Source organism: Sinohyriopsis cumingii, chromosome 18 (assembly GCF_028554795.1).
Source record: "Sinohyriopsis cumingii isolate HCF-2022 chromosome 18, ASM2855479v2, whole genome shotgun sequence".
In the NCBI taxonomy this organism is placed as follows: domain Eukaryota; kingdom Metazoa; phylum Mollusca; class Bivalvia; order Unionida; family Unionidae; genus Sinohyriopsis; species Sinohyriopsis cumingii.
The window spans coordinates 17,536,860-17,608,948 of NC_142978.1; the positions used below are offsets into that span (position 1 = coordinate 17,536,860).

At 36.2% G+C, this 72,089-nt stretch overlaps 3 protein-coding genes across 5 annotated transcripts in view; 1 reads left to right on the plus strand and 2 right to left on the minus strand.

Moving 5' to 3' along the window:
- Nucleotides 1–639: 639 nt before the first annotated feature.
- Nucleotides 640–47,854, plus strand: LOC149776163 (uncharacterized). 2 transcript variants are annotated; one of them, XR_016416231.1, is made up of 4 exons: nt 640–5,634; nt 11,111–11,182; nt 46,049–46,210; nt 47,541–47,854. XR_016416231.1 is itself a non-coding variant. In XM_089942461.1 (3 exons), the coding sequence occupies exons 1-3, from the start codon at nt 5,313–5,315 to the stop codon at nt 12,066–12,068; spliced, it is 867 nt and encodes a 288-aa protein (XP_089798587.1). In that variant the 5' UTR covers nt 3,163–5,312; the 3' UTR covers nt 12,069–12,351. The 2 variants fall into 2 exon arrangements, 1 of the variants encoding a protein (XP_089798587.1); XM_089942461.1 differs by lacking the exons at nt 46,049–46,210; nt 47,541–47,854 and adding an exon at nt 11,596–12,351 and having other exon boundaries at nt 3,163–5,634.
- LOC149776164 (uncharacterized) lies at nt 32,948–39,115 on the minus strand. Its single transcript, XM_089942462.1, has 4 exons — nt 38,968–39,115; nt 38,467–38,582; nt 36,990–37,061; nt 32,948–33,491 (listed from the first exon to the last, which is right to left on the minus strand). The coding sequence occupies exons 2-4, from the start codon at nt 38,567–38,569 to the stop codon at nt 33,019–33,021; spliced, it is 648 nt and encodes a 215-aa protein (XP_089798588.1). The 5' UTR covers nt 38,570–38,582; nt 38,968–39,115; the 3' UTR covers nt 32,948–33,018.
- Nucleotides 47,855–71,127: 23,273 nt separating the features above from the next.
- LOC149776165 (uncharacterized) overlaps nt 71,128–72,089 on the minus strand; it is a 6,102-nt gene continuing 5,140 nt past the window's right edge. For both annotated transcript variants that reach the window (XM_089942466.1, XM_089942467.1), the window contains exon 4: nt 71,128–71,671. In XM_089942466.1, the coding sequence (XP_089798592.1) occupies nt 71,199–71,671 (473 nt within the window). In that variant the 3' untranslated portion in view covers nt 71,128–71,198. The remainder of the gene's footprint in view (nt 71,672–72,089) is intronic.

Sequence of the window (72,089 nt, forward strand, 5' to 3'; positions counted from 1 at the left end):
AAGCTCTTAGAGTTTCTGAAGATTAGGCGCTGTACTATACGTACATTATTGTTACTATTATTAGTATTATTATTTTATCATTATTATTATTAAGGCAACACTATCGACTATATGATTGAAAATTCTCATCTGCCTTTACTATACGCTATATTTAATACCAGTAATGTATTCTGATTTAAAATAGGGTTTGTTGGTGGCTCCCTCTCCACACAATTTGCAGGAGGGGCTCATGACTTTCTTTGTTTACCACGTCAAAAGACATTTTAACCGCAGAACTTAAAAGTAACATATAGGTATGATTAGCAAAATAATGTAATCCTAATAATAGAACACTATCTAATGAAGACATTTGTAAAATAATAAAACTTATCTTGGAAAACAATTATTTTCAATTTAATAATATGAATTACATACAAATAATGAGTACAGCAATGGGTAGTCCTATGGCTCCTTCATACGCTTCCCTTTTCATGGGTAAATTAGAAAACGATTTTCTTCAAAACGAAAAGTTCCATCTGTTTGGTTCAGATTTTTAGATGACATATTTATGATCTGGAACCATTCAAATGAAGAACTGAAAAAATTTATTGATCGTCTGAATCATTTTCATCCGACAATTAAATTTACTTATACTGCATCAAGTATGCATGTTTCATTTTTAGATGTAAATTTAATAAAAAAATATTAATAACACGATCTCTACAAATATTCATATCAAGGACACCAATATCCACCAATATGTAGAGTATTCTTCATGTCATCCCATGTCATAAAAACGGTATACCATATAGCCAGGCCAAAAGATACCGACGCATTATTTCAGATGATTGTCAATTACAAAATTCTTTGAATAAATTACGAACTTATTTCCAAAATAGAACTTATCCTACATATATAATTGATTCTGCACTGAACAAAGCCCGTAATCCTACTCAACATGAGGCTTTAAACACAGCAGAATGTAAAATAGAGAGAGAGATGTAATTCCTTTCACAATACAAAATAATCCTTCATTACCGAATCTAGTTCGTATAATTAATAAACATTATAGTCTCCTAAATTTATCCAATAAAACTAGCGTCAAATCACTTTTTAAAATTAAACCAATTTTCGCTTATAGAAGACCCTAGAATTTGCAAGACATTTTAATTAGAACTAAACAGACAGAAAATAAAAAAATACACTTTTCGTCATCTAAATGTAACAGACACCGGTGCTCTCAATGTGCAAACATAAGATAAAGTACTTCTTTCAGTAGTGCCAATACAAAAGAGGTATTTTCTCTACGCGATAACACTAACTGCATATGAACTGATGTGATTTATTTAATAAATTGTAAAAAATGTAGCATGCAATATGTTGGACAAACACTACAACAAGTTTCTAAGAGAATGAATAATCATCGCTTTCATATAAAAAATTATAGAGATTCTCAGTTTTCCTCTAATGTTTCAACGCACTTTAACACCAATAATCACTCTCTCCTTGATTTTTTTTTCATGCTAATAGATATTGTTCATGGTGACATGAATAGACTCATAAAAGAAACTTATTGGATTCGTAAGTTAGATACTCTGTATCGTAATGGACTTAATGCTAATGCACTATATAAAATTGTATAATTTAAATTGCTATATTGTATATCCTTTATAACAATATAACTATATGTATGACTGTTTGTCTCTACATTATTTTACTAACTCAAGTTTCATTAGAGACTCATGTATCTTTTAGATCCTGTCATATATGGTTGTTATGACGTTACGTAATGACGTAATTGTTGTTTTAAAATAAAAGACGTCATACGTTACTTTCAAAACATTTCGTGCCTGAAGAAGCATAAATTAAATGCGAAACTAGTTGCACAGAATTTTCGGCGTTTGTGTTGCTTTTTATCACAATAAAAGTATGATAACATTCTCTCCTGTGTGCATACTGCAAATGCAAACAACTTCACTTTACATCTGTCACTTACTAGGAAGACCGCTCTGGTGACATGGTGGTTAGAGCGTCTGTCTCGGACGCGGGAGGTCGTGGGTGCGATCCCCCGGTCGAGTCATACCAAAGACGTATAAAAATGGTACTAACAGCTGCATCGCTAGGCGCTCAGCATTAAGGGGTTAGTGTTAGGACTGGTCGGTCTGGTGTCAGGATAATGTGATTGGGTAGGACATCATGCAATATATGTGCGGCATGTTGCCCCATTGCTAGACATCACTATAAACTGCCACAGTGCAGACATCGTATCGATATGACTGAAAAATTGTTAAAGCTACGTTAAAAATACAAATCACACACACACATACACACATTTACTCAGAAATCAACAAAATATCTGTCGAGTGCCACGAAAACGACCACACGGGTATTAATACTGTATGGTTTAATTTTAGTTATATAACTGAAGCATTTAAGTTGCAGTCATCAAAACAGTCCTTTTAAATAATTATCATTTTTGCCACCAGAGTTCAACATTCATTAGTAGCAAGGTCCCAAACAAGGCTAGCCTATCCCTCCCGTGATAAAAAGTAAGCTATTTTAAAAATGCACATTCCATTTTCTCACCATACCAACCAATGCATACTGAAAGACAGAACATGAAACCTGTCACTATTATTTAAAAGGATGGTACAGATGAGGTTTAAGGGGGTCAAAGGATAACATATTTGAATATTCTTCGAACACTAGAATATGGAAGGAAGCGAATTAGAATATTGCTGACGATGCAAATGAGTAAATATTTCGGTAACTTCATTGGAAAAGATGCTCTTCAATATTTGATCGGAATACAGCGGCAATGGTGAATGGTTTTCACTTCCACTCGTCGTATCGGATTCTTGGCTGTCGTTCTGCTCACAGTGTGGTTAATGGTGTTTCCCACTTTTGGTAACACTTCTACAAGATGTACGTAGAGTCGGCTTCGTTAATGATGGTTCTGTACAGCTTATCATTAACCATCAAATGGAAAGCTGTACTTCCTCTATTCAGTCTCAATCGAACACCCACTCCGTTCAATAGATCCTTGTTCTACAAGCACAAATCCAAGTGCAAACAATCGAAGGTCGTTAAATCACACATTATGAGGATTGTCAGCTTCTGCTATGTTTCTATAAGTGAACTTGTCCACGCCCGACGTGTCAAGTTTCCATACCACCGAACCATCCAGATGTGTGTTGTTGGTTTTTATTACACGCGTAAAGTGGTTGTCTAGGTACGTTCAGTAAGATTATGTATCCATGCTACTGCTGACCATTTTGTTATACGAGTACAAATCCACTACAATGAACTAGGAATATATGAAATTGTTGACTTGAGCAATTCTGGCATTGACACCTGGAGCGACGTTGTCCTGCTTTGAGAACTTTGACTTTTAAGTACAAGTTGCTGCTATTCAGATAGATGTAATCTTTGGTATGTTCTTTGTCAAATTTGATAGCAGTTGATATATCAAAGAGTCCTATTTCTCTAGCTGTTCTTCTTTTCTTAGTCTTAAGCGCAAAGTGTTTATGAGCTCTAAAGCGGTTTCAACGTCTCATTCCGCCTTGCCCTTGTGTGGCGTGGAAGAGGAGGCAATATCTTGGCCAACAGTATGCAGCACATTTATAGAAGTCTTTTGGCGAGTCAGAAAGTATTTTTTCTTCAGCTTGAAGAAACACATTTCTCGTGTGGTTAACAACTATGATTTTTACAACTAAAGCTCTTTTTTGTATGTAAGGATATAATAGGGTGTCTAAACACTACCTTACCATCCCGTTTTCATTGGATGGTATTGATGTGTGTGTTTGGATTGTAGGCGCATGTGTCTGGATAGTAATGAAAATGTAGATGTTGGATTGCATATGTGATGTGTTTGGATGGTTGTCGGAAAGCGGGATTGGATAGTATACGCAGTGTGTTTTATGGTAAACGTGTGAGTTTGGATTTAGATTGTTGGCAAAACATTTTAACATGACTTTGACACTTGACCCAGTTAACAAAATCGTTTGACTCTATACTACTATCCCATGGACCATTTCATCATCGGGTTTCCTGTATGACCACAAAGCGCCATACCCCACCCCCACCCCTCACAGTAATGCAAGAATGGACATATATCCATATAGCCCAATACAAAATAGGATAAGGATTATGGAAATCGAGAAAGCAGAACAAAAAAGTGTATGAAACCAATTCTCTTCATGCACGGGTTCCCAGTAAAATCATGGTACAAGGGATGTATATAGCATCAGAAATGTAGTATTTGCGCAAAGACAGGACACACGAAAAAAATGCACAACGACTTTAGTGAAAGAAGAACAAACTTTTGTTACAAAAATGACAATTTTCCCCATCTAAAAAGAAACAAAAGAAGAAGAACAACAACTAAATCAATCAACGAACCCAAAAAGGAAAAAGTACAACAACAGCAACAACAAAAGCAATAGAACCAAATAGGTAGTGGAGAGAAGAAAAAGAATCAGAAGAAGGAAGAACAAGAGAATATGAAAAGTTACTGCAAACTAAATTGTTAAGAAGGCCTAGAAGAGACAATCTATGATATCCGACAGATGAGATATATTTCTGAATTTTGGTAAACATGGAGAAAAATAAAAAATAACCACCGACCCCCCCATTATTAAAAACGAAAAACCCTTACCAATGTCACATTCATAAATTATGAGATCTTCTGGTAACAATTAAAATCTTTTTTTTAAAAAAAAAAAAGATTTTGCAAGGTTTTATAATCATAAACAAAAGGGAGGGAAGCATCTTAACTGGTCTGAAATGATTTAATAGGAATAGCCCCTCCCCTCCCCAAAAATTAACGTTGCTTCTTTTGTATTGTTATAATGACATGCGGAACACAATTATGCAGGTAAATTTGTCTGACCGAGTTTTAGAGTTTGGTTACAGAGCTTCAAGTCTGCCTTTTAAATTCAAAGCCGTAAATAAAAATATTACAGGAATAACAGTCGGAATTTCAAAACTGTTAGCGTCGCGCAGTAATTATGCATTAATAACAGCGTTATATGTCTCCTTTTTTGAAACTTGATCCTTGAATTATCAACACACATCCGTTGTTGCCGTTGCTTTCTGGCTTTTTTTCCCTAATAAACTTTTATTTTTTGCCGCAAGTGATGTTTTATTAATTTGTATCAGTAAATTTCGATGGAAAGGGGCTTACCTAATGTTGTGAGAATCTGTAGCCCGGCCCAATTTTGCATAATGTAGACAATAAAGTATGTTTAAACCAATAACAATTGCTATATTAAACGCGGGATCAAATCAATTTATTTCTCAGTATAGCAGGCTCGTTATATATCTGTTCATTGATGTTTTTCATACATAGCTCTTTACGAAAAGTGATTAATATTAACCTTGTAAAGCTAATAGAAAATACTTTGATTATGTATATTATTATGTGCTCATTGTTTGTCTATCTTGTTGTTGGCGAGCGGCTACAAACAACCTCATCATCTGACTCGAACTACTGTCCTAGGTTCGACTATGAGTATAAATTATTAGAAAGGCTCCTGAGAGCAGAGTTTGCTCAGAGGGAAATGGAGGCTTCCATGTTGCAGATTCAAGATAAATTTAGAATTATCCAACGAGCTGTACAAGAAATTCAAGGACCAAGGAGTGATGGATCAATAGGTTAGTATCGAACTTGCAAGGATATACGGCTGTTTGCATTGCATGTCATTCACTATTGTTTTCAGGCAACATCGAGCGAGAACATTATAACTCTCAAAATGGTTGTCGCAAAGTTCTGCACATCTTCGGATATGTTTAAGAAAATTGTTTGATATAATTTAGACTGCAACGTATCACGAAAGTGAGTGTGTCAAGATAGTTTTCTCCCAGTTATCTTAATAGGTTAAACATGCCAAATCCATCGCTTAATCGCCTCAAACGTAACTTGATGAATGTAATATATTCGATCCACCTATCTATGTATCTATGTATCTGTCTATGCATAAATAGGTACTTATCCATGTATCAAAGTTTGCATATATGTGTGTAATCTTTATTTGCATTTATATTTCTAGGTATCTATGAATTTATGCTCATACGCATCTTCATAAGTATACATCTATCTATCTATATATCATAGTTATCTATATATCTATCTATCTGTCTGTATGTCTGTCTGTCTGTCCGTCTCTCTATCTATCTATCTGTCTGATTATCTATCTATCTATCTCTCTATCTCATTTAAAGGAAACAAGTCTTGCCGAGTGGTATACCATTGATACAGCGTACATACTATACATATTCATTTAAATCGCATAAAAATACATATATTTGCTCTTTGAACGGAGATAGCTGAAGGCAGCTGTGTATTGACCTAGTGAATGAACTCCTCACATCCCGAGTGTGTCCATTACAAAATGTAGTTCTATGCCTTTTGTGGTTATTCACAACCACCTTTGCATATTGATAAGTTGTATTCTTTTTTATTTTATTTTTTCCTTCATATTTATTAAATCAATATAATATATACTTATGATTTAAACATGAAAGATTGTTTTAATGATGAAAGTAGAGTACTACAAACACTTGGTTAGCTACGCCATTGACATGTACGATTAGGCATTCACGCTCCGACGCATGAAAGTAATGTGGAATAGAAACTAAGCTAAATGACTAACCAACATGAGGCAATTAAAATATTTTAATTTATTTACAGTGGAACTAAGTTGTAGTTCTGCTTTACTAACAGTACCATCGACCATAAAGTCTCTCTCTCTCTCTCTCTCTCTTTCTCTCTGATTCTTTGGTCTGATTGACTTAACTTTTACCATCAGTCCAGAGACATCGAGGGATGATACAAACGAAAATCCCCTGCGTTCGTCATTTCATAGATTTTAGTCCATATCATGCTACGAGAGAGAGAGAGAGAGAGAGAGAGAGAGAGAGAGAGAGAGAAGGGTGGGGGATAGCGGCATTTTGACATTTTCATATTTAATTAATGAGAATCGACTTTTAGAACTTTATAATACATTTTTAACAAAATCAAGAACAACAAAATATTAAATAAATCACAGTACATGTACCACGTAACCGAGAAATGTACCATATAATGTCGACAGGATTTGAAACTTGGTATCATTGAAAAACAACGAAGATAAATCCCAAGGAATGTGCACACATATCGTTACGACGAACCATATTCTTGTAGGTTACTTGGTGTAATTCTATTTCAAGATTTTAATCCAGCCCAAATTCCTTTTCTCTCTCACTCCACATTTCTGCGTAGTTTGTACGTTATGCATGAGAGAGTAGGGGATACCATAAAGCAGAAAGAAATGTGATGGAAATGTGAATCTTATTAAATTTATATAGAAGACGGGGATTAATAATAAGGATTAATAATAATTGTTATCGATACTTTCATGCGTCACTAATGATTAATGTTTGGAAATTCATCATTGATCTCGAATCCACCGCGCACGGTGGCGAGAATGTTTTATATATGCGTATTATTGAGCCATGAGCGGATCACAATTTGATATACCAATAATCTTGGAATAACAAATAACTTGAAACCAACACTTTAAAAGCCATGCTATTTTTAATGTATGTGGTATAAATACACACACACACACACACACACACATACATACATACATATATATATATATATATATATATATATATATATATATATATATATATATATATATATATATATATATATATATATACATATATATATATATATATATATATATATATATATATATATATATATATATATATATATATATATATATATATATATTGTAAGCGACCTCTAATTCCTGTCTGCTAGGGAGGGTTAATTGAAGAAGTTCCACTCAACAGTAAAGTCAGCCAAAAATGTTTAAAGAAAGTAACATAACTAAGAAACTGGAAAACTGTTACCAGTACACAATATTCATTGGAATAAGACAAATATACTCCTGAAACAATCATTGCTTGCACTCTTGTGTTGTAACAATTTGATACTGACATTAATTCCCGATGTCTTGTTCCAGGATCTTTTCATTAAAATGTCTCAGCACATAATAGTCCGTTTCAATGTTAAATAAATTATATAATAATTGGAAATCATAGAGTGACCCCAACAGACGAGAGTTGAAGATTTTCTTTGTATTCGTTTAACCCAGGTTACGAATGTGGTGGGAGATAAGTGCACGATAATTCAGAAGATTAATTTACTTACTCAACATTTCTACGTAATTTTCCAAAATATTTGTCTCTGCATATTGTTAAAAACACGGACGTTCAAATGTTCCAAGTATTGGTTATTTTACTAGCTTTTAACCTAATTAATGTCCAGATAATTCAGAGTATTATTATTAATTTGTCAGTCCTATAGTATTTTTATTATTTAGCAATTTATATAGGTCATTACCTAAAAGGAGTATTGGACTTCACAGATGTTATTTCTCGTTTTGAAGTTGACCGCGCTCTGCAGTTATCTGACAAGTACTGTCTTCCACTCCAGTAGATAACCTTCGGTTTTATACCACGTGACAGTACTGAACCAATCAGAATTGGCAGACCGAATCCGCCAACGAATCAGATGTGGCAAACTGGCAATCCTCAGTCTATCGCAAATCTTGCGATATCAACCACATATGAATAAGGTTCAAGATATTCCAGCATATAAAATATTCTCCCGTCTTATTCTGTACAAAACTATGAGACAAACACTCTGTATCCTAATATTTCTATATAGTTTTCAGTAGCAAAACAACAGTTATCGAATGGATAAACTGTGGCAAACCAATGACAGGGCATAATGATACTAAAAGAATTGCGGTTGCTTGGGAGGTTGCTACTATGCACAACACAAATTACGTTACTCAATAAATCTAACAGTTTTTATATAAAGTCGGTATATTTAAGATATTACTTACGGCAGTAAGTTCACTGTGGCTTCATCTGAGTGTAAATGTATGTGAATCACATACCTGTAATATCTAACCATCGAGGTCATGGGTCACAAACGAACAAAAATGGCGTCCATAAGAACTTGACTCGATCGTTGAAAAGTTCGTTTACTGCGAAACACGAACAACCTGAAACTTCATATTTACTACACGTGTCGTGACGTTCACATCAAGCAGCCACATGATGGAGAAACACATCTGGTATTAAATGAGGTAACAAAAGTATTTAATGTGTGCAAGAAACGGTGCTGAATGTAAAATGTCAAACCTTGACAAGCCAAGTGTAATATAATGATCAACATGGTAATAGCTAAAACGTATTGACAGAGATTTCCAACATACATAATAAATATGGGATTACCTAACTAGTAATTCAGTAAAATCTGACTCCATGGACCGCAGGAAGTCTGAGAACATTGCACATTATCGAAAATAGGGAGCAGTTATACGTAAAAAATTCATGTAACCACAAAGCAACTAATTTGCCACAACTACATGCTCCTGTACTGCCCTAGGTCCAATGAGCTAAACATGCAACACTAATATCTTAAAAGAAACATCTCTAATAACATATGGAGAATTCACATACAGTAGTAAAATCCACCCCAACCCCATTATGGTGCAGAACTGGTTAATTCTGAGTCTATTACAATATATATATATATATATATATATATATATATATATATATATATATATATATATATATATATATATATATATATATATGTATCTATACATCTATGTACATATATCTGAATATATGTATGTATCTATTTGTGTATCTGTATATATGCATGTTTTTGTCTATATATTAATACGTATCTATAGGTATTTATCTATTTATCTATCAACTGTCGTTACTAGTAACAGCTAAGAGATCAGATACCATAAAATGGTGTTGAAACACAGAGTACAGGAACGGCTAGGAAGTTAAAGAGACTATGAATTAAAACTATTGACTCTTAATGTTGACAGATGAACCGAACTTTGACTTAATTTATGAAGAGCCCTGGGTGAGAAAACAACACTTATTGGAATGTCCTACAGGGTGGTAGGGAAGAAGGGGAAGCTAGCTTTGTTTATAAGGGTTTTAAATTTGTTATGTCCCTTTCATATTCTATCCTGTATGGTCAGCGGAAGAGGGAATGCTGGTCCATTCAAACTAAGATGGGGAAGTTACAGGGGTATGGGAGTTTTCACTTTGTTTAAATAGCTATCTTAGGGTGCTCGGGAAAATATGGAGTTTTTAACTATTTTTTTAAATATCCGTTCTTGAACATAGTACTCTATGTGAATGGGATGGTGGTTTTGTTTTCAATAGGAGGGTAGAGAAATTGTATATGGACTAGATTTGTTTAAAATTTATTTTTAATGGTTAAAAAAGGAATAAAAACGGTATTTTTATTTATATGGGAATTAAATTCTATTATCTTGTAAGCCATATTTTACATGATATCATGCGCAGTGAGTCAGTGATTAAATGCTCGTAATTTTGAAACGCATTTTAATATTAAAATGAGTTTTATCGCTACAATTCTTGCTATAGGCCAGAAAACCCCACCCACTATAAATCCATATTCATTTTCAGTTAGCAGACCGACAAACTACCTTTTTGTACATTTATGTCCTGAATAGAAGCAACACGCTACAAACAAATAGATATATAAAATCTACGCCACATTGAATGACCTATTTAGGTAAGACTTGTGCTGAAGGATTTATAAGAACCTACGGCGTCATCTTTGAGTGGGATATATGTTGCCATTATTGGATTATATATAAACTCGTATAAGTTGTCTCATGATGTGTTTAAAATGAAAAAGAAAACTTAAAAGTAAAGTTATATAATTTTCATAAAATGTGTCGTATGCTCTTTACTCATGTTTGATCTTGTTACGAAACGTTTAGATTATGAAAGGACAATGATCTAAATAAACCGTATCATTTGCATTGGATGATACGTTTAACATACTGATCTAAATAAACCGTATCATTTGCATGGGATGATACATTTAACACACCGATACAGCTTTATTGTCGTGCTGCATTATTTTCCATTGCTTATAATAATATATGATTGCTTGCAATAATATATGATATGTTCATGAACAAAATCATCTACTAAATATAAAATTAATTTTACTGGAGGCAGTTTTTATGGCTTTGTCATTATTTCATACCACTAGGATTTGCAGCAACCTACATTAGATGGGGAAGGACAACATGTCCAGGGAATGGCACAGAATTGGTGTACAAAGGTGAGGACGATTCATTTCACGATTACCAGAAATCTTTGAAAAATGTCTTACAAATAAATCAATCCAAGGACGAGAGCAGTTTCTCATCATGCATCACATAATTTTGCAAAATAAATGGTTGCAACACAGTCTGGTTTATTTTAAGCTTGCACACTCGACTCCTTCTCCATGTCTATTATTTCTGCGGCTCAAAAATATGTCTTCGCTTATTTAAATGTGTCTGGAGAATTAAAGGGGAAGCGGTATGACACAAAAAACACATAAAACACACAATTATAGGAGCACCCTTTACACTTCACTTTCGGGTTTGATAAATATTTGCATAAAATCTATACTCGATTAGAAACACGTTGATTCGCAGATCATAGACCTAGTTATAATAGAATACATCAATATTGTCTTTTTTGTACTAGGATACGCTGGTGGCTCTGATCACACACACGCAGGAGGATCTGCTGACTTTCTTTGCTTGCCAGAGGATCCTACCTGGGGAAAAATTTTCCAAGGTACAGATCCATCAGGGTTTATATACGGTGCTGAGTATGAATTATACGCTGGATCTAATCCCTTTTCTGTGTCAATTGAAGATGATGTACCATGTTGCGTGTGTAAACCTCCCCGCATGGCCAGCCTTATGATTCCGGGTAGAACGAACTGTTACCCGGGATGGACGATGGAATATACTGGTTATCTGATGTCAGGGTACCACGGTCACCCTGGGGCGACAAACTATGTCTGTGTCGATGCGATTGCGGAGGCGATATTTCGTGGGAATACAAACAATAATGGCCATCTTATGTACATAGTTAAAGCAAAATGTGGGTCTTTACCTTGTCCTCCGTATGCTGAAGGAAGAATTGTGGCATGTGTTGTGTGTTCCAAATAGAAGTAGAGAGCCTCCACGTGTGTCTTAACGTTACCTTATCAAATTACAAACATGGAAGTACATACCGAGCAGTGAACAGAGTATGGCAACTAGGACGAAATTCCGGGAGCCCACAATGCTCAGGGGGCCGACCGTTGTTACAATTCATATGAGCCTACTTGGGAATTTTTCCTCCGGTCCATAAATCATGTCCGCTGCCCCGGTCACATATATGTGAAAGAAATACATGTATAATACCATGAATCTGGTATTTTATATTAAAAAGGAGCGTGCTATTATAAGAGATGCAGTGTTTTCTTTCTTTATAATATATGATGATTTTAAAAAAACGCTTGCCTTATCTCCTTCTTAACTCCTTCATTGAACATATTGAAAAACAATATGCAATTTGTACACGAGAAATATACCTATACATATACTTACACAAAATATGGGATTATTTCTGATACAATACAGTTTCGTACCAAGTGAAAGCCATTTTTTCAATAAGTAAATAAATATAAGTCATCTTGTTAGGTATCTGTCTCTTTTCACTCACTCAGAATGTACTGGAGTCAACTATTAGCAGATTGCTTTCTGCATAGTCTCCTCATAGGATTCACGTTCTTTTAGAAATGTCAAAATATCCATGCATCTTTGTCTATACAGCTGAACGGAACACAAATCTGGTTTCTGTACTAAATTAGCAGTCTAACAGTGCTTAAATCCTTTTTTATAAATCTTCACAATTTACAATTTGTGTTTACCTTTCTTTCCTTACTAACTATTTTGTTTTTCTTCTCCATCCTTCATTATGATGCAGATTCTTCAACACTTGTTTTAAATAGTATCCCAATGTCTTAAACATATCACATAACTTTATATAATGTTTATGGTGTGGCACTATACGGACATGCATTCATAAATACACACCCACACACGTACATGAAGCTAATAACAAACTTTAGTCTTTGACCTTTTGCATAAGTATGTATCAAAAGTATCTGGCATGATAATTTCTTCCAGTTAATTGGTGAATGATTGACTTACTACTAGAGAGTAGAAAACCAAGTCTATTTTGTGGCTCTGATGTCATTTTGATATCGGTTCACCTCTACATAGCAGAGGCGGTAGGGTCAGCCCATATAAAGATACATACGCATGTGCATCCCCACTGAATATCATCTGTTCGTTCTATGTAGATTGTAGGCAGCCGTTTGGAGTGGGATTCATAGATCTAGCCCAGTGGGATGAGACTTAATTTGTAATGTAAACTATTTGTGCATTTGTGTTGAGTTTGGTATTTTGCGCAGGCATTTTGCACACTGTATAAGTACAGTTTTAACTCAAATCATAAATCTTCATGAGAACTTCATCTTCATCTAAAAGTGCTTCCTTCTGTGACGTATATCTTACGCTTTAATGGCTATGGTAAAATGTTTTAAGTTTATTTCTCTATTTTGATTCATGCTATTATAATCAAAGCAGATGATTGTATTCATCTTTCTGTGTCCTACATGCTTGCCATAAGTAAATTCACGGAGACCTACATTTTATATTTCAATTTATATAATGTTATACCTAGATTCATGAAACATGCTGATGGAATGCATTTTGATGAGTGCTACACTCTTATTACAAAGTAGGTCACATTGACTTACGTTTCATTCTACATTGACTCTGGTTAAATTGTGTATGTTAAGATTATTATTCAAGTTCAGTAAATGCTAGAATCATCAAGCTCTATAGGTATGCATTTGCATTAATATCGAAATCTTTCCACAAAGTAATATAACATCACCTACAATTCACACTTTACTCTCTTTTGTCAAGTGTTTGCTTTAGTTCATCGTCAAAATATTTCTTCGCATACCTACTATTACACCAAGATTCATGAAATGTGTGAGCGTGTGTATCTTGATAAATACTACGCCCTCATTACAACATTGGATCACTGTGACTCATATTTCATCATTCAATACCCTGAATAGTAGTTGTAGGTGACACTTGAGGCTAATATGGCTTCGATAAAGCGGCAATAGACTTGCACAAGAGCGCCCATATGGCCTTGTATAATAACATACAGGCGAAGGCACCGATTGGTTTAACATACAAACACCACTATGGTCGTATGTCATGTTATATAGGCGACCATATGTTTAACATGGTAGAGGGTTTCTAGCTTCAAAGTTGATAGCATGAAGCGGCGACATTGTTACAAGTAAGTGATCTTAATATATGATCTTAACCGGGAAAGGAATAATAAGGCCATATCCGCCACCCAAGAATCTAAAGATTCTAAGACTCTGTAGCCTCAAATGGTAATGATTATGTTAAAATTAAAATGTATAGACTCCGACACACCACACTTACAATCAGCGCCCATTTTTGATCACGTGCATATAAAATTCATATACAATCGAGCACCCGTGTTGTGATTATTATCCAACATACATACCTAACATCCAACAAAAAGTATATGAGCGTTTATGTACATACAATCAATATGTGTGTGTGTGTGTGTGTGTGTGTGTGTGTGTGTGTGATTTGGGTTTTTAATGTAGCTTTAACAACTTTTTAAACATATCATTACGATATATGCAGTGTGTCAGTTTATAGTGATGCCAAGCACTGGGACGTCATTTAGCAATATGTCCCACCTAGTCACATTACCCATACACTAGGCCGACCAGTCCTAATACTAACTTTTTAGACCACTCCGGTGGCATAGTTGTTAGAGCGTCCGTCTCGGATGCATGAGGTTAAGGGTTCGATCTTCGGTCGAGTCATACCAAAGACTTACAAAATGGTACTAACAGCTGAATCGCTTTGCGCTCAGTATTAAGAGGTTAGTGTTAGGACTGGTGGGCCTGGTGTCGTGATGATGCCGCTGGGGGAGACATCATGCTACATGTCTGCGGCATGATGCCCTAGTGGTAGAAATCACTATACACTGTCACACTGCAGACATCGTAGCGATATGACTGAAAAGTGTTAAAGCTACGTTAAAAATCCAAATCACACGCGCACACACACACACACACACACACACACACACACTAACTTTTTAATCTGAGCGCCTAGTGCGGCCTTATACCATTAATACAAACACATTATCACACACCAGTGGTAGGATTTAAAAGAAAGGGATGATATAAACACACACACAAAAGTAACAATTGTTTATATAAACTCTGATGTATCCTTACATGCAAACACACACCGTCACAATGGAAGGACAAAAAGGGGGGTTTCACGTGTTCCGTTCAGCAACTTAATAAAACAACAATCACATACATAACATATAATAGTCTGGCAATTAAGATTATTATATCGTTTTCTACAAATATGTGAGTCTATGGTGTATACCTTCAGACAGGAATGCTCATGTGAAAATGTTTAGATACAATCCAATACACCACATATGCTATCCATCATTCACTTCTTGATTATTGTCCAAGCACCCACGTTAGAATCCAGCACACACGTTTTGATTGCTATTGAAGCACGCCGCTTACAATCCAGCACCCTATTTGGGATGAAATCTAAAAACACATCCTGCACTCCAGGAAAATGGATAGGAGTGTTTCTGTGCACTCTAAACTTACATACACAACACCATACTATTAAATATGGGCAGTTGTGTTTAGAGACGCGCTACTGTACCATCACCTGAATATACTATACCCTCACCTAAATATAATACACCCTCAGCCAAATATACTATACCCTCACCCAAATATACTATACCATCGCCCGAATATACTAATCCATCATCCAAATATATTATACCATCACACAGAACAGAGGAGTGAGGGGTAGTAAGGTCCATTTGTAAACACAGACATAGACATACAGAGATATTCACAAACTTGTAAAATGACTAAATGTTAACAAAGTTGTAGCTAAAGACTTGAGCTCTAATCATTTAGTTCAGTGTTATTTAACAACTGATTCAGACGTAATTTGTTTCTGAGATAATGAAAAAATAAGGATAATGTACTGAAAACCATGTTGACTTTTGACCATGAAACGAGGACTACTTTGAAATTCTAGATTGAGCAGTGTACAGAAATCAGAATCTCTGAATATCATTTCAAATTAAAACAGAAATACATTAGCTTCAACATATTTATTTTGTAAGAGCGAGTAATAGATAATGTCTAATGCCACATGCACAGGATGTTTCTTTCTGATTGAACTAGCAACCTGAATACCTTCTCTAGATACTGAGATCAAAGTATACACAATCAAATAGTATCTGTGTAGGCCATTACATATTTATCGCCAAGTTAAAAATGTAAAATACCCAACATGTTTCCCCCCACGCTAAATTTTCAAAATCAGTTAGAGTTTTGTAACCGATAATGTTTTTGCACATGGACATTTTGACTAAAACAGTGTGAAAATGCGACTATATCGGACGATGGTCTGAATAGCAATGCCTTCGTGCACACACACACACACACACACACACACACACACGCTCGCTCACATACACACGTACGCACACACATACACCAATGCAGATACAATATGAAATCGACATTAGATGTGACGATACTCTAGTCTGAAGACGATTATGTTGAGAAAAATAAAGTGAATTAATATAACGCCGTATAGAGAGACAGAGCGTTGACATCACATTGGAGAGAGAGAGAGAGAGAGAGAGAGAGAGGATGGTAAAAGACAGGCATGTATAATGCCAATTTTCTATTATTTTTATGCATTATATTACAAGGAGAAATTATACCTTTTATGAGTTTTTGAAGGGAACGACCACACAAATCTATTTTAAAATGTATCACTTGTAATTAGATTAAATCATCAGAATATAGTGTTATGAAATTTTTTTCTTCGAATGACTGCAGAATAGATGTCCCAATTTTAAGAGATATTATGTTTGCAGCACACGCAATGAGACTACAAAGAACGGTACGAAGTTCACTCCAACATGTACAGGCAGGTTGAGCAACACGAAACAAAATCTTAATCTAAAATCATCTGATATAAAATATGGAAACATTGCTGTATTTTTCCTAAATGCATGTTTTGGCTCCAGAATGTGAGTGGAAAATTGGGGGGGGGGGGTGTGTGGGTGGGTCATGTGTCAAATATAACTAGCTATCATAAACAAAGCTTTGATAAATGCCATGCACAAAGAAAACTAAAAACAAGATTTATATAATCCATGTCATTTTCACACTGAAGTAAAATCATTCCTTAATTTATATTGGTGCCAGCATTCTTTGAAAGAAATTGCAAAAATAAAGTACAATTTTTTTGTAGCTATTGACAACGTGTGTTGAGCGATCTTATAGAGGCAGCATATACCATTACGATTTCAAACAAAATTATTCATAAGAAACTTAAATGTGTTCGTGTGCTTGTTTTCATGCAATAGAGAGGGTACATATATTGCGGCAGAGACAAATATACTATTTGGCAACAGTTTATGATATGTTTGCCTATGAATTTCAAACACACACTTCCTCGTTTTTAAACAAATATCACTTTCATAGGAAAACATTCAACGGTGTTTAAAATACTCAAATATATAACTAGAGACATATTCTACTAAATCTGTATTTCAAAAACGCTAATGTAAAGTTTTTACCAAATATTACATTGAAACATTCCTTGATGTATTTTGACCCAAGACGGAATTGATTGCCATTGATCACAAATGGTACGACTGTTTGTGTTTAAGTTTATATTTCGTAAAGCTACTAGTGATCATCTGCAGAAATCATGTCCCATCTTCTCATTGTATGAGTAACAACTGAAGCCGTTTCGAAGCTAAAACGGCAGAAATATTTGTTAGCTAATAAAATCACTTACAGTAAGTGACAAATTATTATATTCTAAGTTCAAGGTAGGCAGCGTTTCAAAATATAGCGTATGGTCTGGCTTTTATCATTGCTGTGCAGACATATTATAGTGAATTTGCAATCCTGTTTCTTGTGTTGGCGAGTTAAGATGCAATTTTGATATCATTATTACGCCGATTGAGGTCAGGTCTACATATTCAGAGCCACAAATTAGTTCCAAACAAGTGGCCTACTATTTTATTAACTTTCATGACTCGCTGAAGTCAGTCTATTAATATATTTAAAGTAATTTTAAACTAAGCACAATTTTTTTCAAAATCGTGTTATAATATGTGTATTGCACACTTCTTTTGTCAACTCATTATTTTCGTAGCTGCATAGATTTGCACACTGTAATTTTCTTAAATTACGGAGGTAAGTAAAAATTGGTTGTGGTTCGCAATCCCATAATGCCTAAATAGAATTGATAGGTTTTCAACCCACCCCAAAACAATATTGTAAAGTATGGGTGTGGACCTGCCTTGGTACCTCCACTCTTTTTTCTTCTTTGGACATCTTCTTGGGAGGATACGACCCTTTTACTTGTCGTAGCTTCGACATTAGGATCTCATCGCATGAGGAAAGAATGATGACACCGACTAAAGAACCAGCTTCACCAGGTTACAAAATGATTTCGTTTTTGGTTTGAGTAAAGATTATTGGATTAGCCTGTGCCACTTGCTGTTTTTAAAACAATGGGGGATTTAATGTGGAATGTGAATGATACTCTGAATTAACTGATGTGCTGTCAAACTAAATCATCATGAAACATTTTTTGGACTGACTTCTAACAAATGGGCACGGACATTTACATTTCATGATGTCCTACAGCGCACGAATCGGGTTGGCATTTGGAAGCTGATATTGAAAATAAGTCATTTTGACTACTGCTTGAAGGAAAATAAGTGCATGCTGGTGTTATAGGTATGTTTAGAGACACACAAAAGGGGACGAGTAAGTGACGTGCCCTCGTTCTTGACACCAGTAGCGAAGTTGATTGGTACGAAGTCTCGAAAAATCGGGAGTGGTGGGTTTTAAAATCGATGCGTAAATAGACATATTTCAGCCAAAGGGTTTCTACCTGTTTGGCTTAAACTTGCACTTGAGATTTATTTCTAAACAACATACCACCATGAACATTAAAATTAATGACGAATATGCTTTATTTTGTTGACATATATTTTTCGTCTTCTCCTTACATGTCATCGAAGATGGCAAAATTAGTTTGACTCAAGTCGGAAACCATCCTATCGTCTTTGAAAGGAATACATTCTACAAATGAAGTAGATTTTCCTTGATTTTCTTAAATATGTCGCAAGCTGGTTACCATTATCTGTAAAACTTCACGATACATTGTGCTGGATGATCAATAAATGAAATTTATTTTCTATTAAAAGTTTGATAAGTCCGGTTTTGTCTTGATCTTTTGTCTTGATCTCTGAGTCCAGTAATCAACATGTTGGCGATGATACAGTGCCTCACACTGCATCTATCTGTGAATTAGTCGAAATTTTACACCATGAAAAACTTTATTACAGAATATGTTCTGCCACATCCGGTAAAAACAGCTCTCCTAGGACCAGAAGATATTCTCTTCAACAAACAATATAAACACTGTGTAGTGGCTATCAATAATTCTATATTAATAGCAGCCCACAACGTCTTGTGTTAAAGCCACATTCATAAACACGAATGACTACAAAACAGAACAAATATGAATGATTCTACCTAAGGGATTGATTCCCTGCACAGATCAAAAGAGTTGTTTCCAGCCAAATCCATTTACTTCTCCTGAAACTTATAATTTCTTCCGTAGAACGAACTTACCTCAATAATACAGATGGCCTAGTGGTTGGAGAGTATGCCTGGAACGCGGGAGGTAACGAGTTCGAACCCGGCCGAGTCATAATAAAGAAGTATAAAAATAGTACTAACTGCTGCCTGGCATTAAGAGGTCATTGTTAGGACTGGTACACCTAGTGTCAGGACAATGTGAATGGGTGGGCCATGTTACATGTCTGCAGCATTATGCCATAGTGCTAGATATCACTATAAACTGGGTTACGTTAAAACCCCAAATTACATACACACCTCAATTAAGACCATTTGTGTACGTCATTCAGGACACGGCACAGCATGAGGTTATCGGGGGTTGTTAACCTCTTTTAATATAATTAATTATGTAAGATTATTAGAGAGCATATGGAAGCGTTTCAATCAATGTGCCTGATAGTAACCGGCAAGTTGCATTTCAAAACACTGTGTACCAGCTGTTGCTATGAATGTTTTGCACAACAGAAGAGCAATAACCACTGGATTAATGAGAATGGGTCTAAAGTCAGTTGCTTTTTTTTCTGAACAAAGATATGTAGAATCTCTCAAACTCAGTATCAGAGTGGGAACAAAGCTGTCATTGCATAATACCACCGCTTGCATGTCGTATATTCTCAGCAAGAATGCCAACTTGATACTTCATAAATTCTTTTTCAAGTGATTTTAAGTAGAAGAGAGTGCAATAGAAAATGATATCAGCAGCCAAATCATTTATAAGTACTTCATCTCCATGTGAGTGTTATAGGATAAGGCAAATTATTTTTTTATATTTTTTATCTGATTGTACTGCTATATTCGTATAGTCGTTCACAAAACTCTAATTAACTATTGAAAGAAAATATATAGATTTTCAACCGGCTAATAAGAATTAAGATGACAGAAATAATCGATTAATGCCTGATTCGCACCTGACATAAGCATACCAATCTGATTGTTGACAACATAATCCATCTTTACCACTGACATTGTATGAAATTCCCCAAGACTTATATACGAAATTGGTTTAAAGAATATTCAGAACATTATTTAGCACCGAAAACATGTAACAGGTATTCAGAATAAGTGTGACACAGGCAGGTTTTCAATATACAGTATAACATAGTCAGCTATTGATGACTCAATTTAAATAGCTTAGATTAACGATATCTATTTACAAAATGAAATAAACATGACCACAATTAAAGATAAATATCGGATGCAGATTAAGAAATCAATAGTTATTGAAGTGTAAGTCTTGATTTAATTAGCTTACAAATATCACTTGACAGTAAAAGTAATCCGAAACTCCACACTGGACAAGAACTTGTATACAGACAATAGCTGGTTTAGGTTATATGTTCACTAGGGTTAAAGTTCCATGAGAAAAATACTTTCAGGGCAGTCTTGTCTATTTTTCTCTTTCTAATTGTACAGATGTCTTGTATTTAATAAATTATACAGATCTCCTTCTGGAAATATTCTTTAAAAACAAAGAACATTAAATTATGGCAGCGGCAAAAACACAAGACTGGCGTTATGTGAATTGAAAATGGCCTTATTTATATTTACAAATCAGGACTGATTTGACTTTGCTTATACATGAAACTTAGGAAAAGTGGTTCACTGTTTTGAATGCTTAAATCAAATCAATGCCCTGGTTTAATCCATGGGAAGTGATGCTGATGACATGTTGTCTTCGTTTTACTTGACAGAGGAAGAGCAAAACGAATGAAAGCCCGTAACAGATAGATTCGTGCGATAATTCATTCCAAAGAAGAATGCAATTTTTGAAAGGGCTAAATTTAATCGAAGAAAACAGTAATAGGTTAAAACAGTGGAAAGGATTGTTTCCGTTCTTGAAGTGTTAACAAATAATTATAATTTTGAGCCACTAGACCAGGAAATGATTATAGTTCGACTTGTAGGTGGACTGCAATGTCCAAAACTGTCACAGCAATTGCAATTAAATGCGAATCTAACTTTAGATTCTGCCGTTAGTCTACCTTTCCATGTGTAAACATGTGACACTTCGTCTTTTTAAGAGAATAAGATTTTTACTTGTTTTAACTTCATTATTATAATTCCATTTTAAAAGGAGACGAATACTGATGCCTACTTAATTTGTCTCATTAAAAGGTTTCAGAATGATTTTATTTTTAAATTTGAGTATAGATTCTGACAATGCTACGTTTGTTTTTTTTTGTTTGTTGATGGGATATGCGAATGATCGCTTGAAGTAATGGACGTGCTGTCATAAAAAGTATCGTAACACCGCAATGAGATTGGCTTCTAAAAATGTTCACGCGTTTGCGAATTTGTTTCGTGACTGATGCATTAAGCACAAGAAACAATTCCGTAGGAAGATGAGATTTAAAAGAGGTATTGTTGAATACTATTTGAAAGAAAAAAATTGCGAAACGTTCTATAGTTACATTGTTCTCAGAAAGATGCCAAAGTGGCACCTGTGTGAAAGAAACAGGAACGAAATTTGAAATAATTGGGAGTGGTAGGATTTAAATTGATAAATAAATAAGCATGAGATGTTTCATTAGCATCGTTGTGCAGCAATAATACAGCCATAATACAGCCAGAATACAGCCAACTTGTTCATATCTGCTTATTTAACGCTTGCTTTTAAGATTATCCCTTGGATTTTTAAATATGCCATATAGGTGGCATTGCGACTGATGGTGTGATGTACTGTACTTTGAGTTTAATATGTTTTGAGCAATGTAAATAATTCTGGCATCACGATGTTTAATTTCTTCTTCATTATCTTCTAATAGAGCATAGATTACAAGATGTGTTTTGCTAAATTAAAACATCATCCCATGGTCTCAGCAAAGAATTTCTTCAACAAATAAAATTAGGTCTTTTTGATATTCTTCGTGTAATTTGTAAGCCGATTGCCATTCTTTGTAACTCCACAAAATACGTTGAACCGGACGATCCAAAACGTGTGTTGTGTGATCTTTCAAACGTTTGTTACATTCCATTCTGCCTGCTCCACAACGTCTAGCAATCAGCATGTAAAAAGTATGGCAAAAATACGATGCTTCCGAACTTTGACAACCTAATTTCTATTCAGTCACTTTGACAACAGAGGAGAGAGAGAGAGAGAGAGAGAGAGAGAGAGAGAGAGAGAGAGAGAAAGAGAGTGGGTGCAAGCATTACTGCGACGATGATAATTCTTAAATTGTCATGAATAACACAAGCCATGTTATGCATTTGATAAACGTGTAATTCTTTTTTTTAAAGTGGAGCCACAACAAAAATAAGCAAGTTTCCATTTAAGAATTACAACGCGCAAATACAAAAGACACAACGGACTCATTGTACCAACGAGGTACATATAAAAATGCCCAAGGCTACATATAAACAAGCCAGTGAACAATCCATCTATGTGTCACTTGATCTATAGGTATACTCTCTTGTGTAATTCTAGTCTCTACAAAATTCAGAGACAAATTTATCCGGGGATGGTATTACTTCTTCATTTTGCTATAATTGTACAATGGTATCCTCATGAATATAATATCTCTTCCGCTCCTTCTGATTCTTTACTTACCACTGTTTCTAACACATTCATTTGTTTCATGCTCACTTATTTTGCTGCTATTAAGTTAACTTCTCTTCTTGTCTTATTCATACGAAGTACGCAACTGGTTTTCATTACTATTCTCAGCACGTTTAATATACTTTGTCTTTCGTTCATTCACAACGTTTGGGTGGTCATACCTTTGCTGCATATACGGATGTAACAGTCCACAGCAAAGCTGCAGGAAACTAAATCATAGGAAAGTAGTCAGTGACACACAAACACCTCGCGCGTCGTTTACATTTAAATGGTTTGCTAGTAGGTAGAATCAATTATTTTGTTTCGTAATCCTCTAGGTGTTGATCAATGGCATTGGCTACCTCAAAGAAACTCGTTGCAGAACTGAAGACAAAAGTAGAAATTTTGTAAGCTTGATATCCACGTAGTTATCTATGTCTGTGATAGTCGTTCCCGAGAATCAGTCTTCGATTTCTGTGAGAATAGCAATAGTGTAAAACTCGATATATAATCCTGAGTTTGTGTTTTTCTTGTATCTTGACAAACTCACTTTAGATGGACTTGCTGAATGTGTTTTTCTAAACATGTCTTTCGCAGCAATGACTTTCGTTTTGTTGATATAATTACACATACGCCAATTGGAATCTGGTGGCCAAGTATAATGAATAAATTTAGTCATTACCTCACCGCACATCACACGTTGTAAAGAAGTTACGTTTTTAATCTAAACATCTTATAACTGACGTTTTATTATACTTGTAGGCTTTTAAACTTTTCCTATACCTTTTTGTATCTAAGTCGGTGTATAACTGCCAAATTGAAAGCAGAAGTGGCATCCAGAACTTTAAAGTATGCAGATACACGTTGATGAGCGTCAGGCCATTTGAAAATACTTACACCAATCAGCATGTTTAGCAGTATTCTGATACGACTAGCCTAAATATATATATTGTCAAGGATGCATGTATTCTGTGGATCGCATTTGAACGTGTACAAGCGTTTGGTAAATGCATTATCGTAGGCTGGAAGGCAAATTTAAAAATGTTCTCTTCTAACCTATCCATGAGAATAATAATCATGCTCAACCAATGGGCGGTGGTGAGCTCACTGAGATTATCTGGAATATTTTATGATCACCGAGTCTGTATACTCTCATTCGTGAATCATCACAACACAACTTATACTTCGTCTAATCGTCCGAGTAAATTAATCTGACTCTGGCTATCATTTTGGCACAGGATATTTCATACAGATCTTTAGGCCAGGGTTGGGAGGACTTAAGTAAAAGTTAAGTCATAATAGGCACGCAAAGGAATATGAAACACATTCTTTTTTTTGATATGTATATCTCTATGAGCTAGCAGTATGGTATCCAAAGTAGTTAACGAGTGCATGGATTAGATGGGTTGACAGCTACACACTCGGCATCACATATATTCTTAAAGCATAAACGTTGTGTTGCAGCTAGTTCGCTAGTTGAACAATAAGGTACAGAAGAGTCGCGTTAACTTCGTGCTGTATTTCTGATTTCACAGGGTTGGACATCATTCTGGGTACAAGGCACATCACCTCACTCGCCTTCATTCATGAACTTATAGTCTGTTGTGAGTCATTCACTCCGTTGCTGTGTTGAATTATTCATCATCTTTCGAGGCGGGCATTTGTATTCTTAATAAAGTGTTGGTCTTGTAACTTTTTATACTGGAACTCCGTATGGTAAATTAGTGGGATCTAGAAGTCGCACTCGTACATGGAAAACAGTTTAATAGACTTTTTCGTAAGGGTGATTAAAGACTTTTGCTGTTTTATAAACGTTTAATTTGTTCCGATGTAATCTTTGTACACTAAAGTCTTTACCTTAGCAGGACCGTTAACTTGTTTCAAGACTTCAAAGTTGATTCGATTGCTAGTTCATTTTCAATCCTTTGACTTTGCATTCGTATGAATTTCGCACTGTTGGTATCTATAATTCTTTGATCCATCGCTAGCAAAACTGACAATAGTTCTGGTAGATATATTGTCCGTGTATCTAAACAATCTCCTTCATTTTAGATGACGACTATAAAGTCTGTGGATGCATATACAACTGTTGGTGGCAAAGAAAAGGCATTGTACAATTTTAAACAAATATTTGATGACTCTTAGCTTACAACGATGATATTTCTAATCTCAGCAGGGGTGCAAACTCTTGTCGCCTCTTCGTAACTGATGAAATTATCGTCGACTATTTCCACGTGTTTTATGAATTTACATATGTCATCCACCAGTTGATTGTGATGACTTGGTTCTTTCAAGTATTCCGTCTTGAGCAATATCTGACGTTGCGACATATTTTAAGGCTCGGTACCGGTTTTTGCATGTGTCTTTCTCTTCTGGATTCTAACATGAAAATGGATAACCACTAGCAACGCAATCTACGCAACGCTTTGGCGGAGTGAGATCCAAGTGGCGGGGTATAATAACCATTTTGTTCCTTCTTTATAAATATCGGCATGCTTTAGGGCTGACAGAAACTTTTTTTAAAGAATTCATACTACCGTGATCCAAAAACAATTGTCGAAGATTTACGCACCGGCGGCGTAAAATGTCCACATATGAACGGCATTAATTAGCATTTCTTCGTGAACGTCGAACGGGTATGAAGAGTGAATTTAGTAATAAGCGTAAAATGCTACTCTTTGTTATCTTAGCAGTCTGTTAGGGTCGTAACAGCAAACGTCAGGCAAATGCTGGACCACACAATGCCTGGTAGCTACGGTACTGAAAAGTTGTGGAAAATAAGATTGTTTTACATCTGTCATTCAAACTTTTGTGAGGCATTGCATACAAAGTCATGGCTAAATAATTGATGGAATATATAAGCTGTACTTGTCTCACATGTAAATGAGTTTTGGCTCCTTTTATGGTGACTGGAACAAACCAACTTAAAATTATTCACTTGTATTATATTGATGCATTGCATAAGTTTAGATATTCACTATAATAAAGACCTGAAAATATATTATCTGAAGTCAACTGTGGTAAATACTCATTATCTGAAGTTGACTGCAGAATACAAACTCATGTAAGCAATATGACCGTGACAGTGGCGTAATAGTTCTCACCAGCTCGTGCACATCATGATACCTGCGAAAGGGTCTGTATAATGCGACTATATGCAATTTAAAATTTGGGCAGTTACATGTACAATTACTATGTACAGGAGCTAAAACATTTCATTTCTTTTATTATTTTCAATAATTTAGTGGAAGGCGTAATCGCGCATATCTGGGAATTACAATTTTGGGAGGTAAAGTTTCTTTTCTTTTCTTTATACAGAGTAGTAGTTGTGCTTTGAGGATTCGATTTTATTCATTACAACTCGTTCTGATAGATTGTTTTTCAGTACTTAAGTTTCAGTCATTGTTTACACACAACAGACAATTATGATTGTCAAACATATTGATTGCAAATCATATTCAAGTATGCAACGCTAGTACGTTTAAATATACTATGCTATTATGTTGTAATTTAATTGAATAGATGAGCTACAACGTTAATATTTTATTCTTTCCTTGTCTCGCATTCATACAATATAAGGTTAGCTTTCAGTTATTGCAGAAAGAGATAGGAAAGTATTTGTAGGCGTGACATGAAGAGAGCACTTGTATAAAACAGAGCACGAAGGCACTGTATATAACAGTCACTCAATTTAATGTACACGTTAACCTTATACTATGACTCTAAACATTTTTCTATTTTGTAGCCGCTTCCAGCCCAGGAGAGATAAGACCGAGTTGAGACTGCTAATATGTTTATGTTGTGATTGTCAGGGAAAGAAATTGTTATTTCGAGTATTAATATAAAAATAAAACAAGCTTTATTCAGTGGGTGGAGGAGAATTAATCATAAAGATGTAGAATTCATAACTGTCAAGAAATGCAAGAAGTCAGGGCAGTGAAAAGGAGGAACCCATGAAAGTTAATGAATCCAAAAGTAAGTGTATCTTTGTCTTTAATTTGTTATAGTATGGATATGATATTTCAACACACTCAAAGCTTCGCATCATTGAATCAAGGAGGAAGTAATTTAGGCTTTACTTCATTTGACAGTCATTGGGTAGTATCTATTTTCTGTGAGACATGGGTGATTTTGAAAAAGACTGATGTGTATTGTATTTCCTTTTGGAAACGAAACAACAAAAAAGAAACAGATGGACCTGACATCATCATTGTTTGGAAACGTACAGCCCTGGCATCATCAGTTTTAACTGTCTCAATCCCTTTCAACTGCCACGTCCGACTCCGTTCCTTGTGTCTGGTGCTGCTTTGTTAGGTATGGTAGTAGATGTTGCTTCTTGAATCTCAGTTATAGTAAGTGGATGCAGTAATGTAGGATGTAGACATCCAGGTTCATGAAGGTCTCTTTCTCTTGGGTTTGGCTGAAGACGTCTGATACATTTCTTTCAGATACTTTAAACCCGCATATATGTCTGGTAGCATGCACATATTTTGTTGTCATTTCCTTCATTCTGTTTTCGTAATTCAAATGTCTCTCCTCTGTTTGTCTTCGCCTTGCTTTCTTTTTTTTTCTTCTCTTTTTACTGTGGCGGAATAAATGGTTCTTCTGCTTATTTCTGTCATTGCAAAAAATTCCCCAATTCTTCATTTTGTTTCATTCTGAATCATCTGCCAATATCAATGATTGAGAAGTAAAAAAAGATAGTAATACCTTCGCAAGCAAACATCGTTGCGGAGAGGACAGAAAAAAAAAATATGTCAAGGCTAAATGAAAGTCATCCTCTTCTTAAAATGGAATACTGCTTACAAATGCATTAGTAGTCGTAGTCATCACACTATTAATATAAGAATATAAGGTATCCACAGCAGGCGCAACCAAATGCATTGCCTTCATTGTTTCAGCCAGTACGATATTCAAACTGTACGACAATGGTGAACCGTAGAAACGTCGGTGCGCCGGTATATTTAATATGACGTGTCACATCCGCACTCTTTCCTAACTGCAAGAGAGACACTATTACTGCTACTGCTACTTATGAGAAGAAGATTAAGAAGGTCTTTCTCTTTGTATCTGTCTGTCTCTCTGTCTCTCATTAGAAGTAATCATCCCCCAACTTCGATGTAATTTTATTTCGTATATTTATAGCAAAGATAAAATAAGATCTTTTATTTATAGTGCAGACGCGGTCACATATTTACACCTACATAGAACAGATACTCATACGCGAAAATTTTACCCACCTCGTAGGATTAACACATTTATAAAACCTACCCGGCCATTAGATAAATACAAACAGTTAGTGCATGAAAGCATACTGTAGCCCACTAAGTAAAAAATAAAGTTTAGGAAAATTAAGAACCAAATCTGGCAGAATCCAAAACGATTTCTAGCAGAATTATGTAATATATATATTTAAATCCTATGTGACACAACCCACATTGTAAGTCGGGTGTTTAGCCGAGTTGGAACACAATTTAGAGTGCAGACAAACTCACATTACTTCCGTAAATAAACCAAACAGGCTGACCCGAATGGGATGGTAGTTTTGCCTAAAATAGGAGCAATAAAGGAAGGATATTATAAGTGGTTGCTTTACTTGTGTGTGTGGAAATTACTGCATCGTGTGCTAAGTCATTCTCTAAATGATCAATTTCTGACTAAATGTTAATCAGTTTGGATAGTAAATGTAATATTATCATTAGATTCATTGATATAGAGTAATGATACGATATTTCCTCTTTGTTTACAAACAGATATACTCATTATGTTAAACATTTTGTCGTAATAGGACATTTCTTTAGCATTGTTACAAACAGACCGTGTCGAGCTCAATAGAGAATGAGTACATGTTTTGACGTGCTATCTGTCAGATATGTAGCAATGTTTTTGTGGGTACCTTTAATACATTCCTGTCCTTAGACATCAGGCTCATATTCCCATTTTTAGACACGATGCCAAACATGTTTGTAAACATCTTGGTTATATATTTTCTTTAGCATCTTTAGAAAACTGATACTGTATGAAATGATAGCAAATCTAGTTGTACTGTATAATATTGTCAATCTTGTAAATCTATTGATGTTGTATTTGTATATGAAAAGGAAGGATCAATCTGTAATACTCCCTCTTCGTTTTAAGTGGTTATTGAAAGATGTTGATTTTTAAACAACGGTGTTTAAATATTCTGTCTTTCTCTTACTTTTTTTCTCTCCCTCCCTTTCTCGTTCATATTCACGGACATATGGACATACACATACTTTAGTTCAAAACACTGGTTAGCTTTTAATTATAAGTATTCTCTCTGTCTGTCTGTCTGTCTGTCTAACTCTCTCTCTCTTTCACACCTACACACTCATCTCATTTTGTTAGTTTTCAATAATGGGATACCAAAATTAGCTTCAGCAGATTAAGGTTTGGCAAAACCTTTTTCCAACTGACGGACGTATATCAAACTTGGAGGATACAAAATGTCGGTCAGTGTTTATTTTTTTTACCAATCTGCCAATGATAATGAAGGGGCAAATTGTACATTTTCATTGAAAGTGGTAAATGAAGCCTACACCTAATAGAACGCTATAAACAATTGTAACATAGTTAAGATCTGAAACACACCCAATACTTCTGACTGACATAGTGTTTAAAAGCTAAATCGAGAGAATGTGATTGATACGATACTCGAGTCATAACATTTATTTTTAGAAATGGCGTGTAATGGTAATTACGCTTTCGTCCCCGTAAATGTGTTGTCCTTTTTAGTACCACTCACTACTACTTGGAATACACAATTACCAGTGAAGAATTAATTGTACCAGCAAGCATTTCTAGTATGAAAATAGTAAGAATGAACAGCAGAGAGAATGTGTTCAAAGTGACCGTAAGCTTTAAGTATTAAATCATTTTGCTGGTGTGTCTACACGATGATTGGCTACCTATATCACATGACCACAATACAGATTTTCTTTCTTCACCCGCTTTGCATCAAATTCAAACCACCATTTTGTCGACGCTCAGTTTAATCGTTTAATCACCCTCTCTATAAACGTTCTTACGAAATGATGCTGGGTTACATCAATAATCATTTATGATGACTTTTATTAGTAAAACGTAATCTCTCTCTCAAGGGACATAGGCACAAACATAATTACACAAACAACAACATAACAAACACAAAACGCCACTACTATATAAAGTCTACACTCTGTTTGCAGTAGGTATGTACAATTACATACAAAATAAAGGTTGAACATGTTGAGTTGTGGTACTTTGTAGTGTTAGCAGGGCAGGAATGTCTGAAACAACTGACACCAACTGTCTCCTTTAGTGGGTCATCATTGAAACTATTGAGTCGTCAATAAATATTTTAATCCCGGATATATTTCATTGTGGATATAATATTATGATGTTCTGGCTGTTTTAATAACATGTGCATGAAGTTATGTTCTCAAGTTTTATTGCATAATTTAAGTTTTATTATAAAACGTTGTAATGAACGCTTTTTAATAAATTTATAAATGCGGATTTTCACATTTTCACATAAACATAGCTATGACTGGAAAAAGTATATAAATGGTCGGAAAATGTGGTATCGATAACCAGTGCGTTCCTTTTTGTTTATGCACTGACAAATGCAGGGCCGGCGCTACCATATAGGCAAACTAGGCAGCCGCCTAGGGCGCTGATTTCAGGGGGCGCATTTTTCCAAATCAACAAAAGTTTTGAAAAATAAATAAATAAATTTCAGTTTTATTGAGGGTCGTTTTTTTATCCTGGTTTATTTTATACAGGGACAAATAATCGAGAAGATTCAGTCTGACCGAAACACCAGGCGGTCCGGAACAAGCAAAATGAGTGAGTGAAAATCGCGCGCATACGAAACTTTCAGGGCGTAATTACGTTCGCGTGTTTTTATAGGCCACGAGTTTTTCCGTGGAATCACGCGATATTTTTTTTTTTTTTTTTTGGGGGGGGCCAGAATCTAACCTTGTCTAGGACGCCAGATAGTCTGGCGCCGGCCCTGGACAAATGCCCGTTTTGTTCATTCCTGATATATGCCGCTGGGTTTGAGTCTCTTATTTAATTTGAGAGTGTCTTTAAATATGTCCTGACTAGCATGTCACTCAAATGTTGAAGTCTATGAAAAGCTATAACTGGTTTTTGTGGGAAAATCAATTTAAGTGGTTTACCCGGTTCAATGGCTGACAAAAGTTTGTAAATGATGCGACCTATTTGTGGGTTCTATGGTTCAAGGTGAGAAGGAAAGTTGAGCGTTCCACGTTTTCTTTTCCATCGAATTGGAGGAATTTATCACGGTTGTTTGTCTGGCTTTGTATTGTGGATATCTTTGTGATTTGTTCTATATATATATATATATATATATATATATATATATATATATATATATATATATATATATATATATATATATTACTGTTTATTAATCAAAGGCATTAACAGTAAGAGGGACAGTATCGACTCCTAATTAATTGATTGAAATATTTTTGAGAAAAATCAATAAACTGTTGTTTCCTGTTTCATTAACGTATTACATGGCTATTTCACTTAAATGGAAGTAAAATACCGTTCTGGAAACGTAATCAGCTTTGATCAAACCGTTTATAGTCATACAGATATACCGGTGTGTACAGATGGGTGGCTCTTAGAAAAGATAGGTTACGCTCAAACTGAAGGTCAAAAGTTTACACAATGACGTAATAATTTGGTGTACTTTCATAAAAATGAAAAAAAAAATGGTATTGTCTCTAGAATACAGACTTTGAGCATTAAAAGGTAAAGAAGTATTCCGAATAGTCCACCATACTATAGCACACAAGAAGGTATTAAAGAAGATAGGCTTAGCCTATCTCAAGACCGAATGGATAAAAGTAGTGATGTCAACCATAATGCGTGTATATGTCTTGAAAGCGTTGATTCCTAATGCTAGTAATCTCAGGACACCAGTCGTTGCCAATGGAAGGGTTTGTAAAGGCGAGATCGCTTTAAAATAAGTTTCCTTCAAAAAACAACAAAAAAAAGGAACAAAAAGAAAGGACAAGAAAATGAAAAAGACTGACCATTCAAGGGACTTTAATTTCATATTCGTATAGTTTTACTTCATTCACCTTGATATGATGAATCAGCCACGTTCTATGAAGCAGAACACAAACACCTAATACACAGACTCGTTCCTATTCGAGATTAACAAAAGCTTATAGTTAATATACAAAAATATCCTCTAATAAATTTAAGTGGTCAATTTGTCCGAAAGAGAAGCATGTTCTCAGTACCATCTCCCCAGGACAAAACAAATAATAACTTAAACACATGAAATGAGTAAACATAGACGTACATACAACAAGCGAAGTAATTAGACTTGCTGTAGTACATAAACTATTTTTCTACGTCCCTGCAACTATCTAACGGATTATATGCACTCCAGCTTCAATAGATAATGACGTACGCTTGCATTACTTTGAAATAAAAATTAAATAACATTTTAAACAGGATTCAGAACAGAACATTTTAGCTTTAAGATACATACATGAATATCTTGTTTATCGGCAATGCTTAGAAACCTATGTCCCTTGCTTCCATTATATAGGTAATGGGATTAATGAAAGAAAGGAAGGATCATGACCAAGTAGCAGTCACCAGTACAGACAAACTTCGAGACTTAAAGCTTTATTCAAGATCAGTTAACTGTATCGTTCAAAATACATAGACAGCGATAACGTCTTTATTTTGAGCAGACCACACATGCAATAACTCGTCCTTCAACATATGGAGGACAAGGCAAAGATCCACAACTTGCTTGAACCATATACATAAGATGACCGTTCTGGTCTGCACTCCCTCGGAAAACCGCTTCCGGACGGGCATCAACACATACATAATTTGTGGGCCCTACGTGACCATAATACCCTGACATAAGATAACCGGTATATTCCTGTATCCATCCCGGGTAACAGTTAGTTCTAGCTGGAATCATGATCGTGGTTGCTCGGGGAGTTCGACATACTGAACACGGTACATCGTCATTCGCAGAAACAGTTGAAAAGGGATGACGTCCACTGGTAAGTTCGTACTCAGCGCCGTATATCAACCCCATGTAAACAGCCGCAATATTCGTTCCCCAGGTCGGAACATCCGGTAAGCAAAGAAAGTCAGCAGCCCCTCCATAGTGTGTGTAGTGAGAGCCACCAGCATAACCTGGTTTAAACATAATACATTACAGTTTGCGTATATCGTGAGAAGTCTAGGTTGATAACATATTTAATAATCTTTTTCCTAAATGTGAATAGAATTTACCATAGTAAACGATGCCGTCTCAGAGTGTTTAAAACAAATGTACTTCTGATAATTTTCAATATTACAAAGGATCTTGTATCTTTAATTGGAGAATTCCTTGCTTCGGAACGATGGATGCAACTCAAATCCATGTATGACTTAAACTGAAAAAATCGAATTGTCATATTTTTCTCTCATCAATCGGTCTGTCAGTAAGTAAATCAATCAGTTAGACAACATATTTGCCTGCCTATCTATCTACATATCTATCTGTCTACCTATCTATATATTTATCGATAAGATCGGTCAAATAATTTGATACTGGTTTCATTCCTATAATTACATATTTCAAAATACACAATTTCTGCTCGTGTTGGGCGGAGCATGTGAGTAGAGCCGAAGAGTGGGACTGTCTTCAAAGGGTGAATTAAGAGACACGTTTGCTTAATAATAAAAACAACATTTGCATGCAAAAATACTAGAAATATCTTTTCATTGAATATTAAACTTTACATTTTGACGAATTATAACTAGCAAGCTATATATATGACGTCTTTGTATATTGTCTATGTTAATAAGTATTTCAGTTAGTTTTGAATAGCAAGAAAATGGTGGTAGAAAATTATTTGATTTATGTAAAGAAATAGGCATAATGTCATTTCTAGACAGATTATCTCGCACATTTCACACTGAGAGGCAAAAACAATAACCGTGCCACTCGTGGTAGTATATTAGGTTGTTTACATTTTTTTCTCTAACAAGTATGCTTTTAAATAGAAATTGAAAATCGTAATTGGACTCACTCCCGAAGAGTACAAGTATTCGTGCAATTGGTTAAATGATCGAAATACTGGAAGTAAAATTATGGGAAAATGACTGAACAATTAACCTTTTACGGGAATATGTCTATTTACAATTTATTGGAGCTGTCTAAACAGGATGCATCACTTGGAATGGATTGGATGTTTTGGATGTAAAATAACAAGACACAGATCTAGGTATGGAACTCATTGATATCTGACTATCATTCAAATTTCTAAAATGGTAAAGGGATAAAATCATGCACAATCAACTTTGCATATATTTAGATGTTTTAAATGAAAATTAAAATGTTCATGTAGGCAGAGAGAGAGAGACTCTTTCAAAATTGCATGTACTACTTCATTTGCTGTCCCTTTATTTTGTCTCTACTCTTCAGATGGCATGTACTTCTGTTACGACTTCAGGTCTCATGTAACAGAATGTAAGTGAAATGAACAATTTAAGTCAAAATCAACAAGTTATTTATTTCTCTGCAATGCAAGGTGAAACTTTAAGAGCTGCTTACAGTTTGCGATGTCCAAAGATATAAAATGTTCCAAACATATAGAATATTCCGAAAGAATTTAAGTAGTATCGAATGTCCCGATGTACAACAATGATGCAATCCCGAATGTATATGAATGATTTCTCAATAATTTAAAAATAATGAGTTATTCCAAAGGTCATGGAGTGCTTTATAATTCCAGTGAATAATTTAAATAAATGATTCCTCACGAATTATATCTGAACACAACTGTAAAATCTGACTACAAACCGATTCCAGAGACAGATCTTATGTAAGAATGAATTATGTCTTTATCAAGTTCCTTTGCATATATATTTCCATGTGACCTAGACGTAAACTAATATGACTTATTCCTAATCTGAAAAACCAAGTCAGACTGTCAATATGACTGACCTGGACAAAGGTTAAGCACAATGAGACGTGTACGCAACATTTATGAAGGAGGGAAAGCAATACAGGGAACTTGTGTGTATTTGTGATAATCGTAGTAAAGAGAATAGTGTCGTGCCTCCATCATATGTTCTAGTACTGTGCGTGAAAGTTCTTTATAGGAGTTTGATGGAAACAACACTCTGTCTAAAGCTTCCTGCTGATCTGATTTACTGCTCAGTCTACTCGACGAATGAGCATAAACGTGTCCAAATCAAACTACGTTTAGCAATTATTAAAATAACTAAAGTTAATTTTACGATGGTAGCCAATAATAACTATTAACGGCAATAAGTAAATTATTAAATATTAAAAGACTTTTAATTAAAAGAATCGGCTATTGTGTTAGCTGCTTAGTACAAATTTATCTCTGAAGTCTAGGAACATAAATGGACTAAGGGAGGTAACTGTCTTTTGAGAGCTGCACATCTTAAGTAAGGGCAAGATGTATACTCTATAAATCAGTCAACATAATGAAGGGAATTAAAAGTCTTTTTTCGGGAAGGGGGGGGCAATGACTGCGATATCTAAAGTCTTGTAGTATGTATCCAGGATAGCTGGAGAGGAAACCGGTGAAATTATTCATCTCTAGGTATCAAACCCTGTAAAAAGTACAAACTGAAGAGCGGAACCTTTAGCACACAAATCATGATCAATGCTTGGTACATATAACCTTTGCGGTTTTGCTTTGTTTATTTTGTAGGCACTGTGCACAACGTTTGTTTGACAACGTGACTGAAGACGTTCGAGGCAATAGTTACTAACAGTCACAAACCAATGTGTCAGGGCATAATATTAATGATGATTACTGGTCAGATATTTGTAATGCATGAACGCTTCAGCTAACACTCTTGAGTGTTTACCAAGGTTATAATATATTATGTAATGAATATAAATTAAATACCAGTCTGCAATTTTTTTCTTTTTTTTTTGTGTGTGTGTGTGTGTGTTTGTCGGTGTGTGTGTGTATGTTTAGAAAATTTAACGTAGCTTTTACGATTTTGCTGTCATATCGCTACTATGTCTGCAGTGTGACAGTTTATAGTGATGTCTAGCACTGGGGTATCATGCCGCAGACATGTAGCATGATGTCGCATCCAGTCACATTATCCTAATACCAGGCCGACAAGTCCTAACACTAATCTCTTAACGCTGAGCGCCTGCGAGGCAGCTGTTAGTACCATTTTTGTAAGTCTTTGGTATGACTCGGTCGGGGTTCGAACCTACCACCTACCGCATCTTAGGAGGACGCTCTAACCACTAGGCCACCGGAGCGGTCGTTTTCTTTAGTAGAATAGAATAAAAAGTATATATGGCGAGAATGCATATCGAGTGCAAACTCCAGTCATCGTGAAAAGAGTATATCTAAATCGGGCCATTCTTCAGAGCAATTTTATTTATAATATCGGTTAGGTGCTTGATCACAGTTTTCCATAATAAAAAATGGACTCAATCTTGTAAATATTTAATGTTTCTACAAACTTGAAATCTTATTGAAAGTGCAGAAATAAACGTTTGGCTGGTTAAATTATTTTCAAATAAAATTTGAAATTTTATACTTGTATTACCGAGGGAGAGAATACTTTACTGTGAGTTAGCGTAAAATATATAATACAAACGTTTGTCAGAATTTCTTTTTTAAAACCAAATGAAATTGTCCTTACCTTTGTAAACAAGTTCAGTGTCATCGCCTCGACATTTCGTCCTTCCCCATCTGACGTAAGTTGATGCGTATCCTAGACATGAAATATAACATAATCAGTTAAAAGGTTTGATGGTGTACTACAGCATTTAGTGTCGAGAAAATAAGAGTGTAGTAGTTTGCCAAGAATTGCAGAAAGTCTCATTTTCAAACATTTTATTCCCATGCAATTGGCAGCTTTATATGACATTTAATAGAAAATAAGTATTAACCACTATGGCAATATATTCTTTTCTTTAAATGTTATACAATGCCTTAATATTAAGGCCACTGAGATACAACGTATATAACCGATAAACCTAGTTCACTTTAATGAATCAGTCTGTTCATCTCTCAGTGCACATTATCCATCTGCATGAAAACAAATCGAGTAAGAAGTCATTCATTGTATCAAAATGTATTGAAACATTAGAGGAAAACTAAGGATTCATACATGTTTTTTTATGTAAAAGCGCTGGTTATCCATCCTTTTAGAAACATGCTGAAGTGCTTGCCAACATATCGCATTCTATCGATTTTACGGATTATCAAATAAATTAAATCAGTTGATAGCCAATCAGTGTTATAGCATAGAGAAAACAATTTTTATTGGAGTTACATAAAAGATAGTTTCTGCAATATTTGTACATTCAGAGCACCGACCTCTGTTACATCCGAATGATGCAAAACATCTTTTTATGCTTTCTGTCGATTTAGTTCTGATACAAAAAACCACAAATTCCGAGGTTTTAAAAGGCAGGAAACTGGCAAGTCTTTTCACATGGTTTTTATTTGTTAAGTTGAGGAGACCCCACTATTTACTAATTTTAAGGGCTATATGAGGTAATAAAGGATTATATTGTATTATGATGTGAATTTTTATCTTTGACACATCTGCCAAGTTTAAATCATAATTTCGAGTGAAAATACGGACCTCATTAGAACCAGAGATATGCTAATTCCCGCTTTGCAAATATGTTTTGGTTCATTCAACGAATTTTGTAATTAACAATCGTTTAAAGTGTTGCGAAGTAAAATTTACCCTGGCTGTATGGTATACCGTTTTTACACGAAGTTGGATGACAAGAAGAATATTCTGCATATTGGTAGATATTAGTTTCTTTGACATGAACAGCTGTAGAGATAGTACTCTCAAACTTACAATACAAAGGCACATCGTTTCAGCGATAATTTTAGCGTACTTTAATAATACGATCTGTCAAAAATCTCAAGCCTTCAAGCGAGAACACATATAATTATGTCAACACTTATAATAAAAGTTTGAGCTGCATAATTCTAAGACTGAGAATATATATATATATATATATATACATATATATATATATATATATATATATATATATATATATATATATATATATATATATATATATATACACACACACATGCGTGTGTGTGTGTGTGTGTGTGTTGACATGTACACAATCATGCATCATTACCTTCGTGATCTCCGATATCAGTCTCCTTTCGAGCTGTAGGGATACCGGAGGCTTGAACGCCTACAAGAAAGCTTGTGACAGCAAAAATAATGATCCCTTTCATACTTGATTATCTCCTGTAATAATAATAATAATAATAATAATAATGATAATAATTATAACAATAAAACTAATAATAATAATAATAATAATAATAATATAAATAGTGATACAATTATTAATAATATTAATGATACTACTACTACTGCTAATAATAATAACAATAATAATAATTATTATTATTATTATTATTATTATTAGTAGTAGTAGTAGTAGTAGTAGTAGTACTATTGTTATTATTATTAATATTATTATTATTAGGAAAACCTCAAGGAAACAAAAAAAAATATATAATAAACAGGTAGAATTGGGATGAAAAAGGAAACAGACAGATGCATGAACGTACTTTAGGACTCAATCAAGATAAATGAACAAATGAAGAAAAAGAGATACAGCACTTACCTTCACGATGCGAAACAGATGCCACCAGAGAGGAGAGTGAACTGCAAACTATATAGGTGATGGTTTTATACACTGGATGGATCCGGTAGGCTGGGATGGTTGTACAAGACACTTGTAAACTACTTAGTATTACTTGTGTGATAATATATTTCTGAAAGAAATCATCCGGATCAATATGAACATTCGTCATCAATGTATGTACAACTTCCACACACAAACAAGTGTCGAAGCATTTTCGGCCAATATAAATATAGATATATATAGGCAAAGCAAACGGAAAATGTCTTATAAGGCACATTTGAAAGAATTTTTGCATCCTAATTTTCAAAGCTGTGTTCTGCCCTCCCCGTATACCTTTTACCCCTTCAGTAGATGTTCATTACCCTTTATAATAAGAAAGTTTCCTTTTTGAATGTGTGCCGCTTTAGCAGAGGATACGGGTCTTTCCAATGATTTTAATTTATCGTGTTTTGGTAGATGCTTTTAGGTAAGACGAGATTGACTATCGTCAAGGTCTGCATGTTTTAATAAAAAAAATTTTGATAGTATAATTTCGTATCGTCCAAGATATATGTTTGACTGTTAATTACAGAACTATCTAATGTTTCTAAATTATTGCATCATTGATATAAGTTATTTTCCAAATAACAACAATATTTTGATGTCTTCTCACCGTTAGTTCTCTTAAACTAAATTGTATATCTTTCGATTGTTTCTTCTCAAATACATCAGCTGATTTATTTTGGCATTCTAATACGTGTATATGATCACACTGATAGTGTGTTATTTAATTGATTTATTTTATAAGTAATATTTCCAGGTGATTTTATTACCTTTCTTTTTATGAAAAATATATAAATGTCATTCATGACATCTAAAAGCAATTTTAGGTAAATGCTTTCCTTTAGAACACATTTAAAATTTATTCATAAATATTATCCATACTTAGTGCATGTTCCAGGCAAATTTATTTAATTTCATATTGGCGAATGGCCTCTTTCACTACTGAAGAATACTATTGATGTAAACGGTGGTAACAATTCAGATTGTATGACATTGGTAATGTAACACCAACAAATATATTAAGATCATCATGCGAAAAAATACATCCATTTGGTTCTGTAAATCTCAACTAGATTCATATTATGAAAGGTCAAAGTTCTCTCTAAGGCTGAGCATTTTACCAACTACTGATCATAAATAAGCTGGAATTTTGCCATGCATTTTAACAACTAGTGATCGTAAATAAACTGGAATTTTGACATTATTGTTATGGCGTAGATTTGTCATTTGCCAGGACAAGTACTATTGACGATGGTTTAATGTCATTGGTAGTCAGTCGAAAAATAAATATAAATTACCTTAAATCTATAAGATATAAATTAAATAAATTAGTTGTATTTGAGTTTGCCGCATTAGAGTTGTCTATGTCGCAGATGCATGATTGTTAATAAAAGTTAAACGCAAATGTGTTTCGTACAAGTAGATATTCATGAATGATACTGATTTTTTTCTGCATTCCTGTCGAGGCATACATCCTTTAAACAAACATGAAGGATGAGATTAGCATGTTAATACTGTCTCAAAATGGGTGACATATTCATGAGATTAGCATGTTAATACTGTCTCAAAATGGGTGACATATTCATGAGATTAGCATGTTAATACTGTCTCAAAATGGGTGACATATTCATGAGATTAGCATGTTAATACTGTCTCAAAATGGGTAACATATTCATGAAAAATGTCTTGAATTCTCAACTATAGTAATTATTATAACACTCGAGGGGATATTCTACCAAGTAACACATATGAGAGGCTGTCTTGATGACTATGTTTCCCCATTTCCATGGATATCAAGATAACAATTCTCCGATAATAATGCATGTTAACATAAATTCTGTATAAATTAACGTCTGATCCAAGTAATCGGCTAATTAACCGGTTTTGAGAAATATCTTCTCACTCTGACTCCCATAATAACAAATAATCACCAAAATCCATTACGAATATCAATCACACTCGAGATGCAATAGGAAATTGTTCGATTTGTTTTATGTTAAATAGTTTCTACACTTTTTCTTTCCACCCACTCCTTGTTTGTATTATCGTAAGACAAATTTCCAGTGTCTTTTCATGTCATTCTTTGATCATAATCATAGCCTTATACGTTTGTCTGATCACTAAAACAAATATGCAAACGTGCCTACCACTGAAAGCTCGTTTGAAGATGAAAAAATGTCTTATCTTGTTAAATATCAATCAGTATCTCTACTCACGTTTAATTATAATCACCTTTTCATCAGGCTACAAATGTTCTGTGCGTTATATTGAACAGACGAGTCATGCAAATAATAACGATTTACAAAGAAATAGTGTGCAATTAGTCTCATATCATACTGCATAGAAAACAATTCTTTTTACAAATGTGCGCGTCATGAGGCAACTTTTCGCACACTACGTTTTACACTGGGTATGTTATTTATTTATTTACTTATTCATAAAATGTAATAAATACTAGCTGTTCATTCTGAAAATTATTATCAGCATATGAAACAAAATGAATGTACATTTCGTGAGCATCTGTATAATTGGATGCTAACTGTTTTAAAAATTAACTTTGAATGGCTTGAATGTGTTAGAGTAACTACTCTTGAGTCGCCATGTGGAGTAGGAGATATGAGAACTAAAATTGCTCTAGATTTTAAATTGGTGTGGTACTATCTTTTAACGCACGCGAGTACGAAACTTGAACATATCGACATTAGTAATTATATTACCGCTGATTTCTCTTGGAAACACGTCATATACAGACTTGAAATATTAAGTATTATTTGTTTGTTCTTCAGTATAAACGAGTTCCTTATCTGTCCAGATAATGCTCATACTGAATGAGAGCTTGTAAAAAATCAAACTTCGGAAACTCGAGACATTGTTGTGTATAAGAGGCACACAGATAACACGTGATCTGATTAAGCAAAAGCTGAATTCCTTTACGTTTCACCATACAGGAGTCCATGGTACCTATTGAGGTAGAGGCAAAAATAACAAATGCTAATGTTCCTGATGAATATAGATGTAAATACCATTGTCAGTGTTTGATTGCAAATAATAAGCATATCTTATGCTGTTTGGATCCTGAAAGTACTAAATATTCAAATAACGCCGCAACACATTTTGCTACACCGGCCTGAGATTCTAGGAAAAAAAAACTAACCGTTTTCTTCTGCTCTATTCTTAATTCAAACCAGTCTCTATGATTCGTACTGTAGTGAGAGTAATACAATTCTTTACATATATATATATATATATATATATATATATATATATATATATATATATATATATATATATATATATATATATATATATATATATAATGGTGTATGATAGGAAACTTCCACCTAGGAAAACATAATTTTGCCGAGTGTCGGACGCACAGTTTGAATCACATGGGTGGAATTTCCTATTTTACAAGGAGCATATATTATGAATTATTTTAATATAAACATGACATAATATAAATACCCATCAACCGAGTTATTTACTGCAGATAGCTTGCAACGATACAATTATGAAGGAGCAAGATATATTAAAGTCCACTTTTTTCATTCGTTTAAACGAGACAGACAAAAATAAAGAAATCATTCTCGATTCAACCTTATCCTGAAATTAATGTACTCTTCATAAATAATAATGAGAATATGAACGGCTTAACAGTAACAATTCACTTAATTTTTTGTCTCGAAACTGGACTAAGGACGCAATATAATGTTGTATAAGGTCAACAGTGTGAAACAGAATATTTGTTGAAGTATTTACTTTATTGTAGTGATGGTTTTAGTGGCTTGAATAATAATATTTATTTTTATTATTGTGAAATAAATATTAAATGATGACGGAAATCGGGGTTCTGCTACTTTTTGTCCACTATGAACGCCAAAAAAAGTCCAGATCTCAGGATAAAGGTCACTGGAAAATAGTATCATACATATGTATGAAACTTATGACTCACTTTCGAATAGGATTCTACTTTGGTATTTCGATTACATTATTACGTCAGTGACACGGATGTTATTGTGGTCATCTCAGTTATCAGCAGTCATTACGTTGATTGACACATTTTGCTCGCACATATCTGATCCGCAACTCGTAGCCTAGTTATGGTGACTTCTTAACTAGAACTTCAATTTAGGTTTGCAGCCATGCTTTCACTCTCGACTAGAAACGGGTTTATAAACTCTCAATTCCTACCTGATATCAGTAATCTACCAGTCAACATATGTGATTTCATAAATATGCTACATCTGTACAAGCACTTAAAATAAAAGGGTTCTCCATCTCAGAAAAGGACCCTAAATTTGTTTATTGATAATATTATAATCTGCATGACAGAGATGTTATTTTGTTGCCGTCCATTAACGCCATGCGCAATCATCCATTATTATAATCACTTAAGACTTATGTGTATCTACGTTTGATCAGTTGATCTTAATCTGATAGTTCTTACAAGATTGGACTCTAACATTGTTTGTTGAGACAGATATAAAGTTGTTTTTGTGACAAGATTGGACTCTTTGACATTGTTTATTGAGACAGATATAAAGTTGTATTTGTTACAAGATTGGACTCTTTAACATTGTTTGTTGAGACAGATATAAAGTGGTATTTGTTACAAGATTGGACTCTTTAATGAGACAGATATAAACTTGTATTTGTAAAAGACTGGACTCTAACATTGTTTGTTGAGACAGGTATACAGTAGTTTTTTTTACAATATTGGACCCTTTAGCATTATTTGTTGAGACAGATATAAAGTTGTATTTGTTACAAGATTAGACTCTTTAACATTGTTTGTTGAGACAGATATAAAGTGGTATTTGTTACAAGCATGGACTCTCACACATTGTTTGTTGAGACAGGTATAAAGTTGTATTTGCTACAAGATTGGATTCTTTAACATTGTTTGTTGAGACAGATATAAAGTTGCATTTGTTAGTTTGTTAAGGTCCCGCTCTAGACTACGTACAACGTTTGTCAAGTTTCATTATACTCAATGTTGATTATTAACCTGCCTGTGAATATCTATGAGTTTCATAAACATGCATATACATGAACCTGCATAGACGAACACGGTTAACGCCTGTGTCCAATAACATATATCTCAAACGTATGCAAGACAAATGCTTTTATCAGAGTTTGGAACGTGCGTCCGTTTTTATATTTTGTTGATTTAAATATTTGTATTTTTATTATTATATATGATATATTTTACCTGAGAATTGTTATCTCGTAAGATAAAATATTTACTCATTTTGGAAACGTTTCTTCTGGTGTAGACCTGTGCAATATTTTGCCTTTATTTAGTTGTTTATGCCTTGAAGAATTCCAGATTTAGATTTATTTGGAATTTCTTTTCCTCCAATTGTTTTTGGATTTTTTTAAAATGATTTTCAAAATGATATTTAAATGGCGCTCTAAAGCCAGGATTAAGCTGACGTGCATCTACATACGTATACTTGGTCACATCGTTAAAAGAATCGTCGTGGCATATACTGAAAGGATTTCCATTTCCCCAAAGTCCTAAACCACTTGCACACGAAAGTTATTATTATTTCTTTTTGTATTGAGCAAAGTCCCAATCTGCTAAAATCGTAATTCACGTATCGGTCGCCGCAAATTTTAAGGCAAATAAATGTTTAGAACTCAGTACCAAACCAGCTGAACATGGACTTGTATTGTTTGCTTTATGTCTCAGAATATGTATTGCTTTTTAATAAGTTCTACACCCTATAAAGGAGGTATATGTAAGTTATCTCGTTTTGCATAAGACCACTGATATTCTTTGAAAGTTAACATAATCTACCTTCATGTAGTTACCAAATAATTCAAAGTGTTCCTTAGTTGATTCGAAAGTTTCAAATTCGAGTACATGCATGTAACCTATCGGACCTTATTAACGTTGCCACCGTTTAACTAGCATAATTTATGTTGGTTAAGACTGCATAAATTATTTCTCAAGTTTACAATTTATTTTTATAACTTCCCATAATCACAGTGAGTCATGTTTGTGATAATGAACAGTTTGATCCCTTATTCTAGTAAAACATAGGATTATTAATCACAAACGGTACATGTAATTCATCATATGAGTCGTTACTAGGTTTTTCTGTATTTTATAAAACAATACAACGTATATAAGTTTAACAATAAATTAATATTCTTCATCTTTAAACTAATGCTTACAAATCTCCCAGAAACCTTTTCCTTATGTTTTAATTATTTTGTGTTAAATTCAAATTTAATTACGACTATGAAGGTCTCTTCTCTGAAACCAGGTAAAAAGGTAAGAGAAAAATTGTTAGTTCTTTATCATTATTTTGTTTCAAAAGTAACCAGGTACAGGCATTTATTCGTGAATTTCAAATCATTAAAGATATTCACACAAGACACAAAGTACATAACGTGGGAGATGAAAGCCGAAAAGGGTATCTTTCATTTCATTTTTGTAATGTTATCCTAGTTAGAAAATAACAGTAAAATACAACAGATTAAAATGGCATGGTAAAGAAAATCACCCCATAGTAAGGAACTCTATGGAATTTGTTACCTTATTTCATTTAAGAGCGACGTGGAGCCTGAATGTACAATACAAATACCCGATGTTACTAATATATGAGTTTTGTATGGATTTACATCCTATACTTAATTAACGGCGCTAGGTGTGGCTTTAGCAATACAAATGCATGATCATAATATAGTACGATGTGTACGGGTACTTTACCCATGATCGTGTACATTTTTGTTTTTTATATCTATAGGAGACCCACTGTCTTATGCGAAACAGCGATTCCTTGGATCTTGTCAAGGAGTGTCGATACTCTTACGACTTACTACAGCCATATATTATTTAGATCATATCAATAAATTGTCTTTATTTTTCATTTTTAGGATTTAACACATTGAAAAATATTGGTGTGTTATAATTATCGCTGAGGACTTTATTTTGACGTAAAATAATATGGCAGCATATATTTATGAATTTCCTCTCTGCATTTAGTTTTTTTCTTATTATTACCAGATTCGTATGTTTATGGCTGGATGGATGGATGGGAAATGGTGACGGCATGGCCCGCAGTGTGGTAGCGTTTCAATGAACTAAATTCAACTGACAGCTTACCTGTAACTACATTACCGGACGTGTAGTACAGGAATCCCGGATTCTGTAGAAGGACAATGAATAGTATTGTGAATTCCGAACTCTGAATATATATATATATATATATATATATATATATATATATATATATATATATATACATGATGTGTGAACCATGCTCATTTCTTTGTAACATATAGTTATTTAAACCATACTCATATTTTAAATGTGAATCTGTTTTCTTTCATAACATGTTCAGTATAGTAGGCTTATATCTTATATAGTTGGTGGGATTTTGAGTCTACTTGTGTATGTGTTGTCGTAAATATAATTATTTTTTCATTTCATTAACTTCCATTCACTCGCATTATCTTGTGTTTTCTGTCGGTTCAAAAATTCATTCTGTTACGGCGCTAGGTGTGGCTTTATCAATACAAATATTTATCTCATATTTGGAATACTTCTAGGTCTAATATTGTTTATCATGTTATGCATTCTATTGTTTATTTTCCTTCACTTTATTTTTTCATTATGATGTTTATATTCCATTTATAGGAGATTTATTATTATTTTTAATGAGCACTTATAATTTAGTTTGAAGACTGCTTTGGCTTGATTCAGCATGTTTTATTTCGGTTTCTGCTTACATTTCAGCATCAACAGTTTCACTCTAATGACATTTGTAATAATAGTTCCTGCTGTTGATTTTTTCATGGCTACAAACACCATCGACTGTACACAGTAAAATATGTTATAATATGTGTATTAAAATAATGATTTTGTAATGTATGTGATTATCAATTAGAACAAATTTATGTTTTATAAAGTTTTCTAAAATTAAATAATCTGTTATATAAATTGATATTTCCGTAAAATTATTGCGTTTACTTTAGGAGACTACATATTTTTGAAGCATAGTTTGTGCCACGGAATAAGTCAAGAAATAATTTGGTAATGTCTTAGAACAATTTGGGTAACTGGTTTCTTAGACACATACAGTGCTACCTCGGGTAGTTCATATTTTGTTATGGTGACTGGACAATGCATACATCACGTCGTAGGTCGCTCGCGGCGAGATAACAATTTAACACGATGTGTACGGGTACTTTACCCATGATCGTGTACATTTTTCTTTTTCATATTTATAGGAGACCTGTTGTTTTATGCGACACAGAGATTACTTGGATCTAGTCAAGGAGTGTCGATACTCTTACGACTTACAACAGCCATATATTATTTAGATGCCCTCATCAATAAACTGTCTTTATTTTTCATTCTTCGGATTTAAAACACTAGAAAAGTATTGGTCTGTTATAATTCATCGCTGAGGACTTTATTTTGACGTGAAATAATATGGTAGCATATATTTTTGAATTTCCTCTCTGCATTTAGTTTTTTTTCTTATTATTACCAGATTCGTATGTTTATGGCTGGATGGATGGACGGGAAATGGTGACGGCATGACATGCAGTGTGGCAGCGTTTCAATGAAATAAATTCAACTGACAGCGTACCTGTAACTACATTACCGGACGTGTAGTATAGGAATCCCGGATTCTGTAGAAGGACAATGAATAGCATTGTGAATTCCGAACTCTGAATAAGGGCAATATACACTGTGTTACGTTTACAAGGACATATGGTGTGCATGAACCATGCTTATTTCTTAGCATGAAAAGATTATGTCAATATATATATATATATATATATATATATATATATATATATATATATATATATATATATATATATATATATATATATATATATATATATATATATATATATATATATATATATGATGTGTGAACCATGCTCATTTCGTCGTATCGTATAGTTATTTAAACCATACTCATATTTGTATCTGTGAATCTGTTTTCTTTCATAACATTTTCAGTATAGTAGTCTTATATGATATATAATAGATGGGATTTTTAGTCTACTCGTATATGTGTTGTCGTAAATATGCTTTAATTTATTTCATAAACTTCCATTCACTGACATTGTCTTATCTTTTCACTCGGTTCAAAAATCCACTCGGTTCTAATCCTCTTACAATTTAGTATGCCGGATGTGCATGCAAAGATTGTATTGATTTGAGGTTTGCAAATTAGTAATACACATAAATATACTCACTGCAAAGAATATATTTGATTTATGAACCAGTCAGAGGCCTTAATATTTGTAAACACTTTATGCAGGTATATCCTTGTCTATGTACAACATTTATTCTAAAGCCCATTTGAACAGAAACTTTTTTTGCTGTTCAAACACGGCTTTAAATACCTTGGAAAAGTTTCTACATTTTGCTTGAACTGCCTAATTTTGCCCACATAGGTCAGCTTTCCTGATTTCTAATGTAAGTGTAAACCTATCAACACGATACAGGAAAAGTATTCTATATTTGGCTTTAGATGTCATTATTATGTGGAACACACGGATGCTATTGTATTTCTGTCAGATACCATACAATGCATTCATCAGCTATTAAAATAACTGAAGAGAATTGTTTACATAATTCTGATCACCTACTCTTAATCCTTTCATCCCTGCTAGACTTGCTTCATATAGATTTAACTTTAATTTTATCCAGTAGAGACAAGTTTCTAGAGTTTAAATTCCTAACTGACATTAATAACATACCTTTCAATATATGTAATCTTCACAAACATACCAAATACATAATTGCTCTTAAAAAACATACTCAGTAATATGTGTGGTGTGGTGTGGAAAGTATGGTGCAATGTGGGGTTGGTGTGGTGTGGTACGTATGGTGTGGCGTGGTACGTAAAGCATGGTGAGGTGTGGTGTGGTAAGTATGTCGTGTCGTGGAATGTAAAGCATTGTGTGGTATTGTGTGGTGTGTAAAGTAGGTAAGGGGCGTGCTATTGACAACATTGGTTGCTAACTTCGCTGTTCGTACGATGTTTTCTCTCGGTGATTGGTGTATGCGCCCAAATCTTCTTGATCCGGACGCTTGTCTATGCAAATAGGATACATATTATTCCCTTTATTGCCTTTAATATAGTCGTGGAAAGACTAGTCATACACTTCACTTCTAGCCTTTTTATTACAATAATTATTTCACGATTATTTTCTCGTGTATGTGTGCGATTGTGTATGAGCAACATTTAAAGCATGTTGATCAATTAGTCGTTTAGGATAGGTCCGCCTGGATTTATCGGTAATAAAACAGAAAAATATATTCTGTATAAACAAAGCTTTGTTTTAGTCTTCCTTCAATCTAAGAAAGCTAGGACATATTTTAAGCTAAAAGCATTCATTTAGAAAAAAGTTTCCTAATAAGATTGGTGATTTTTTTTATTTGTGATTATCATCTTTTTCTTCATGTCGTTGAATAATATTTGTACAAATTCGAATAAGACTAATATATTTCATATTACCATTGAAGTTAGAACAGCAAGGATACCAAGTGGTGGAAATGTGGGAACACGAGTACGATCACCGTTTGAAAACAGATCACGAGTTTAAACGCATCGTGGAACGTTTCAAACTGATGGACCCACTGAACCCGAGAGACAGTTTGTACGGTGGACGGACAAATGCCACCTGTTTGCTGTGCCACACGGACGAAGTGAAAGGAGAAGAAAGTAAATACTTGGACGTGTGTCCACTGTATCCTTACGTGTGCAAATATTGTCACTTTCCGTCATGGCACCCTCAATTTCTGACGGAACACATCGACCTGGACAACATTCGAAAATATGAGCGTTGATCAAGTGCAAAATGGAACAAAGACCATGTTTCCCCAAGACAGGGTATTTGACAGAACCTTCCCGTTCTTTCCAGATGATTCACGACAAAACCAAATAAATGAAACACGTGGACGTCGTTCGTGAAGATTTTATCCTGGTCAATTACGAAGAAGAATTGGACTTTGTACAAGCCGCCGAATTTGGTAATGTTATCATTACAGCCTACGTAACAGTCCATGCTCGCTTAAAATTGTACGAAGTGTTAGAACTATTAGGTGATCCTGTGTTATATTTTGAGACATACAGTTGCATCTACATCGATCTGCCGGGTTAACATCACCCTGACTTCAAAGGAGACCAATTAGGAGCCTGGAGAGACGAATACCCGGATGAGAAGACTTTAAGTTTTGCTAGTGGCGGTCCAAAACATTACGGCTACGAATACCGGAACAAACAAAGAGAGGTGCACACGGAGTGTAAAGTGAAAGGATTGACTCTCAGTTATCGCACCAGTCGAGTGGTGAACTTTGGCGTATTGAATGAAGGTTTGGAGTCTTGATAGGATGGAAACTTTAGAGTCACTACCTGCTAACCACACTCGTTTACCCACTCACCAAGTCGTCAGTCGACCCTTGGAAAAGATGTATTAAATCGTTTACCACAAGCGAGTGCGGGTTCCCAATCACTTCACTTTACCGTACGGTCACGTTGATATTGGTAAGCATATAAAAAGGGACAATGCCCAAGACCGATAGTTCATTGTAATTACCAAAACCAACCGAGAAAGATGAATCCTTTTAAACAGACATCATTCAATTTCGGTCATTCTGAAGTGGAGTGCGATGCTGTGACTTGCGATGAGAGTGATGCCCTACGCTGTGACCTCAGCGATGCAGTAAAGCATCATGGTAACTTTGTTATCACTACTACTACCATTACGCCTACCATGGAAAGTGATGATGTGCGTGTCAAACCTAACGGATACGAAAGCGATGTCACTCGTTATCGTGGACTCTTTATTAGTTTTCAGTGTGGATGTCGACCTTCACGTGAGACCATACAGCTACCACCCTACGGATGTCATCCAAAACTGATCTAACTCCTGCGGATTGTATCCTACCCTCACTGAATTGAACAAGTGAAAGACAAATATTCGTTCCCTGTGCATTTACCTGAATACTGCGACTTTGAAAATAATTTTCAAACTTTCCAAGGAAAATGGTCTAGCTATCTGGGAGGACCTACCCGCGAAAGAATTAGCCAGAGTCGGATTTTCTTACTTGGGCGAAGGGATAAAGTCAAGTGCTTCAATTGTGGTGTGTCACTACACCAGTGGAAACAACAAGATTCGGCATACCTAGAACATGCTCAGTGGTTCCCGCATTGTCACTGCCTACCTTTACTGGGACTATATCAGTATCCCTGAACTGATACTCACCCAGTGTTGTTGAGAGAACGCATTTACCGAGAGTTGGTCAAAATACAAGTGAAACGCAAACTCAAAATCATTTATCGATTTTTAAATTATGCTTTTTCCCAAAGTAAACGAAGACTGATTATGGGAGGACACTGCTTCAGTCACAAATATAAACGAGGCTATTGGCCACGACCCAGTTATTCCTGATTCTTGGAGGACATGATCATGCCTACTTTACAAGAAAACATTCGTGGTTAGTCTGTGGAGTTGAGAGACCGCATTTACCGATAACTGGTCAAATTTCAAGTGATACGCAAAGAACAATTACATCCGTTACGTCACCGATCTTTAAACCACTGGTACCTGAATGCTATAAGGGGACTGACTCATTTGAATCTGTTCCAGTGGTCAGATATTGTACAACTGGGCGAGGACCAGAAGGCTTTGGTGTCTACTCTTCCTACTTGTTACATGTTGACCATGCTACAACGAGTCCCAGATTAAGAGTTAGAGGATTACCAAAATCTTTTACGTTATCGAATTTTGTCTCTGGAGGAAAATTATATGCGATGTGTAGTGTGTGAACTAGTGACTAAACCATTTATATTCGTCACTGGATTATTTCTGAGCATACGATCACCTCTTTGCAGAAAGTACACTTATTACCTACTACAAAAGAGGCTATAAAACAGGCTACCATGCCACAACCTTTATCAGAAGTGATACAACATATTCTGTGGAAGAAAAAATATGACACTATTCAAACAGTGCGATTACCAACACTTATTACAAAAACTGTGTCCATTGAATTTGGTTCGACGTAAGGTGTTTGTATTTAAGACTTGTTTTATGGGATTTCGTTAACCAGCCGATTATTTGTGGACTCTTTACTAACATTAGTTACCACAAAATAAAACATGAAAGTGGTCCCTTTAAATGTCCACGAGAGACTCATTTTGTTAAAATCCTTGCGTTTTCATCTGGATAGTTCACGACCTCTACGAGAAAAAAAGATTCGCAAAGTTTTAGGTACCGAAGATGTTTATGACGATGTGTGTGTAACTTGTGACTTACACCCTAACTGGACAGATTTACGTCACTGGAAAAATTGAGGCTTTGAGGCTTGGACCAAAGAAGTGGCCCACTGTGTTCAAGACTTGTGATCTTTCATTCATACTTCCAAGGAAAAAAGTCATTTTTAAACCCCTGTTAGTGACAGTACCAGAAGAACCCGTCACTGAGGGCAACCACCCCCTCCAGAACAGGACTCTCATGGTCAACTTGGTGACCAAAAACTCTTTGTACAGAGACTTGTTTATATTCCATTTTGATCATTTTGAGGTGTATTTTATAGCTGTGCTTAACTATTTGGCTTTCATGTATTTTTGTCTTTCGTGTTGTTCCATATTAACTTGCAATAAACGTGTCCTGAAAAAAGTATAAAAACTCTTGACTTGTTTGTCTTCGTGTCAAAAGCGACATTCCTTGCACTATGGGTACCTATGTAGTCTCCACTCCCTCTTCCTCCATTTTCAAAGTCATCGGCGAACACTTAGATCGTGCCAGTTGGGAGGCCTTGTATCTTCGTCATCCCGTTAACTTGTTTATAGCTGGACCTAGCGGTTCAGGCAAAACCAAATTTGTCACACGTTTGATCGAACATAAACATTTGATCGATCGTGGTCCTCAACGAATCGTGTGGTGTTCAAAGAGTGGCGACCGGCGTACAGCCTCTTGCGAGAAAGTCAAGGCGATTCCATCGTGTTTGTGGAAGGAATTCCTAGGGAAGAAGACGGAATCGTATCCGACCCCAGTCAAACCCATCTGGTAATTTTCGATGATATGTTATGAGAAGACGAAGAAGAAATTAAATTGTGGTTTAGGCGCAAAGGGCATCATCGTAATGCCAGTGTCATTTACATTACTCACAATTTGTTTCAACAAAGTAAAGCCCATCACACCATCAGTCTCAGCGCTCATTACGTGGTCTTGTTTAAAAACCATCGAGATAAATCGCAAGTGCAATCTTATCCAAGCAGTTAGGAACGCCTTGGCTAACTAATACATTCGACGATGCCATTCAAATCCCACCCGCCTGTCTACTCGTCGATTTGAAACCGACCACCCCCGATTATTTGCGATTTCGGACACATTTGTTTCACCACTTGTGTCAAGACGGAGGATCTGTCCTGTACAGGTCCTCGTCGTCGACTTAACCAAAAAATCTATACAAACCTTGGACACTTTGGGTCCGTCTCACACAACGTCAACGTAACGTCCCTTCAGTCTCATCTTCCCGTCAAATTGATTCGTGTCTAGTACGGCATCAGTTGCGAAAAAATCCACAAATACGTGTTCGTGTCCTAAAATTCAGTCTCAAAGAAGTCTTACGATGGTTTATGGTGACAGCACGTTAATTACTGCAAGGCATCATTCAGATTCCTTATCAAACCAAACGCTTCTTTGACAGAAACAAAGCAGCCTTGACACAACTGGCCCATCGACACTCAAACCAAGAAGCAAATCATTTTGAAACCTCGAGGGAGCGGTTCTCTAGGAGGCGTCATCATTCGTCCCCCCCTTAAAGTGTGATCCCCAAAAAGCCAATCAAAGCCCAAACAAGAAAAATTGCAACGGTGTCAATACCAGGTCACAGTCCCAGAGAAAGCAAAGCCCACAGAAAAATAAAAACAAAATTCCTCAGAAAAAGAAAAGCCTTCAGAAAACAACTTATACGCGCACGAGAGACACTTCTGTCAGGACGCAACCTTACATTCGCAAATCACGATCTGCGACGACGGTGATCACGTCTCCAGTAGCCTCAGGTTCTTCCACGTCTCCGTTACTAGTGATGCCTGCCCAACCCAATTTGACACCCATTCTGCCTCATCTACATCCAGGAGAATCGACGTGTGATGTGAAGAGTAACTTTTCCATCTGTAATATTACAATCATCGCTGGGTTGTTGGATGTGTTTAATTTTATCGATGACTGTGGGAAGTGCTAATGCTGCCAGTTTCATCCAGACAGGAGAGTTCAAAGTGCCGTGATACACGAAGACTCTTAAACGATCGTTCTCATTCGTTTAGCATTTATGTTGCACTGTTTTGAGCACGATATCTCCAATCTGTAATGCGACCTGCTGATTTCTCGTGTGACACTTTAGATCTGAACACTTTTAAATTTCCCCGTGTAAATGCACGACTTGGGTTTTAAAATTTTCTGAAAGTCAGGTTTGTGATTCTCGGATGCGAATATAATCTTCTTAAGCTACTAAATGACTTTCATTCCGGTGGATCTTGTGTATCTTTCTCTTGTGGCAGAAGCTGAAGTTTTTCGTTCTTGCACACTCATGTCGTCTTCGAAATCACTGGCATGTATATAGAATGACAATATAGTTAGCGTATGAGGCGACACCTATAGAAATTGTAGTTATCTCTTGACTTATCATTCCGGTTTCCTCTCAGCAAAGTGTGGCAGGAGATGTGACTAAGCTTAATACACAAGTACACACACGAACTCCAGAGACAATGGCAGACAGACAGACAGGGCTTTTGAACTTCAGATAGTGAAAATGAAGACGTAAGGGTCGAAACATATTATCCTTCTGGTCGGAAATTTACATAGAGTCATTCGAAAGAATACTTCAAATAAAAAAAGAACTGCTCCTCTCGAGATAAGAGTCAACATATTTGCTATATCTCAAGAGAAGGGACACTGAGCTTCAGGATGTCTACAACGGGAGTGCCAATGTAAAACAGATGAAAAGGGAGACAAATCAAAATATGTTTATATTGTGATTATCAGGAAAAGAAATTGTTTTTTTTTGTGTATTAGAAGAAAAAAGAAAACAGGCTTTAGCAGTGGGTGGAGGAGAATTGATCATAAAAGATGTATAATTCATAACCGACAAGAAATGCAAGAAGACAAGGCAGTGAATAGGAGGAACCCATGAAAGTGAATGAATCCAAAAGTATGTGTATCGTTGTCTTTAGTTTGTTATAGTATGGATATGATATTTAAACACACTCAAAGCTTCGCATCATTGAATCACGGATGAAGTAATTTAGGCTTTACTTGATTTCACAGTCATTGGGCAGTATCTATTTTCTCTGAGACATGGGTGATCGGGAACAAGACTGATGTGTGTTGTTATTTCCTTTTGGAAACGAAACAACAAAAAAGAAACAGATGGACCTGTCATCATCAGTGTTTAGAAACGTACAGCCCAGGCATCATCAGTTTTAGCTGTCTCAATCCGTTTCCACTGCCACGTCCGACTCCTTTCCTTGTCTCTGGTGCTGCTTTGTTAGGTATGGTAGTATCTGTTGCTTCTTGCATCTCAGTTATAGTAAGTGGATGCAGTAATGTAAGATGTAGAAATCCCGGTTCGTGAAGGTCTCTTTCTCTTGGGTTTGGCTGAAGACGTTTGATACATTTCTTTCAGATACTTTAAACCCGCATATATATCTGGTAGCATACACAGATTGTGTTGTCATTTCCTTCATTCTGGGGGCCCCGAGTGGCCGAGTGGTCTAAAGCGCTCTCCGTTACGGATCACTGCCATCTCATCTCTGTCTGCGTGGGTTCGAATCCAAGGCTCGGCTAGCGTGGGTACGTGGGAAAGCCTGCCAGTAGCTTCTCGTGGGTCGGTGGTTCTTCCCTTGGTTGTTCATGGTTCTTCCTCCACCATTAATACTGGCAGCCATGTATAGCCTATCGTGTGCTGAAAAATGGCGTTAAACACTACAACAACAAAAAAATCCTTCATTCTGTTTTCATAATTCAAATGTTTCTTCTCTGTTTGTCTTCGCCTTGCTTTATTTTTTTTCTCTTTTTACTATGGCGGAATAAATGGTTCTTCTGCCTATTTCTGCCATTGCAAAAAAATTCCCAATTCTTCATTTTGTCTCATTCTGAATCATCTGCCAATATCAATGATTGAGAATGAAAAAATAGATGGTAATACCTTCGCAAGCGAACATTGTAGCTGAGAGGACAGAAAACATATGTCAAGGCTAAATGGAAGTCAGCCTCTTCTAAATGGAATACTGCTTACAAATGCATTAGTAGTCGTAGTCATCACAATATTAATATAAGAATATAAGGTATACACAGCAGGCGCAACCAAATGCATTGCCTTCATTGTTTCAGCAAGTACGATATTCAAACTGCACCACAATGGTAAACCGTAGAAATGCCGGTGCGCCTGTATATTTATTATGACGTGTCACATCCGCACTCTCTCCTAAGTGCAAGAGAGACACCACGCTCTGTCTAAAGTTTGTTGCGCGTTTTAAATGGAGTATCATTTCAGTCCAGTCTGATTCGTACTATTACTGCTACTACTACTTATGAGAAGAAGATTAAGAAGGTCTTTCTGTGTATCTGTCTCCCTCTCTCTCACTCGAAGAAATCATGACCCACCTTCTATGTACTTTTATTTAGTATATTTATAGCAAAGATATAATAAGATCTTTTATTTATAGTGCAGACACAGTCACATATTTACACCTATATAGAACAGATACTGATACGTGAAAATTTTAACCCCCCCAGCCCCCCCCCCCCGTAGGATCAACACATTGATACAACCTAACCTGCCAACTGATAAACAAAAACAGTGCATGCAAGCATACTGTAGCCCACTAAGTAAAAATAAAGTTTAGGAAAATTAAGAACCAAATCTGGCAGAATCCAAAACGATTTCTAGCAGAATTATGTAATATATATTTTTTAGTCCTATGTGACACAACCCACTTTGTAAGCCGAGTGTTTAGCCAAATTGGAACTAAATTTAGAGTGCAGACAAACTCATATTTCTTCCGCAAATAAACCTAATAGACTGACCCGTATGGGATGGTAGTTTTGCCTAAAATGGGAGCAATAAAGGAGGGATATTATAAGTGGTTGCTTTACTTGTGTGTGTGGAAATTACTTTCATTCATGCATCGAGTGTTAAGTCATTCTCTAAATGATCAATTTCTGACTAAATGTTATTCAGTTTGGATAGTAAATGTAATATTATCATTAGATTCATTGATATAAAGTAATTTACACGATATTTCCTCTTTGTTTACAAACATATATACTCATTATGTTAAACATTTGTCGTAATAGGACATTTCATTTAGCATTGTTACAAACAGACCGTGTCGAGCTCAATAGAGAATTATTACATATTTTGACGTGCTATCTGTCAGATATGTGGCAATGTTTTTGTGGGTACCTTTAATACATTCCTGTCATTAGACATCATGCTGCTATTCCCATTTTTAGACACGATGCCAAATATGTTTGTAAACATCGTGGTTAAATATTATCTTTTGCATCTTTAGAAAACTGATACTGTATGAATTGATAGCAAATCTAGTTGTACTGTATAATATTGTCAATCTTGTAAATATATTGATGATGTATTTGTATATGAAAAGGAAGGAACAATCTGTAATTCCCCCTCTTCGTTTAAAGTGAGCGTGGTTATTGAAAGATGTTGATTTTTAAACAACGGTAGTAGTAACGTGGGGAATCATAGCGTCAAGGGGACTCTAATGTTAAAATAGGGTCCCGGCACTCTGGCGTCAAGGGGAATTTAACATGGGGAAAACTCTGGGTCTGTTTAGCGTCAAGGAAAATTGAACACGGGAATATATTTTGTGTCTGTATACCGTCAATTGAAATTGAACATGGGAGAGGGATAGAACATAGACAATAGACATTATTTTTAAAAGAAAGAAATTTAGGCATGAAAGTGAATGTCTTTTCAAGGCGTTGGAGTGACCCTGAAAAGGGCCTTTGTGTTTTATGTTAACATACCATACCGTGAACATAGAGGGCATGGGTCTCCATTTTGTCCTTAAACTCTGTCTCACTTCTGGACCGTGGATCATCACTCTCTTTCAACAACCTTGTCTTTCTTCTTTTCCACACACAGGTATCCGTCCTCTTGACAATGACCCACGAGGATCGTACGTTCATGGGTAAGTCCGTTCTAAACAGCATTGAAGACACGAGAGTAGAGGATTCCACGTCGGTCCACATCTTGGTGACGAGAACAGGTGAAGGAATGCAGCGAACTGCGAGTATTTACAGGAAAAGGGAGGATCGAAACGGATTGAGGTCATTGACCAATCCAAACACGCGTTACAAAATTCAGTCACCATTCGTCCAATCGGAAAAGAGCAGTCCGTGACGTCACATTCCTTATATAGAGGCACTAGCGTTTGTGCGCAGTCAATCCATGTGACACAGTTAGCATAAACATTGCGCAAACTCAGAAGACAATGAATTGGGGTGCACCGACCGTGGAGACTACCCGAGTGAACCCGGACTTACGTCCAGAAGAGGTGAATTGGGATTTTGTGGATTTTCTTTCGCAAGAACTTTTTCCGGAACCAGTACCTTCGCCATCTTCTCCTTCTTTATTACAGGTGGAGAATTTTAAACAGAGACAGAAAGAAGAATTGGAGAATTTTATACAACAACAAAAGGAAGCGGAACAAGCTTTTCTCCTACAACAGCAAGAAGAAGAGGTAAGAAAGAAACAACAAGAAGAAGCAGCAAAGAAACAAGAGGGTGAAAGTCAAACGGTTACGGTACTGTTAGACATTTTAGCGGAGTTAAGAAGTCTGACACAAATGTATCAGACTTCTTTATTACGACCAAAGAGAAAAGGACCTTCTCGAGCTAAACAATCCAACCCTGTGACAACACCTACCATACCACCCTTAATAATTTCTACCAAATCATCATCATCGACAGTACGCAGTCCAGAAGTAGGCCTTGGCCGTGGCAAAGGCTTAAGGCAGTTAAAATAGATTGCTTCCTAAGTTTGTTATTTAAAACCATCAAATACCCAAAGACCTTTTTTAGGGCCACCCATGTCTCTCAAAAAGGATAGCATTTCAATGGCCAACATCAATTAAAACTCAAAAAAAACCTTTTTTTATCCCTATTGTACGTGTGAATGATTGAGTGCGTGAGTGTAGATTCTTATTCTAAAAATCAAAACCAAGAGACACTTACGTTTTATAGACTTTATATTCTGGTACAAATTTTACAAATCAATTCACAACACAACATGGCACTTTAAAAAGTTCATAGGTTTCTTCTTTGTCTGTCTTCACTCTCTCTTATTTTTAAATGTCTTCACTTTCACAGCTTTTTCCTCCTCTTCATCCTCACTTTCTTCCCTTCTTCTTTTTTTCTCCTGTTTCTGTTTCTTCACCTGTCTTCTTTCTTCCTCTTCTTCCTCTCCATAACACACCTCTTCTTCTTCTTGCTCTTGTTGTTTCTTAGGGCAATCTGGAGACCAATGTCCTTTATCTTGACAATGATAACAACTATCTTGACTTTTGTCTCTTCTAACCCCTGTTTTTTTGACGGTCTGGACACTCTGAAGACCAATGTCCTTTATTCTTACAGATATAGCAAGTATCTTGACTTTTATCTCGTAAGGTGGGTGAGTAGTCCGTCGATTGGTCTGAAGAAAATTTTCTGATGACCCCTCGCAAAGCTCTGATGAAAAGTTCGATCTGTGTAGTTTCGTCCATTGTTCTGCTCGGTTTGAGAGTAAAATGAATAGTTGAAGTACAAGACACACACCCTTTATATACGCTGGTCTGTCATGGATATAAAATGACCCATGATGTTTAAACATTAGTCATTTGACATTTTATAGTCAAGATGAAACGATCCAATTCATTCGTGAAGAAAGAAGAAGAAGAAAGTAAGAGGCAGATACGTGATCTATCGACTCGTACCATTGCTGAAGTCTTGGCATAAATTTATGCCAGTGATTTTGAAGAGGACATGAGTGAACCAGAATCCAGACCCAGAGAGTCTGCACCTAGTCCAAGTTCACCACCCTTAGTTAGCCCTGAAAAGTACTATCACATTCGAGAGACGGAAAACGCTCCTCTAGAAAATTTGGAATCACGGCTTACACTTACAGGGTGAAGTTTAAAGATTTCAAGTCCGAAGTACCTTTAGAGAAAGCGGAGGGCTTCATCACCGAGATATGGGATTCTTTGCTCACCACACTCAAACACCAATGTCAACCCAAAGAATACGATCGCTTGAGACTTTCCATAGGACAGTTAGAAATCCCCTGTTTGGATCGAGTTTAGCAGCCCTGCAGAACTGACCCCTTCCAAAGTCAAGGACAAGATTGAACACGTGCAACAATCTAATGACCAATTTGACATTACCGATGGAAAAGCCACACTGTCCATGACCCACGTCTCTCCTCTTCAAGGTACTCGACGCAAAAAGGTCTTATCGGTGGACGGCCTTCGCAGCATTAAGCGTAGGCTCGTCCAAATTAAAAATTCTCAAGACCAGATGTGTTAGCCCGGGCCATCGTGATGGGAAGAATTTATGCAGACAAAAACAGCACGGTAGACTGGAAAAGAACCTGGATAACTATTCAACAATCCTACCGAGCCGAACAACGAAATGGAGCAGAACTCCTGTTACAACAAGCCGGCCTGTCCAAAGACACACCCTGTGGTATTCCTGAGATGCAAAAATTGCAAAATGCCCTAGCGCCATGTTACACCTTGAAAGTGCACCCTCAAGAAGTGCGCGGACCTCTGTTGTTTCGAGGTCAAGATTTTAAGGACGGAAAATACATTCATCTCTATCATCACCATGAACATTTCGATACCATTATCAGTATCATCGCATTCCTGGAATACAGTTATTATAGCAATCGAGAACAACACATACATTATGGATCGAAATGCTCAAGATGTTTGGCCTCTCAACCCTGTCTGGACGAAGGACAAGAACGAGTGCACTGCCCTGCTTGCCAACGCAACAAGAGAAAGAGGATGATCACAAGAAGAAGAAGAAAGGCAATTTCATCGTTTTCGATTTCGAATGCATGCAAGAGACCGGCATTCACATTCCTAATTTCTGCGTGGTTCATCGAGCGTGCGAGAAGTACATTGAAAACCCTATCTTGAGTTATTGCCCTCACTGTAGTAATATTCCTGGAGGGCGTGAAAAAATCTTTCGAGGACCGAACAAGCTGGCCGAATTTGCTCGATGGGTCTTAGACCCTATTGACAAGACGTGGAGCCAAGAGGACATCGAACGTTACGGAGATTGTCATCGCCATGCCACTGTGATGGCTCACAATTTCTCCGCATACGATGGACAGTTTCATCTCAGATACTATACGGAACATGGCACCGAGCGTACTAAAGTCACTTTGAACGGAGCTAAAATCATTTTCATGCAAATGGGACAAGTACAGTTTAAAGAGTCGATGAGTTCCTTGGCTATGCCTTTGGGTCGAATGCCTAAAACGTTTGGAATGACAGAAATGGCTAAAGGGTACTTTCCACACCTTTTCAATACGGAAGCCAATCAACAGGCCGTTCTACCCCATTTGCCTGAGGCTTACTATTACGACCCCGACAACATGCGTACCGAACAACGAGAAGCTGTCTACGCTCGGTACCAGGCTCACGCCTCAGACTCTTTTGACTTTCAGGAAGAAATGCTAAAGTATTGTCGTTCCGACGTGGATATTTGACGGCGTTGCTGTGGAAAAATTCGAGAACTGTTCATGGAACACGGAGGGGTCGATTTTTTGAAAGAAGCTTGCACCATTGCCAAAGCATGTTCCTTAGTCTACTGACAACGATTCATGCCTGAAAACACCGTGGCTGTCATCAGTCCTCAAACGACCAACTATGTCAAACGTCAATACTCGGTCAAAGCCCTACGCTGGTTACATTACTTGTGCGACAAGGAAGACAAATGGATTCAGCATGCCCGCAAGGGAGGAGGCGAAAAGACCATCGGAACGCATTCGGTCGATGGCTGGAACTTAGAAAACCCCAAGATCGTGTACGAGTTTAACGGTTACTTATTTCACTGATGTTTCGTCTGTTACCCTGATCGTAACACTAAAAATCAGTTTTTACATCGAACCATGGAAGACATGTACAAGGCCACTTGTCAGCGACGCTTGACGTTAGAACAGGAAGGATACCAAGTGGTGGAAATGTGGGAACACGAATACGATCACCGTTTGAAAATCGATCCCGAGTTTAAACGCATCGTGGAAGGTTACCAGTTCATGGACCCCCTGAATCCAAGGGATAGTTTGTACGGAGGAAGGACCAATGCCACCTGTTTGCTGTACCAAGCCGACGAAGAGAAAGGAGAAGAAATCAAATACTTGGACATGTGTTCGCTATATCCCTAGGTGTGCAAATATTGTCGCTTTCATGCAGGGCACCCCCGATTGCTAACGGAACACATCGACCTGAAAAGCATTCGACAATACGAAGGTTTGATCAAGTGCAAAGTTTTGCTTCCCACGACCATGTACCATCCCGTGTTACCTCACCAATGTCAAGGCAAGCTGATGTTTCCCTTGTGCCGTACTTGTGCCGAAACGTGTAACCATGATCAACCTTGTCAGCACACCCTTGAAGAACGCGCCTTGACGGGGACCTGGGTCAGCGTAGAATTGTTCAAAGCTCTGGACATGGGATACCAACTGTTAGAAGTGTACGAACTTTGTCACTTTCCCAAGACACAATAATACCGCAAGGGTGACCCACTCAGAAAGGCATTTTCGCAGACTACGTGGATGCTTTTTTGAAACTAAAGCAGGAAGCCAGTGGCTATCCTTCTTGGTGTCACACTCCCGAAAACCAAAAGACATTCAAAGAGAAATACTGGGCACAATAAAGCATATCTTTAGATCACATCGAGAAAAACGAAGGCCGGCGATCGTTTGCCAAAGTGATGTTAAATTGCTTGTGGGGCAAAATGGCACAACGACCGTGTTTACCCAAGACGGAGTATTTGACAGAACCTTCCCGCTACTTCCAGATGATTCACGACAAAACCAAATACATGAAACACGTGGACGTCGTTCTCGAGGATTTGATCTTAGTGAATTACGAAGAAGATCTGGACTATGTAGAAGCCTGAAGACTCAAAGATGTCACCCTCCAGAAAACACCCCTCTTCTAAACCCCAAGTAAAGAAAACGAAAGGACTGCCTCTTCCATTAGTCAAACATGGGGACATGTTATCTGTCCTGTCCAAAGCTTCTCCACCCATGCGAAAAAAACTCATTCGTACAGCCTCCAAAGAGGTCATCAATACCTTGTGCGAATGTTATTTGAACGTTTTGAAAGGTACGATCCCTTTGTCCAAACACCAGAAACAATGCTTAGGCAAACATCGTCACGTTCTTCGTCAAATGGTTCAAAAGAAAATTCCCCTTCGTCAAAAGAAGTAGATGTTGGTCCAACGAGGAGGAATTTTGCCACTCTTGTCAGGTCCAGTACTGAAAGGAGTCTTGAGAACCATGTTGGAAGGACTCGTGCGAGCAAGATAAAATGGACCTCTGAAGTCCCCGGTAAAATCATGTCCATTTTATTTTGTCCTGAATTATTTGCCATGTTGGGCTGAGACATGGGGATGAGAAAGAGAGTAGAGCGAAAAGGCGAAATAGCAGTCATTTCCGACAACGATTCTTTTACCAAGTTTTTTCGTTCCCCGGTAGAACTGAACCAAGGACTGAATTTGATCTTTGTGTACTCCGATGTGGTGGAGCATAACGTGGTGGGGCACACCTCCGTACCGTTAATGCTTGTCATTCCTTTCAAACTGGATTCTGCCACGAACACTGACGAGGAAGGTGAAAACACTTATCACGTTCAGCGCGAATTTGTACATCCTCATTATTTGGCCGTCAGCAAGTCTTATTTGGACACTGTCAACATTGCTATAACAGGAGATCTGGGACAAAATATTCCATTCACCAAAGGGAAAGTCACGGTGAAACTCCATTTTTGAGAAAGGTTCTCTAACAATTCGTAAGTCATGTATCCAGTGTGTCGGGGTGTTGCTCGACAGCGAGGACACGGTTTAGGAGATATGTTGAAATCAGCCTTTCGTTCGGTGGCCCCTGTGTTGAAACCGATGGTGACACGAGGATTGCACGCCTTGAAAGATGCTGCAGTGACACACGGTAAAGAATTTCTCCAAAATGTCATCATCGACAAACAAAACCCTAAAGAAGCCTTCTTGAGAGCTGGCAAAAATGTTTTGCTGCAAACGGGCAAAGACATTTTTGGCCGCCGAGAAACACCTATAAAAGCCCTGCACGCTGCCGAGTCAGGCATTCCTGCATCCCTGACGCCACAAGAAGGACAAAGCAGAAAGAGACGACGAAGAAAACACCCTTTCACCAGACTTCATACTTCTAAAGCTAGAAAGACAAAGAAAAGAAGAACTGTTCAAGACTTAGACGTTTTCGATTATTAAAGTATAGTCATCTCCCAGGAACCAACTGAGTAGCTGTCTACTTTCCTCAAGAAGGATGTGTGGAATATTTTGATTCGTATGGATTGCCTCCTTTGGAAGACGATACCATTGATGAGAAGAAATGCTCAGCCCACACGATTCAATAATGTGAAATTACAAGGCACAGATTCCTTGGTGTGTGGACAATATTGTGTGTATTTTCTGCATCATCGCAGCCTGGGATATTCCTTAGAACATTTAGTTACTTATTTTGATCGTCATTCTTCTAGAAACGATGTGAAAGTAGATCGATGGTTTTGTGACCATTATGCTTATCTTTTGTCTTTAGCTAGGAAACGTAGTGTCCATCAATGGCCTAATGACTTCCAACAGTGGAAATCATAATTTCATTCACAACGTTGTCAACCCTGTCCAAAATAGAGTTATTTGAGACAAAAATGTTTGTTATTTGAAAAAAAAGGTTTAATGTTATATTGAATGGCAATGTTAAAACTTTATGGTTATTTGTTAGTGTTAAGTGATTTGAATAAAAATATTGTGTTTTGAAGAAAAAATGTCTTTGTGGTTTGCTTTGCTATAGGTATCATGATTCATGCTCCTTGACTTCTCTCTATCCCTCACATCACACTATTTGAACGTTCCGACTCGAAAACCGTGTAGTGATGTTTTCCTTCACGTCCGCGCTTTGACCATAAAATCGGGGTAATCTCCAGTCTGACCATCCTTTGTCGACTCATCCTCCTACGAAGATCTGCTCAAGACTAGCTAAGCTGAACGAAGCCTACGTGAATTTGCATCGTGTGAGACAAAGTCTGATATCGAAGCCGGAAGAGATAGAGAATGTTAGAATGTTGAAAGTCACTGAAGACCTGATAGAAGAGCTCTTCAGAGGAGAAATTAACAGGGAGAAAGAAGAATGGACAGAGAAGTACAGACTTCAGAAACAGCAGAGAGAACAGCAACAACAGCAACAACAACAACAACAGCAGCAACCTGAACCTGACAGAGGCTTTGTCGACTGTCGTATCGACACCAAAGAGTTCTTCTTCTCTTTCCGAAGAAGCAGACCTTATCCTATGAGAAAGCCTATCGGCAGAGGAGGCCGCAGTCTTAGACCCTAAAAGATTGACATAGCTTCAAGTTCGCACAAAAAACAGCCCTTTTCAGGGCAACCCCATACTCTTGAAAAGAAATAACAATCGATTGCTTATAATAAGTTTAAAAAAATAGAAGTGCGTGTATAAGCACATGAATTCTTTATCTTAATTAGAATGTGTTTGTGTGTGTGTGTGTGTGTGTGCGTGTGTGCGTGTGTGTATAAGTATTTTTTGTAAGTGGCTTGTCAATTTTTTTTTAGAATAGTGATGGGTAGGATAAAAAAATGAATAAGTTTTTATTTTAGGTCCGCGCGTTTTTTGGTCATGATCTAGGTAATATAAGTGTTGTGTCCTTGCTTTTCGCATACAGTAAGGAAATGCTCGGCAGTCTGGCTACCCTTTTTGATTGATCAACAGTAAAAATGAGTAGCAGACTTGAAAAACTTTTAGAACTCCAGATGCACCTGGAATATGCCAGGCGCATACTGAATGAACTGGCCGCGGAGGCCATAGTCCAAGAGGGAAGGATAAAGAAGGAAAAAGAGGAGAGAAGACAGAAGGAAGAGGCGGAAAAGAAGAAAGGAATCCTGCCTCACATAATAATGAGGCAAAAAAGTGAGGTGAAACCCTTGGTGAGGACATGACTCCAGCCAGTAGCTACACCACAGCCACAGACACAATCTCTTCCACCACAGCCACAGCCATAACAGCATCCACGAATTCAGCACAGACAGAGGGAAGTCTTCAGGGCCCCAGAGAGTGAAGACTGGGATTCTGAAGCCAATCATCCCCCTTCTGCGATTCCAGTCACAAGGGTGAATTGGCAAAGAGACTGGAGTCGGATATGCGTGTGCGGTGCCAGGCCAGGGAGGTGTCACCACTAACAGATGTCTCTGGAGTTCGCGAAAAACAGCCCTTTTCAGGGCTACCCCATACTTTAGAAAAGAAATAGTAATCAATTTGCCAATGTGTGAATGTGGAGTAGTGTGATTATAAACACTCACTCTTTTCCTGGTGTGATTGTGTGTGTGTGTGTGTGTGTGTCTGTGTGTCTGTGTGTATGTGATTGTGTTTGTAAGTGCTTACGTACGTTTGTGTGGATGGTAGATTATTGGGTTTTGTAAGTGTTCACGTACGTTTGTGTGGATAGTAGATAATGGTTATGTTTATTGGTGCTTAACTTGTGTGGATAGCATATTTGGGTTTGATTTTGCTGCTTGTCGTGTGTGGATAGTATATAATATGAGATGACAAAGGTAGGGGATGTTTTCCTTCACGTCCTCACTTTTTATATAAGAACCCATAGCGTTTGTCGTTCGAGCCATTCTACAAAGAATAAAAAGGAAGATGGCTTCGAACCACCTTGATAAAATGAAGAAGTTGCAAGACGTTTTGGACAATTTGGGCATGACTGAGCAAATGTTAGTAAAACTGGACGAGGATCGCTATTCTTATAGTCCACATAGAATAAAGATGGAGATCAACAACATTAAAAAGCTAAAGGAAATAATCAGTGATCTGCTGACAGAAATAAAGGAGGAGAAGGAGAATGAAGAGGAAAGGATAAAGATGAGAGCTTGGAACGAAAAAATTAAAAAGGAAGAGGAAAATCAGAAGAGGACGAAAGAGGAGGAGGAGAAGGAGAAAGAGGAAAAAAAAAGGAAAAAGGAAGAAAAAAGAAAAGAAGAGAAAATGTGTAGGAGAGAAAATAAGAAGCTGGTGGAGGAATAGAAGAAGAAGAAGAAGAAAAAGAAAACCAAAGGCCCTTTTCAGGGCCACTCCAACGCCTCGAAAAGACATTCACTTTCTTGCTTCAATTTCTTCTTTTAAAAATGTCTATTGTCTATGTTCTATCCCTCTCCCATGTTAAATTTCCCTTGACGCTATACAGACCCAAACTATATTCCCATGTTCAATTTCCCTTGACGCTATACAGATCCAGAGTTTTCCCCATGTTAAATTCCCCTTGACGCCAGAGTGCCGGGACCCTATTTTAACATTAAAGTCCCCTTGAAGCTATGTTACCCCACATTGCTACTAACGGTGTTTACATATTCTCTCTTTCTCTTTCTCTTTCTCTCTCCCTCCCTTTCTCGTTCATGTTCCCGGACATATGGACATACACATACTTTAGTTCAAAACACTGATTAGCTTTGAATTATACGTATTCTCTCTGTATGTCTGTCTGTCTGACTCTCTCTCTTTTTCACACCTACACACTCATCTCATTTTGTTAGTTTTCAATAATGGGATACCAAAATTAGCTTCAGCAGATTAAGGTTTGGCAAAACCTTTTTCCAACTGACGGACGTATATCAAACTTGGAGGATACAAAATGTCGGTCAGTGTTTATTTTTTTTACCAATCTGCCAATGATAATGAAGGGGCAAATTGTACATTTTCATTGAAAGTGGTAAATGAAGCCTACACCTAATAGAACGCTATAAACAATTGTAACATAGTTAAGATCTGAAACACACCCAATACTTCTGACTGACATGGTGTTTAAAAGCTAAATCGAGAGAATGTGATTGATACGATACTCGAGTCATAACATTTATTTTTAGAAATAGCGTGTTAATGGTAATAACGCTTTCGTCCCCGTAAATGTTTTGTCCTTTTTAGTGCCATTCATTACTACTTGTAATAAACAATTACCAGTGAAGAATCAATTGTACCAGCAAGCATTTCTAGCATGAAAATAGTAAGAATGAACAGCAGAGAGAATGTGTTCAAAGTGACTGTAAGCTTTAAGTATTAAATCATTTTGCTGATGTGTCTACACGATGATCGGCTACCTATATCACATGACCACAATACAGATTTTCTTTTTTCACCCGCTTTGCACCAAATTCAAACCACCATTTTGTGACGCTCAGTTTAATCGTTTAATCACCCTCTCTATAAACGTTCTTACGAAATGATGCCGAGTTACATCAATAAAAATTTATGATGACTTTTATTAGTAACACGCAATCTCTCTCTCAAGGGACATAGGAACAAAAATAATTACACAAATAACAACATAACAAACACAAAACTCCACTACTAAATAAAGTCTACACTCTGTTTGATGAAGTACAATTACATAGAAAATAAAGGTTGAACATGTTGCGTTTTGGTACTTTTTAGTGTTAGCATGGCAGGAATGTCTGAAACAAATGACACCGATTGTCTGCTTTAGTGGGTCATCATTGAAACTATTGAGTCGTCAATAAATATTTTAATCCCGGATATATTTCATTGTGGATATAATATGATGATGTTCTGGCTGTTTTAATAACATGTGCATGAAGCTATGTTCTCAAGTTTTATTGCATAATTTAAATTTTATTATAAAACGTTGCAATAAACGCTTATTAATAAATTTATAAATGCGGTTTTTCACATTTTCAAATAAACATAGCTATGACTGGAAAAGCAAATAAATGGTCGGAAAATGTGATATCGGTAACCAGTGCGTTCCTTTGTGTTTATGCACTGACAAATACAGGGCCGGCGCTACCATATAGGCAAACAAGGCAGCCGCGTAGGGCGCTGATTTCAGGGGGCGCATTTCTCCAAAATCAACAAAAGTTTTGAAAAATAAATAAATAAATTTCAGTTTTATTGAGGGTCGTTATTTTATCCTGGTTTATTTTATACAGGGACAAATAATCGAGAAGATTCAGTCTGACCGAAACACCAGGCGGACCGGAACAAGCAAAATGAGTGAGTGAAAATCGCGCGTATACGCAACTTTCAGGACGTGATTGCATTCATGTGTTTTTATAGGCCACGAGTTTTTCCGTGGAATCACGTGATATTTTCCGGGGGTGGGGTGGGTGGGCGACAGAATCTAACCTTGCCTAGGACGCCAGATAGTCTGGCGCCGGCCCTGGACAAAAGCCCGTTTTGTTCATTCCTGATGTATGCCGCTGGGTTTGAGTCTGTTATTTAATTTGAGAGTGTCTTTAAATATGTCCTGACTAGCATATCACTCAAATGTTGAAGTCTATGAAAAGCTGTAACTGGTTTGTGTGGGAAAGTCAATTTAAGTGGTTTACCCGGTTCAATGGCTGACAAAAGTTTGTAAATGATGCGACCTATTTGTGGGTAGTATGGGTGGAAGGTGAGAAGGAAAGGTGAGCGTTCCACGTTTTATTTTCCCTCGAATTGGAGGAATTTATCACGGTTGTTTGTCTGGCTTTGTATTGTGGATATCTTTGTGATTTTCTATATATATATATATATATTACTGTTTATTAATCAAAGGCATTAACAGTAAGAGGAACAGTATCGTCTCCTAATTAACTGATTGAAATACTTTTGAGAAAAATCAATAAACTGTTGTTTGCTGTTTCATTAACGTATTAGGAGGCCATTTCACTTAACTGGAAGTAAAATACCGTCCTGGAAACGTAATCAGCTTTGATCAAACCGTTTATAGTCATACAGTGATACCGGTGTGTACAGATGGGTGACTATTAGAAAAGACAGGTTACGCTAAAACAGAAGGTCAAAAGTTTATAAAATGACGTAATAATTTGGTGTACTTTCATAAAAATGAAAAAATAGTATTGTCTCTAGAATACAGACTTTGAGCCTTAAAACGTAAAGAAGTATTCCAAATAGTGCACCATACTATAGCACACAAGAAGGTATTAAAGAAGATTGGCTTAGCCTATCTCAAGACCGAATGGATAAAAGTTGTGATGTGGACCATAATGCGTGTATATGTCTTGAAAGCGTTGATTCTTAATGCTAGTAATCTTAGGACACCAGTCGTTGTCAATGGAATGGTTTGTAAAGGCGAGATCACTTTAAAATAAGTTTCCTTCAAAAAACAACAAAAAAAAAGGGAAAAAAAAGAAAGGACAAGAAAATGAAAAAGACTGACCATTCAAGGGACTTTAATTTAATATTCGTATAGTTTTACTTCATTCACCTTGATATGATGAATCAGCCACGTTCTATAAAGCAGAACACAAACACCTAACACTCATAATTGTTCCTATCCGAGATTTATAAAGACTTTTAATTAATATACAAAAATATCCTCTAATAAATTTAAGTGGTCAATTTGTCCGAAAGAGAAGCACGTTCTCAGTACCATCTCCCCAGGACAAAACAAATAATAACTTAAGCACATGAAATGAGTAAGCATAGACGTACAAACAACAAGCGAAGTAATTAGACTTACTGTAGTACATAAACTATTTTTCTACGTCCCTGCAACTATCTAATGCATTATATGCACTCCAGCTTCAGTAGATAATGACGTAGGCTTGCATTACTTTGAAATAAAAGTCAAAGAACATTTTAAACAGGACTCAGAACAAAGAATTTAAGCTTTAAGATACATACATGAATATCTTGTTTATCGGCAATGCTTAGAAACCTATGTCCCTTGCTTCCATTATATAGGTATTGGGATTAATGAAAGAAAGGAAGGATCATGACGAAGTAGCAGTCACCAGTACATACAAACTTCGAGACTTAAAGCTTTATTCAAGATCAGTTAACTGTATCGTTCAAAATACATAGACAGCGATAACGTCTTTATTTTGAGCAGACCACACATGCAATAACTCGTCCTTCAACATATGGAGGACAAGGCAAAGATCCACAACTTGCTTGAACCATATACATAAGATGACCGTTCTGGTCTGGACTCCCTCGGAAAACCCCTTCCGGACGGGCATCAACACATACATAATTTGTGGGCCCTGCGTGACCATAATACCCTGACATAAGATAACCGGTATATTCCTGTATCCATCCCGGGTAACAGTTAGTTCTAGCTGGAATCATGATCGTGGTTGCTCGGGGAGTTCGACATACTGAACATGGTACATCGTCATTCGCAGAAACAGTTGAAAAGGGATGATGTCCACTGGTAAGTTCGTACTCAGCGCCGTATATCAACCCCATGTAAACAGCCGCGATATTCGTTCCCCAGGTCGGAACTTCCGGTAAGCAAAGAAAGTCAGCAGCCCCTCCATATTGTGTGTAATGAGAGCCACCAGCAAAACCTGGTTTAAACATAATTCATTACAGTTTGCGTATATCGTGAGAAGTCTAGGTTGATAACATATTTAATAATCTTTTTCCTAAATGTGAATATAATTTATCATAGTAAACGATGCCGTCTCAGAGTGTTTAAACCAAATGTACTTCTGATAATTTTCAATATTACAAAGGATCTTGTATCTTTAATTGGAGAATTCCTTGCTTCGGAACGATGGATGCAACTCAAATCCATGTATGACTTAAACTGAAAAAATCGAATTGTCATATTTTTCTCTCATCAATCGGTCTGTCAATAAGTAAATCAATCAGTTAGACAATCTATTTGCTTCCTATCTATCTATCTACATATCTATATGTCTACCTATCTATATATTTATCGATAAGAGCTGTCAAATAAATTGATACTGGTTTCATTCCTAT

Excerpts from the sequence above, each read along its gene's own strand:
- LOC149776164 (XM_089942462.1), bottom strand. The coding sequence starts at position 38,569 with ATGAAAGGGATCATTATTTTTGCTGTCACAAGCTTTCTTGTAGGCGTT. Across the intron at positions 37,062-38,466 it reads TGATATCGGAGATCACGAAG|GATACGCATCAACTTACGTC; the intron begins GTAATGATGCAT and ends TTTCATGTCTAG. Across the intron at positions 33,492-36,989 it reads CACTGAACTTGTTTACAAAG|GTTATGCTGGTGGCTCTCAC; the intron begins GTAAGGACAATT and ends TGTTTAAACCAG.
- LOC149776163 (XM_089942461.1), top strand. The coding sequence starts at position 5,313 with ATGTTTTTCATACATAGCTCTTTACGAAAAGTGATTAATATTAACCTT. Across the intron at positions 5,635-11,110 it reads AAGGAGTGATGGATCAATAG|GATTTGCAGCAACCTACATT; the intron begins GTTAGTATCGAA and ends TCATACCACTAG. Across the intron at positions 11,183-11,595 it reads CACAGAATTGGTGTACAAAG|GATACGCTGGTGGCTCTGAT; the intron begins GTGAGGACGATT and ends TTTTTGTACTAG.